Source organism: Oncorhynchus kisutch, linkage group LG10, assembly GCF_002021735.2.
Source record: "Oncorhynchus kisutch isolate 150728-3 linkage group LG10, Okis_V2, whole genome shotgun sequence".
NCBI lineage: Eukaryota > Metazoa > Chordata > Actinopteri > Salmoniformes > Salmonidae > Oncorhynchus > Oncorhynchus kisutch.
Window position 1 is genome coordinate 60,955,634 of NC_034183.2, and position 72,089 is coordinate 61,027,722.

Here is a 72,089-nt window from a genome sequence, read left to right on the forward strand (position 1 = left end):
TTTTGCCACATTTCAGGCTTCAAACAGAAAGATATAAAACTGTATTTTTTTGTGAAGAATCAACAACAAGTGGGACACAATCATGAAGTGGAACGACATTTATTGGATATTTCAAACTTTTTTAACAAATCAAAAACTGACAAATTGGGCGTGCAAAATTATTCAGCCCCTTTACTTTCAGTGCAGCAAACTCTCTCCAGAAGTTCAGTGAGGATCTCTGAATGATCCAATGTTGACCTAAATGACTAATGATGATAAATACAATCCACCTGTGTGTAATCAAGTCTCCGTATAAATGCACCTGCACTGTGATAGTCTCAGAGGTCCGTTAAAAGCGCAGAGAGCATCATGAAGAACAAGGAACACACCAGGCAGGTCCGAGATACTGTTGTGAAGAAGTTTAAAGCCGGATTTGGATACAAAAAGATTTCCCAAGCTTTAAACATCCCAAGGAGCACTGTGCAAGCGATAATATTGAAATGGAAGGAGTATCAGACCACTGCAAATCTACCAAGACCTGGCCGTCCCTCTAAACTTTCAGCTCATACAAGGAGAAGACTGATCAGCGATGCAGCCAAGAGGCCCATGATCACTCTGGATGAACTGCAGAGATCTACAGCTGAGGTGGGAGACTCTGTCCAAAGGACAACAATCAGTCGTATATTGCACAAATCTGGCCTTTATGGAAGAGTGGCAAGAAGAAAGCCATTTCTTAAAGATATCCATAAAAAGTGTTGTTTAAAGTTTGCCACAAGCCACCTGGGAGACACACCAAACATGTGGAAGAAGGTGCTCTGGTCAGATGAAACCAAAATTGAACTTTTTGGCAACAATGCAAAACGTTATGTTTGGCGTAAAAGCAACACAGCTCATCACCCTGAACACACCATCCCCACTGTCAAACATGGTGGTGGCAGCATCATGGTTTGGGCCTGCTTTTCTTCAGCAGGGACAGGGAAGATGGTTAAAATTGATGGGAAGATGGATGGAGCCAAATACAGGACCATTCTGGAAGAAAACCTGATGGAGTCTGCAAAAGACCTGAGACTGGGACGGAGATTTGTCTTCCAACAAGACAATGATCCAAAACATAAAGCAAAATCTACAATGGAATTGTTCAAAAATAAACATATCCAGGTGTTAGAATGGCCAAGTCAAAGTCCAGACCTGAATCCAATCGAGAATCTGTGGAAAGAACTGAAAACTGCTGTTCACAAATGCTCTCCATCCAACCTCACTGAGCTCAAGCTGTTTTGCAAGGAGGAATGGGAAAAAATGTCAGTCTCTCGATGTGCAAAACAGATAGAGACATACCCCAAGCGACTTACAGCTGTAATCGCAGCAAAAGGTGGCGCTACAAAGTATTAACTTAAGGGGGCTGAATAATTTTGCACGCCCAATTTCAGTTTTTGATTTGTTAAAAGTTTGAAATATCCAATAAATGTCGTTCCACTTCATGATTGTGTCCCACTTGTTGTTGATTCTTCACAAAAAAATACAGTTTTATCTTTGTTTGAAGCCTGAAATGTGGCAAAAGGTCAAAGTTCAAGGGGGCCGAATACTTTCGCAAGGCACTGTATATATAACATCTGTTTACAGGAGATTCTGACTTGCCTGTTCTGCCATCTGAATAAATTAATTGAAATTAATAAACCAACATTGGAAGAGGGTCCATGGTGTAATAACAACCAACAGTCCTCAAATGGCCCAACTATGGTATGCCATTGTCCTCACTATACCCTGCTCTCTCCCTTTCTCCTTCTTTACCCTCCCCCTTAAAAAAAAACAATTGTCTAATTCAATAAGACAACATTACAAGGGCCAACAACAAAGACAAGGTTGTCACAATTAGATGATGAATAGTTGGACTCTAGCTTTGCTGTCACAACACCTACCGAAGGTGGCTCCCCTTCCTGTTTAGGTGGTGCTCTGCGGTCCTCGTCACCGGCCTACTAGCTGCCACCGATCCCTTTTTCCCTTTTCTGTTGGTTTGGTCTGATTTGTTTCACCTGTTTCTTGTTTAGACTTTTAATTTGGCTATTTAAGTCGGTAGGCCCGCCTGCTCTTCGTGCGGGCTTGTTTATTCCCACTTTGTATGTGTGGTAGTGCGATCTTGGTTTGGTTCCTGTTTTGGGCATTTGTTTTATGACGCTCAGTTTCGTTGTATAGACTATTTTGCCCGGTGCTGAATAAAGCGCTATTCAGAACTTTCTGCCGCCTGCACCTGACTCCTCACCCACTACGCCTAAGATTGTCACACTTGCGAGCCGCCTGATCCCACAAGCTTGCATGAGGGTAGTTCCACTTCAAAAAGCCCAAGAAAGAGGAGTTCGACACCCACCATCTCAGATTGTTCTGAAATTGTTTCTGTTGTTAGAAACAGATAATGTTACAGCATTCCTGCAACATTATTTTGTTGAAATATAATATAATTAAATCTCTAAAAAATTTACCTAATTAATTGCACCCAAATTTGCCATTTTAATTTATAGGATTCATCATAATATAGAATAAATATAGTAGCTAAAATCCGATTCTAACAATGAGTTAGACTTGAGTAATTAAAGAAATGGTCAAAAACAAATCACGGACCCCCCCACATCCCACAAACCCCCCACATCCCATGGACCCCCCACATCCCACGGACCCCCCACATCGTGAGCATTCCAAACTTGCTCAATGGGTGACATGTCTAGTAAGTATGCAGGCCATGGAAGAACTGGGACATTTTCAGCTTCCAGGAGTTGTGTACAGATCCTTGCGACATGGGGCCGTGAATTATCATGCTGAAACATGAGGTGGTGGTGGTGGATGAATGGCACAACAATGGGCCTCAGGATCCCATCACGGTATCTCTGTGCATTCAAATTGCCATCGATAAAATGCAGTTGTGTTCGTTGTCCGTAGCTTATGCCTGCCAATACCATAACCCCACCATGGATCACTCTGTTCACAATGTTGACCTCAGCAAACCGCTCACCCATACAACACCATACAGGTGGTCAGCTGTTGTGAGGCCGGTTGAATGTACTGCCAAATTCTCTAAAATTACGTAGGAGGCGGCTTATGGTAGAGATATGAACATTACATTTTCTAGCAACAGCTTTGGTGGACAACCCTGCAACCAGCATGCCAATTGCACACTCCCTCAAAACTTGAGACATCTGTGGCATTGTGTTGTGTGACAAAACTGCACATTTTAGAGTGGCCTTTTATTGTCCCCAGCACAAGATGCACCTGTGTAATGATCATCCACCTGCCACACCTGTCAGGTGGATGGATTATCTTGGCAAATGAGAAATGCAGGGATGTAACCGAATTTGTGCACAACATTTGAGAGAAATAAGCTTTTTGTGTGTATGGACATTTCTGGGATCTTTTATTTCAGCTCATGAAACCAACACTGTAGATTTTGAGTTTATATTTTTGTTCAGTGTAGTATGTTCAGAGAAATTTGTCATTGAATTTGTTGGGTGTATGTCTCATTCTTACCACTAGATCGTGGGGAAAACAGGGGGGTACACACCAAATTTACTGAGAATACATTACATAGGATGAAGATGCAAAACTCTGAGCCACAGCTCCATACTACTTGTCAATCATAGAGAACTGACACTATATACTTGTTGTTGGGGTGGGATTGGCGTGGGGTTTGACTAATTATTTGGATTCCTCATGTCTTACTCATTGTTAGAAAAAAGTTTGGTCCAAATTGGCTGTTAAGTACTATAACTATTGATTATATGAATCCTATATATTAAAATAGCCAATTTGGGTGCAATCAGTCAGCTTAATTCCTCAGAGATCAAATGATATTTGAACACAATAAATGCTTATGGAATGCTTATCTTATCTGCTTCTTACTACAGAAATGATTTCAGAACGATCTGAGATGGTGGGTGTCATGGCTTGCTGAAATGACATGGAACGATCCATGACTGGTTCGCTACAGTGGTAAATCAGTCTGGTATATACCAAGCTAGTTAGACTCCACCAGCTGTGAATCTTTTCTCTGTGGTGATTCAACACCAGTATGCATTATTGTACACTTCCACAATAAATCCTTTATCAATTGTCAAAGTAGCAGCATGGAGCAATTGAAAAACCCCAGGGTTTCTCAATCCAGGAAAGGAATGATAGCAAGTGAGGCTCAGCCCAACCTATTGTCCCCATGTCACAATTACATAGCCTATATCTGATGACAGTAGATGACAGTTCCCATCGCTGACCAATCAGAATGTGTTATTAGCCTTGGCGGCTGGCTCTGGCATGGGGTTTGTTCAGAGGATCAGGGGCTGAAGTAACTTTGGGTTAAGCTCTTACAGCCAACTGTTCAAAGCCTTTTTTCACTGTTCTTCCTCTGTCCTGCCATTACTCTATTTATGGAGTTCGTGGAAAGACTGTACTTGCAGTACCTTTACTTGAGAAAGCCTTTGGATCTTTTTCTGGAACACCAATAGACATTACATAAACCTCAACATCACATCATGGGCAAAACATTAGTCCAACAAGGAGTATCCATCACTGAAGCTGTGAATACTAATTCTGCTAACTAACTCTGAAAATGAATTGGTGTAATTGCAGTGATGGAAAGACCCCTGTCTATATGAGCATGTGCCTGGCAGTGTTGATCCAACATGTTACATTAGAGGGTGTTATGAAGTGTACTTAGTTGTCTCTGGCAACAGAATAAGTGAGTATGATGGAGGATGTCCTCTCTGATAACAACACTAACCTAGTTCCTTTGTTTGAGTGGATTCACTCTGACACTACAGCACTAATCTGGATAGTACAACATGTTTCAACTTCAAATTAATGAGAGGGAGGCGGTTATCTGAGGATGATGCAACAACTATTTTGAACATAGGCCAACTGATATTGATTGACAGGTCATTTAACGGTTTCACAATACACAGAGTTACACTGAGCCAGGCTGTGCTGATATGGTCATGTTAGCAGTGGGGAAAAAAAGGGAGTTTTGTTTTAGCTTTGGTAGTGTGGTGGAATCAGTATTGGAACTTGTCTTAACCTCAGCAATGTTGGTGGAAGAGCAGAGGTGACACGAGTAGAGGGACATTCCAAAATGTCTTGAGCATGGCATACTGGAAGAGTCTAGCTGTGAAAGTATAAATAGAGTAATGACAGGGTGGCTCTTGCATGCACACTTGGAAAATAATCTGTTTGACATGGCTCAGGGCCTTGCAATGTGTTAGGCCTTCATGTGTCATGTCATGTCTAAAGGTTGTCAACTACAGGAGGGATTAGCGAACCAAAAAAGTAAGTCTATCAGCCTCACACCAAAACATCTGTGGCCATATTTGTCTCAACATTTTTATTGCAAATGCATTTTTTGTCTTCCTTAGACACATATCACTATATCTGACATAAAAAATCTGCAAAAACTATACATATGCTGAACAATCCCAAGCCTTTTCCCTCTGCAGCCAGCAGTGAAATTAGTGTTCAGGACACTGTGCCACTGGTATGCTGGCAGGCACAAGGTGGAATCTAGGCCATATATATCTGTCCTTGAGGCTGATTATGAATGTATTATGTAAGTGCACAGCATGGGTTACATAACCCTTGTCATGCACTCACTCTCTACCCCCACCCCTCTGTGCTATAGATTGTTCAACAACACCAACCCACCAGTAAGAATAATACAACTAAGACCCCCCTCCCACACACAACTCCCTCCGTCACAAGCTCTGAGGATTTATATCTTATTTCATGACAACTTAACAATGTGTTTGACTTCATGACAGATGTCACAGTAGAGTAGTTGCACAACAAATATACAGTGGGGCAAAAAAGTATTTAGTCAGCCACCAATTGTGCAAGTTCTCCCACTTAAAAAGATGAGAGAGGCCTGTAATTTTCATCATAGGTACACTTCAATTATGACAGACAAAATGAGGGGGAAAAAATCCAGAAAATCACATTGTAGACTTTTTAATGAATTTATTTGCAAATTATGGTGAAAAATAAGTATTTGGTCAATAAAAAAAGTTTATCTCAATACTTTGTTATATACCCTTTGTTGGCAATGACAGAGGTCAAACGATTTCTGTAAGGTTTTCACACACTGTTGCTGGTATTTTGGCCCATTCCTCCATGCAGATCTCCTGTAGAGCAGTGATGTTTTGGGGCTGTTGCTGGGCAACACGGACTTTCAACTTCCTCCAAAGATTTTCTATGGGGTTAAGATCTGGAGACTGGCTTGGCCACTCCAGGACCTTGAAATGCTTCTCACGAAGCCACTCCTTCGTTGCCCGGGCGGTGTGTTTGGGATCATTGTCATGCTGAAAGACCAAGCCACGTTTCATCTTCAATGCCCTTGCTGATGGAAGGAGGTTTTCACTCAAAATCTCATGATACATGACCCCATTCATTCTTTCCTTTACACGGATCAGTCGTCCTGGTCCCTTTGCAGAAAACTAAATATAAATATTTCCACTCCCATGCTTCACAGTAGGTATGGTGTTCTTTGGATGCAACTCAGCATTATTTGTCCTCCAAACACGACAAGTTGAGTTTTTACCAAAAAGTTATATTTTGGTTTCATCTGACCATATGACATTCTCCCAATCTTCTTCTGGATCATCCAAATGCTCTCTAGCAAACTTCAGACGGGCCTGGACATGTACTGGCTTAAGCAGGGGGACACGTCTGGCACTGCAGGATTTGAGTCCCTGGCGGCGTAGTGTGTTACTGATGGTAGGCTTTGTTACTTTGGTCCCAGCTCTCTGCAGGTCACTCACTAGGTCCCCCTGTGTGGTTCTGGGATTTTTTCTCACCGTTCTTGTGATCATTTTGACCCCACGGGGTGAGATCTTGCGTGGAGCCCCAGATCGAGGGAGATTATCAGTGGTCTTGTATGTCTTCCATTTCCTAATAATTGCTTCCACAGTTGATTTCTTCAAACCAAGCTGCTTACCTATTGCAGATTCAGTCTTCCCAGCCTGGTGCAGGTCTACAATTTTGTTTCTGATGTCCTTTGACAGCTCTTTGGTCTTGGCCATAGTGGAGTTTGGAGTGTGACTGTTTGAGGTTGTGGACAGGTGTCTTTTATACTGATAACAAGTTCAAACAGGTGACATTAATACAGGTAACGAGTCGAGGACAGAGGAGCCTCTTAAAGAATAAGTTACAGGTCTGTGAGAGACAGAAATCTTGCTTGTTTGTAGGTGACCAAATACTTATTTTCCACCATAATTTGCAAATAAATGATAGATTTTCTGGATTTTTTCCTCATTTTGTCTGTCATAGTTGAAGTGTACCTATGATGAAAATTACAGGCCTCTCTCATCTTTAAGTGGGAGAACTTGCACAATTGGTGGCTGACAAAATACTTTTCCCCCCCACTGTAAATACATTCAGTTCCTTGTTAATTTGTATTTCAATAGAGTGGAAGAAGGCAATAACATATTGTATTGCATAATAGACTATATTCCATATGCTTTAATGCTCTTTGAAACCAATACAAGAGTTTATCAGAGGCTATGTTCAAAGAAAAAAGGACTACTTTCAATGAGCACTGCCTCTTACAATTGCACACTAGACAGCTGTCACATCCGCTCTGCAGCTAGCCAGGATTGTAGGTCAAAGTGTGCCCATTGAACAACACATGGATTGGTGACACATTGAGTCACATAATGGCATTAGGTGACAAGGTCATTACCTCCCAGTTACAGGAAATAATGCAGATTGCACTCCTTCCTGGAGCCGACCTGGCACTGAGCTAGAGAACTGCTTACAGAGCTCAACCTAAAATAAGAACGGCTAGACATGGCTTTCATACTCTGTCTGCACATGCATCATTAACATTTGTGCTTTTCAACATATTGTGAAGAAAATGACTTGAGGCTGAAAGTATTTTTCTGGTTTATTGATCTGATCTGGATGTGAAAACATGATTTTCCATTTGTTACCTGCCCATTTTATGATTATTTCATCACATCCCTCCTCTCTGCAACCAGCAGTGGTTGCTGTGGCAACTGTGTGACGTATTTTAGAATCCAGGAATAGAAGCATGTGGAAGGAAGGGCTCTGAGGTCTTGTGTTCCTCGTCACAATGCTCTGTTTTTCTCATGTTTTTCTCATGTGTGTGTCAGAGGTTAATACTGAAACGCATGTGGTTTTGCCTCAAGGCAAAATGTTAACACAGAGTAAGTTCTGTGTGTTCATTGAGTGTTCATTGTGAGTTAGTGCGTGTGCTTTGGATTTAGTAGATGGAGAGTGATAGACATACAGTATAGAGTTAAAGGGGCAATCTGCAGTTCAAACTATAACAACGTTGCTGCTGTTCTGTTAAACAGCTGAGGGATGGGGCTGGGGAAATGTAACTCACTCTAAAATCCATAGACAAAGCTATGGATGCAAGGACTGACCATCCATGATGTCAAAATGATAGTTTTAACCATGTTTTGAGGCTATACAGTGTTAGTTTACAATTGCACTGTTTACAAACAATGGAGTAAAATAAGCTTATATTTATAGTTCTGATGGGGCATGGCAGTTAAAATATGCTCAAGAATCAATGGGTATATATAATTAATTTGTAAAAAAAAATGTATGTAGCAATAGCATATTGCCCATTTAAGAAGGGGGGGGCTAAGTCCCCCTGTTATGAAACAGACCCCCAAGTTACACAAAATGAGTCATGTTCTATTATTAGGAGCCGCAATACAACTCATATGATTATGATTATGAAGCAGTGGTGTCTGTGTGTATAGATGATTCGATGGGAGTTACATGAATGTGTTTCTGTGTGGAACTCTCAGAGGAGCATTGATTCAGAGCTTGAAGTTCATTCTAAATCCAGGAAATCTAAATGTTGCAAGATTGTGGAATTCTATATAGAATTAAACTAGCATTTTACAGCACAGTGCACATGTGACTCTGTATGGAGGGGATAGTGGAGGGATAGATGGTGCTGAGCCTATAAAGGAGGGTCAAATGTGGACATGACAGTTTTGTTTCAGGTTGGGGTGTCTGCAACGGCAATAACTGATATGCTGTAGTTTTACTAGACACTACAGCGTGTCAATGAGTGCAGGTCAGATAAGTGATGCAACGTGTCAACGTGTTACAGCCCATTATCTAAACTGAGACACAATAAACAGCTTCTGGAATGAGGCTGTGATATGATCCAAGACAGGCCAACAGGGTTGAAAGAGTTTGACGAGAGATAGAGACTGCGAGGGGGGGCACAACGAAGAGAGACAAAGAAAGAAAGAAAGAAAGAAAGAAGGAGAGAGAAACTTTGACAAGGTGTGGTCCAGGTGAGCAGGAAGTGTTGTGAAATCTTTTCCTGCAGTAATCCAGCCTGGTCTCATAGACTAGACGTAGCATAGTAAATTAAAATCTGGTATTAGTATGAAATGTTATGTTTTGTATGGTTACATAAGATAGATGGTTACTAAGGCTAAGGTGGTTGGTTGTAGTGGATGAGTGGGAGTACAACGCGAACATCTAGGTTTCGAGTTTGAATCTCATCACGGACAACTATAGCATTTAAGCTAATTAGCAACTTTTCAACTACTTAACGTAACCAAGGTAATATTAGCCAGCTAGCTAATGTTAGCCACCTAACTAGAATTCCTAACATATTGTAAATTTTGCAAATTCGTAACATATTGTACGATTTACAAATTCATAACATATAATACAAATTGTAATTCGTAACATATCATACGAAATGGGTGATGGACATCCACAAATGAATACATACCATACGAAACGTAGAATATCCCGGATTTACGTACAGAATCATATGAAATGCTCTGAGACCAGGTTACAGCAATCATTCATGTGTGTCAATAGAACAGAATGTACAGTACAGTATAGAGATCATGGCCTTTGTTCTCCTCGGTGGACTCCTCATGTTGGTATTTTAGGCACGATCCCAGTGTGTCCCAGAGGACGTTATACAACATCACTGTACCACCATCTTTCACTAAAACCTCCCTGCCCTTTCCCAGTGGTCAATTCTGTCGATCAGTCTTGCTGGGATTAACAGCCTGAACTGTGAGTCCCTCTGTGCCACTGTGTACCACCCACTTGGCAGGTAGGACAGAGATATTTATATGTATAGAGATCACTATATGATGCGAGTGTGTAATGCCTCGAGTGAATGTGTATTTCAGGCAAATAAGGCAAAAAAAAGCAGGCTGTGTTACAGTGTAGTTACAGTTACATCAAAGTGTTCCTTTAACTCAATTGAAGACACTGATAATGAGTACCATTATATGAATTGGAGTATGACCTGTTCAATTACGTCTGTGAATACATGCATGCATCCCAGCTATCTCCCACCTACCCCACCCCAGCTTGCAGTAAGATAAATAGATAAATATACTAGTGCCTGGCCCCATGATGTTTGATCTCCTTTGGCCTGTGATAGCCATGGCAAACACAGTGAGGAGGACAGTGACCTCACCATGTACATTGAGTTCTGTACAGAAGAACACCGGAGAAAATGGGTCTTCCAACTAATCCCTGACCCCATACGGGTTGGGTAGGTTACTTTCTAAATGTAATTCGTTAAGTTACTAGTTACCTGTCCAAAGTAACGTACATTTTGGATTACCCAAACTCAGTAACGTAATCTGATTACATTCAGTTACTTTCAGAATACTTTCCCCTTAAGATGCATTAGAAGAAGACAAAAATGTATGTTACCAATTAAACAACTTAAATCAATGTTAAAGTTTACATAAGCTGGCCACATATGGATATTACATTTTTCTTCATCTAACCTATTTCTGTCTACTACATATAATAATACAATTAAATTATATCCTTATATTACTATAAATAATGTATAAGTCCAAAATGGATGTAGCAACTACAGACTGCCCATTTAAGTCTATCAAAAAGGGTGTGAGTTTGAGCATGTGTCCATTAGGCCTATGGATTTTTTTATCTGCATGAATTAGATAAATGCCCCACTTTTATTCCATATGCTGTTGCAAGAGCGCATTTTTCACTGACTGTCCACTGATTTCAAGAACAATGATTGATTTACAACTTAAACTTCTTGAATTCATCCACAACAACCACAATCCGCACGGCGCAAATAGCTAAATGAGAGAGCAGCAGTGTGACACATCAATGCGCTATGTAGATATCAATAATAAGTGGATGTATATATCGCCATAGACTACACCACTGCTGTCATCCTTACCTCCAAGCGTTTATTCAAGTTGGATCATCTTTATATGCCGACAGCAGTTGTACCATTGAAAGACATACAGTAGCTGGGACTATAGCCTACAAAACACTATTCCTGCTCTTTTCCCGCGATCCATCGAACACATTTGATGTGTCATCATAGTGGTGGTCTCTGATTTGTGGTCAGACTCGCTCAGATGAAACAAACTTCAACTAGCGCGTTTTTTTAAATTCTGATTTAAAAGTCATTGAGAAAACAGAGAAGTGTCAAAAAAATGTTTTTCGCAAATATTCTTTCTGAATTTAAAAGTAACCCTCGAAGTAATCAGTTTTTCAAAAGTATCTCTAATCTGATTACAATATTTTTGCCGGTAATGTAACGGATTACAGTTACATGTTTGTAATCCCTTACATGTAACGGATTACATGTAATCCATTACTCCTCAACCCTGCCCCCATAGAATAGAACCTTCACAGCACAGTGTAGTACAGTTTAAAGGAGCAAAATCCTGATGTAACTTTGTAATGTGTTAGTTAATGAGAGACCTGCATTTTGTAACTATTACAACCTAATAGAAAATACATTGAGAAGAGACTAGTTTGTACTGCATCCCAAACAGAGGCTACTGCATGCACACCAGTAGTATTACTGATTGTGCTCTCCCTGCAAAAAAACAGGACTTTGTGCCATTTGCTGGACCAGATGGGCTGGAATTCATCCTGACCCAGAACAACCACCTCATTAGCTACTAATGACACACTGGCGGTTTAGTAACGTCAGAGGAGAGGGCCTCAGACCACTGCCACTACAGAAGGATTCACGTGATCTTTTGTTTGTTTATATCTTTGCTTTGCATCAAACACAAATGATCTATTCTGCAACCAAGACCCACGCAAACAGCAAGCACTCATGCAGGCTTTGTTGAAGGGATTGTTGAGGGGGAGAGAACCAAGGCAGGCACTGTGCCAGCTGTGGTGGGTGCGTAGTGGTTGCATAGTTAGTGGAGAGGGCTGGAAGAACCCCTGTGGTCATACCAAATGGACAGAGAGGGTGATAATTGGGAAATGACATCACTAGCACCTTGCAGCGCCTGGCTATTGTAGGCCGAGTGGTCAATGGACATCACACTGTATAAACAGATGAACATCAAAAGTACATGATGAGTTAATATTAATTTAATCATTGTAATTAATTTCATCTTATTTTGCCTAAGAACAGATATGATATATTATGAAGTCAGCAACCAGTTCATTGAGTATTATACACAGAGCGTACAAAACATTAATAACAACACTGTGCTCTTTCCATGACAGACTTGCCAGGTGAATTAAGGTGAAAGCTATGATCCCTTATTGATGTCACTTGTTAAATCCACTTCAAATTGGTGTAGATGAAGGGGAGGAGACTGTTTAAAGAAGGATTTTTACACCTTGAGACAATTGAGACATGGATTGTGTATGTATACAAATCTGGTTGCAAGTTCAAACCCCTGAGCTGACAAGGTACAAATCTGTCATTTTCGTCAACAGTTTTCTGTGTGTATCAAGAATGGTCCACCACCCAAAGGACACCTGGACAATTTGACACAACTATGGGAAGCATTGGAGTCAACATGGGCCAGCATCCCTGTGGAATGCTTTCCACACCTTGTATACTCCTTGCCCGATGAATTGAGGTTGTTCTGAGGGCAAAAGGGAGGGGTGCAACTAAATACTAAGAAGATTTTCCTAATGTTTGGTATACTCCGTATATGTGTGTAGTTTAACCAATTTAGATTAGAAAAATGTGTATTTATCTATTTCCAGATCAAATTCCATAGATGGAAGAAAATGGTTTAAAATCTATTAATCCTATAGGAACACGACTGACAGCGGGGGAAATAATTTCCTAAAGTCTCAAGCTGTTGCCTATGGTCTGTATTTGAAACTAATTCAAGAGAGTATTTTTTAAACCCAGGATTTATTTTCATAAGATGCTTGGTGGTCATTCGACTGATGCATACAGTATGTTCCACTCTAAAAGCTCATGTGACTGCTGAATTCTGCTGTTTTCATGGAACCCTTATGGTTGCAACCTGGTCTCAGAGCATTTTATATTATTCTGTAAGTAAATCCAAAACACTTCTTTAGTATGTTCCATTATGGTATGTATAGGCCTATACTGTGTTTTTCTGAGATTCTGAGAATATTTCACAAGGCTGGGTCAATCTCTTGGCTTATGTTAAGGAGTTCATTGACACTGTGAAAGATGGATCATTGCATAAGAAGCCATATGGAAAACAGAAAGTATTTCCCTGAACTATATCCCTCCAGACACATACAGGTTTTATTTAGGGATATCTCCTTTATAATGAGAATGGATTCAGTGGAGATCACCATATGCTAGAAAACTGTGAAGTGCTTACATAATGACTGCTGGCATTTTCTTTCTCAATTCTATTCCAACAACTCTGATCTGTCACTCACTTTGACGTGATACCGCGTTTGCCGTCCTTTAAAGCTGATTTTTGGTTGAAGAGCATAGGTCTATTGGAAATCTGCAGGGAGAGTGAGAGGGAGCCAGGGATGGCAATATTACTTCATTGTTACGAAAGGATGGGCTAGCGAGTTCAGTTGATGATGCATGAGCAGGATAACGTTATGTGAGCTGTCCCTTGCGGGGTGGGTCTTGGCAGGGAGAGAGGCGGTCTCAGTGAGCGCACCACACATATGCGGCCCATTGGTTCAAGTGAGGATACGAAACGTCCTCGGATGAACTTCACCGGGAAAGAAACAAATAGGAGCTGCAGCATTCCAAGTGGAGCAGAAACGCGAGACGCAAGGTGTCAGGGAGACTAGTAGCCTAATATTGAGTAGGCTAACAGTAACCTACTCCGTGCAGGAAACAAAGTATCCTGTGTACTCGATGACCCAGTGCTGAATCGAAGCTGCTGAATTATTACGATCGCTCTGTTAAATTGTGACACGTTTCTGAAATTGAAAGATCGGTGTTTTTCTGAGACAACGAGAATCCAACTCAAGGTAATTTCACAATTTTCACTCATGAGGTGTATTTCAACAGTGCCTTCTTTATACTACAGAGAATATAAATGTAACATTGTTGCCTACGACAGAAGCCTATCAATTATGTAGGCTACGATGATTTGAGGTTAAATAATATCAAATATACCAAGTAAAGAAAACTATAGCCAACTTTCGATTCAGCTTTAGAAGTAAAATAAATGTTATTTATATACATACATACATACATACATACACACACACACACACACACACACAACTACTCCACAAATGTCATTATTAGGCATCGCCAGTGATCTATTCAGTAGATCACTTTACAGTCAAAATGATGATGAATTGAGATGATCTGAATAGATTTAGTGGAACAGGTATTTCGTTCCTTTTGTATATCTGACTAGAATTTAGAATGACATCCACTAAACGGTTAGAGAAGAACTAGTTCAGTCTTCGTTTAGGGATGTACTGTAGCTCGGTTAACAGTTCGATCTATTACAGCGAACCAATCGTAAATTCACGTAGGGAATAGCAGTTGGGCGCGGAGTATTATCAACTTGCAAACCAGGCTAGTGCTCTAATAAATGTCCTTGATGCAATTCGATTCCTGAAAGATATGACGTCTGATCGTGAACTCAAACTGTTAAGCCATTTTGTTTTGGTGAAATAAAAAATAGACAAGGCAATCAATGCAGGTCATTGCACAGATTGTTCTAGAGATTGATACGGTGTGTTATATAACACTATGTTATTAACTTACATGTAGGTTAACACTGATTTAGTCTGATGAAGCGACTTCAGTTCCAGTCATTGCGTCAGAACAGGGATAATAAATAAAAGTTTTCTTTAGAATTGGGAGGGGAAAAAACAAACCTTTTAGCCTCTTATTTATTAAAGGAATACGAATATAGATCTTATAATTAACCCTTTAACCTTAAGACTGGCAGGAGCCCACTTTGATTATTATATTGTAAACATTTTCAAAAGAGATCGACATGTCTGTCTAGCACTTAGTACATCATGGTTCTTATTCAAGAGTCATGTGGGGTTGTTGTGCAAGTAGCTCCAGTTGAACTGGAAAGATGTAATGGGGTTACATAACATTGTGTTGTAACTGGTCTTGCATAACAACTAAATTCCCCTCTCCATTTCTTCTTCCTCTTTTGAACGCTAGGTGGGATTATTGCAACAATTTACCACCATAACATTCCACGACACTGGATTTTGAGACACTATCTGAAGAACAGAACATCTCAACACAGCAAAACCATGAGTGTGACCAGTGAGATGTTTGAAGAAGATTCTCAAGACATGAGGGAGCAGAGCGGTGGGGAGTCCAGTGCTGCACCTGGTGAGACCCTGTCCTTCACAGATGAGGCCGTGTCCATCCTGACCTCTAGCAGTCTGCTGGCCCGCTCTCTGCTTGGACGCACCTCTGCTCTGAAGCGCACCAATGACCTGCCCACCTCTGGAAACGCCCTCAGACGGAAGCGTGAGTTCATTCCCAGCGAGAAGAAGGATGACGGCTATTGGGACAAGCGCAAGAAGAACAACGAGGCGGCCAAGCGCTCCAGGGAGAAGCGCCGCGTCAACGACATGGTGGTGGAGAATCGCGTGCTGGCGCTGCTGGAGGAGAATGCACGTCTCAGGGCCGAGCTGCTGGCACTCAAGTTCCGCTTCGGCCTGGTCAAAGATCCCTCCAACACACCCATCCTGCCCCTCCCCACAGCCCCCTGTGCTCCACAGACCTTGGCTCCACACTACTATCTGCCCAGTGGACCAGGGAGCCACCCTGCTGCCCACGGGGGCCAGTTCAGCGTGCAAGGCTCCAGGGACGCTGGCAGCATGTCAGAGGACTCTGGATTCTCCACCCCTGGCAGCTCCAGTTTAGGGAGCCCCCTCTCCTTTGAGGACCGACTGAGTGATCATGGCAAACTGTCCCCACACAGAGCAGAGGAGCTGGGCTACGAGCTCCACCACTCCCCTGCAGAGGCGCAGGTGCACCACAGTGGACACTTCCCTGGGGAGCTCTCCAGAGTGATGATGGGGAAAGTGGAGTCTGGGGAGGGCATAAAGAACTTTCCTCACAAAATGCGCTTCAAGATCCTCAGCAGTGGAGAGGACAACAGGCACAGCCCCATACAGTCAATGGGAGCAAGAGACGGTCCCCGGGAGGCAGTCAACGGACACATCATGTTGGGTGGAGCTGAGGGGGCAGGAGTCTGGCCACATAAGCAGGAGGGAGAGGAGACCAGGAGGGGGCGACAACAGCAAGAGTCCACTCAGTATGTCCACTCAGTATGTACAACCCTACAGGGCCAGACAGAGTCTCATTACCATACAGAGAACAATGTCCTCAAGTCCCACCTCAGCTCCCTCAGCGAAGAGGTGGCCCAGCTCAAGAAACTGTTCTCAGAGCAGCTGCTGGCTAAAGTGAACTGAGCCCAGGACTGGGTCAGTGGATGCTCGGTGAACTGTCCCATCTCAGAAGAGGAAGCTCAATCTGAGCTCGCATACTAACATAAGCACACACACATGGTGAAAATGAGATAGATGGGAACAGAGACTCTAAACACCACAGTACCATGGCACACTGAGCTGCTACAGTGACAAACCAATGCCCTGGGCCAACTGGACTATGATCCACCCCAACTACTCAATTCCAACTATTTACCTTTATGTTTAGGAGTGTGTGTATTTTTACCCTCTAATTTTGAGTTGTCCTGATTTTCTACTCTTAAATCCTAAATGCGTATCTGCGTCTCAATTGAGAACAGTTTCTGTAACAGGGACGAAGTCCCATCATCACCTTATTAAAGCACAAAGCTATATGTGTTGGTTCACTTGTGGCCATCTACCCCATACACTGTGTGACCCTCAAAAACACTCTGACACAAGAGGACACTGCCTCACCTCTCCAGAGGATACTGTATTATTGACTGTCACATCCACTCTGCATGTACAACAATGCTGCTTCTCAAGGTCTCACAGCCACAGAAAAGCAATGTCAGTGATTGAGGCATTGAGGTGAACTGGTGCTGAACTAATGTACACTGTAATTCAACTGGAGCTTCAACAAACTCATTATTAGTGCTGTGGCATTGGCACTAATTGGTTTTGAATATGCATGAGGAAAGAACACCACATTCTTTTAAACTGTAAACACAACCATAGAAAGGGCACTGAGGACAGATAACCTGAAAGGTGATGGTCTCCAGTCCCTGAATGGGGACTTTGAACTATTGTCATCTCTTTAATGTATTGCAACACAATGGACTTTGGATGATGACAATTGGAAATCAACTAATACTCTATCATTCCATTACACAGTCAACAGCATAGCTGTGAGGACAGACACACACCATGTCAATCATTGAAATGTGATATGCTTCATGTAGGATAACACACTGTGTCTGGCAACTAGTGAAAGTGTTTTCATGTCTCAGTCAAATACTTTTTGTTAGCCTTGTCCAAAGAGTACATGGTCTGTGTAATTACTAGACATGCACTGTAAACTGTATCTAGGTGATGAAAACATGTGTTGTTATGTGAATATCTGTATGAAAATACATTTTTTGTACTGTGAATAAATCTTTTAAAATGAAATATTTGTGTCTCATTTTGATTATACACTTTCTAATCATCTAAAAGTCAAGTAGCCACTTGATCAGGGATGGCAACATACAGTATCAGGGATGGGCAATGACCTGTGAGCCCATTCAATCTGACCCGCGGGAGGTTTGAGTAAAGAGAAAATGTGTGCGACCGTCTGTTGAATTTTGAAATCCCAATGTGGCCCTCGAGCAAAAATGATTGCCCACCCCTGCACTTGATCCTCCCACTGTTAGGACACCAATATATCCACTAAAGCATGCATTATCATAGATTTCCTCCATCTATTAAGTCACTGAGAAAACAACATGTTGCAGTCTCCACTTAGACTGTGGAAATATGTATCCTGTTTTTAAAGAATAATGTATCTTGCTTTGTCTCACATTATCTAACAGATGAGGAGTGATTGTTCTACATTGACTCAAAGATTTCTTTGGGGATTAAGTAGTAGCCTTTTGAGAACATATTTCATCAGCAAGCACAAAAGTCAACTATTTAGAATATTCAACCTAAATGAATATCATCTGTCACATTTTTCTCCTGTCTGAGACCTAATTTACACATAGCTACGTATGTAGGAAGAGCAGCAGTGCGAGACAGATTGGACAAGTAAGACTATAGAGCTTTGTCTATCCAGACAGGAGCAAACGAGTCCTGAGGGGTGGAGTCTGCATGCCAGTCATGAGCTAGTGTGTGTTCGAGGTCACAGCCACAGAGGAATTGCAATTATTGTCATTACAGGGGATTTCAGGGGATGTGGGTGGTATGAGCTAGACTGGGTCTGAAGACACATTCACATTAACGAAATAAGATTACATCATAACAAAATGAATTACACTCCCTGCACGGTAACCATTGAATCAGTCATCATGCAGATTTTTTACTAAGATATTTACCTACTTAGTCTCAGATGTGTCATACCAATGACATTTTAAAACTATAATTTGTCTGAACAGTATTAATTTCCCATATTGAAATCCCTTGACAAACCAAAGCAGATCAGAGCGCAGTTATAAATATAATAGCATAATAACTTTAGAAACTACTAGGTGGCAGCAAAGACTACCATTTGTTGAGTAGGCTAGCTGATGGTGCGATTGTTGTCATTCAGAGCACACAGATCGTGACATAGTAGCCTGTGTGTTTATTTCAGTGTCGCAGATTTTATTTGGTGCAGGTGTAGTGGCAAAATTACACCAAGGTTTAATTGCTATGTCACTCAATAACAACACTTAACCCATGAAGTCATTTAATTATTTGCCCCTAGTAACCAACCCCTACATTGAATGAGATAGGCCTATCTAAACCAGCATGTGTGTCAATGTGGACAAGTCAAATCAATCAAGATGAAGAGAAAACAAGCTGACAGTAGAACTCTGTACAGCCTCCATGTACTCCATGTATCCACCAGTACAGAACATCTTCCATTCACTGAGCCCTGTGACGTTCCTATCTCATTACAAAGGAGAGGCTCTCCTCAACCTGCAGCTGGATTCACAGGTTCCTCAGTCAAATTGGGGATTCCTGTAGTGAGAGTGGGAGGAAGAGGAAGGGTGGGGGTGGAGGAGAGGAGTGAGGCTGGTTAATGAAGCTACTACTGCAGCAGCTCACTACTACACAACAACCCCCAATAACACACCCCTTAAACCGCAACCCCCCTGCTACTCCCCTCTCCATTCTGTCCCCCCTGTTTATCAGCGGGAGATAACGCCGGTTGCTAGGCAGGAAGTGCGACAGTTACCATGGGAACCCATGCATATGTAGCTAGGAGGGGGAGTGGTTGGGTGGGGTACAGAGGGAGTGGGGGGGTGCGTCAAGTTCACGGCCAATGCTTCAGCTCTGAACAAAGAGGAATGGGAGAGAGAGGGGTATAATGGAAGCATGGCGGTGCTTGGTCCATGTTTGGGGTTCTCTCCAGGTGATGAGATGGACATAGAGTAGGCAATGAGTGGCATCTTCAGGTAAACAGCAATTACTAGACATAGAAAAATGAGGACCAATCCTCTAAGCCTCCATATGACCCAAATTAATAAAACATGCATTTGCTCTCAAGGTTGTTTCTATCATTGACATGTTTGAGGAAGGTATTGCTGCATGCTCGCTACCTCCATTATTTATCCACAATACAAAGAAACACATAGAAAACCTTTCACGAATGGTGAGTCAACCTGCTCATTTGTGAAACAAATGAGGCACATGGAGCCGCACTTGTGTCTGTGACTCTGTGTTCAATAGCACAATGATACACAATAAAATGCATGGCATTGCAGGTAGATCCGCAAAGTGCATTTGAAAGCTCAAGTGGGTCGGTTGAAGAAAGAGAGAAAGAGAGAGAGAGAAAGACAGAGACAGAGAGCATATGCTGAACAAAGATTGAGCCCTCCATGCCCTGCTGCTCTCTCCGGTCACATGAGAAGGAACCAGGGCCTTGAAGATAATGAGAGAGATCAAATAAAAGCATCTGCAATTGGAAACAGCCCTTTAGGCATCCAGCCAGTCCTTTTGTTCCGATCAAAACTGCCGTGGACACAACAAAATGCATTAAATAATACCGTTATCGCTCCAGTTGTTTCCATGACTCTCTGTGACGCAAGACAGAACAGGCACAGGTTGTAAGGTCAGATAGTGGAGGGCAGACGACAGGGGGCTTTAATGATCAACTAAGACTTTCATTACTGAATGGTCATGTTTTGCATGAAATGTGCAATGCACACCATTCAGTAAAGACAGTCTTAGTTGATCATTAAAGCCCCCTGTCGTCTTACATCATATAGAAGGTAGCACTTTACATAGTTTTAAATACACAATTGTAACACATTGGTTGAGTTTGTGTGTTTTTGGTACTTCCCAAATAGTGAACTAAAATATGACTGCAATTGTATTTATTGCTGTTATTGCCAGTTCAGAAATGTGTTACCCAGTACAGTAATGACAGTTTAGACTTTTGGAATGTAATCTGTAATCTGTGACCCTTGACAAAAATGATTTGTCGGAAATATCCATATCCTTTTGTTCATTTAATGCATATCTTGACTTGGAATGAGCAATATATCTTAGGCCTAGGCCTATGTCCTAGCTGGATATGAAGATGCCATGTAGTTACAGCACGGGGAAGGTTGACTGCTCATTTTCACTCTCATTCTGCTTTTTTCCTGGTAAATGAATTCCTGGTGGGACAGACTCATGCTTAGGAGGTAGACTGTGACCTCCTGTGCTTTGTGATGATTACACCCTCTTCCTCTCTCCAGTCCATCTGCCCTCCACTATCTGACCTTACAACCTGTGCCTGTTCTGTCTTGCGTCACAGAGAGCCATGGAAACAACTGGAGCGATAACGGTATTATTTAATGCATTTTGTTGTGTCCACGGCAGTTTTGATCGGAACAAAAGGACTGGCTGGATGCCTCATAAGAGGGAGGATGCCAATAAAGTAGCCTACAGTATAAAGAGGTTTCAATGTCTTTATCAGATGAGAATGAGGTACTGAGCTCTTGAGGTTCAAGCGGTTATGCAAAAACTGTAACCAGATGCATCGAACCACAAGGCCACAGCTGCTGGAAATGAGAGCCAATGTCACAACAAAATCAGACAATTTACTGCAATATGTCTACAAATTACTAAAACTAATTTTCATCCTGTTCTTGCTTGGCATGAGTGATCAACCTGGTCTCAGACTAGACGTAAAATAGTAAACAGAAATCTGGAACACTCAAAATAGCATGCCATGTTACGTTTGGTATGGTTGCATTTGATTTATTTTTTACATTTTAGTCATTCAGCTGATGTTCTTATCCAGAGCGACTTACAGTAGTGAGTGCATACATTTGAATACTTTTTTCGTAGGGTGGATAGGTGGGCATGTAACACGTGATCGAAACTCATCACAAACAACTTGAACATTTGAGCTAATTAGCAACTATTTATTACTTTTTAGCTACATCCTTCCCCAAACCCTAACTTTAACCTAACTCCTAACCTTCACATCACAGGAGGCTGCTGAGGGGAGAACAACTCATAATAATGTCTGGAAAGGAGTAAATGGAATGGTATCAAACACATGGAAACCATGAGTTTGATTAGTTCGATACCATTCAACTAATTCCATTCCAGACATTACTATCAGCCCGTCCTCCCCAATTAAGGTGCCACCAACCTCCTGTCCTTAGCCCTAACCATAACCCCTAACCCCTAGCCTAGCTTACGTTAGCCACCTAGCTAACATTAGCGTTAGCCACCTAGCTAATGTTAGCCACAACAAATTGGAATTCGTAACATATCTAATGTATTGCAAATTCGTAACATTTTGTACAAATTGCAATTCGTAACATATACGAAATGTAATTCGGAACATATCATTCTAAATTGATGATGGACATCCACAAATGAATACATACCATACCAAACATAGCTAATTTGAGTGTCCTGTATTTTTGTTTACTATATTATGTCTACCCCTGAATCCAGGTTGCAGCTATGTGTATGTCACAATTGTATGTGGCCATGTCACAATTGTAACTGATCATTGTAGCTCCTGATAAATGTGTACACTGGATTCAAACCCATGTCACCTGCTCCACATTAAGCTAAAGCCTAGGCCATGTAGACTATGCCTTCAATCTTCTGAATATGAAGAAATAACTCAACTAAACTAAATAAATAAATAAATAAATATGCTAATGAGGGACAATGTGAATAGATTTTGGTTTGCGGATTAGAATAAAACTGAAAAAAATAAAGCTATATTTAAAAGGGCAAAACTGAGCCACATGGAGTGATTAGGCCTATCCATTCAATAAAGGGGCAAACACTTCTCACCCAAACAACAGCTGTTTATTTATATCTTCTTGATATATAAATAGCTTGTTTCTAAAAATGTCTCCCCACCATTCCATTTTTCCAAGTCTCTCTCTCAATCTCTCTATTAACCTAATTAGGGGTATGTCACCCTACATCTCAGCAAGGTTTATTCCCTCCCCTCTCTCCTCTTCCCCATCTCTCCGCAACAGAATTCGAAGGAGAAGAAAGGGGAGGGGGCAGATACGGAGCGCGCGAGCGAGAAACAAAACGTGACGAGGCACCCAAAGACTCCTGTTATGCAACTGCTGACCTACTAACATACAATTGGAGACATTGAGAGAGCAAGGAGGAAATTGTAGCAAGTCCCTAACGTAATAAGAGAACAGATTCAAATTAAGCGACACAGAATTCATGCTCACATACAGGCACTAATCACAGAGCTCGCACTGTACTTGAAGGACGATCGCACATTTGAATTCGATAGTAGTCAGAAATAGGAATTGTTGAACAGAAACGTGGCTGTTATATTAGACTTCGCACTGTGGGCTTTTATTTACACATACACGGTAAGCATTTATTTTATATGGATTGCCTTTAAATGTCCAGTCGATTCATGTATATAATGTGACTTATTATTAGTGAAAACAATTCAATCCAATTGTTTAATAACACTAATTTCACTGTTATTTAGTGGCACATCGATTAGACTATATAATTTTAGTTTTGCGTGACTTTCAAGTTCACTGATATATTGTTGCAAACATTTTGGCACAACGGGAAGTGTTTATAATTTTGGTGATGGACGTTGAACCATATGTATGTTCTGTCAAGGCGAGGCGTTCTCCCCCCTATTTAGTGGCAGAATGCATAGGGGGATGATAAGGAGACGGGGGTGGATGGAATTCCTTCAGAACAAGGAACGCTGGGTGGCAGAGGCCACAGAAAACACACATATTTGGAGTAGCTTCGCCCCGCCCATCATAGTAGAGTTTTGAAAATATTGAAAGATACAATAACTTGAAATACGGTAAAATTATTTTTCTTTGGATTAATTCCTCTATTATTTAGTAACACAAGTATGGACATTTATTGAGCAAAATAAACCCGTTAATGGTGGTCTTGGGACACACTTCTCTCCATCACATGTAGTAAGTAGTTATTTGTGAAAGGTTAGCCAACCCGTTAACCCTTCCTCTGCTCAGTGGGGCATACTGAATCTAGAGGCTACTGGAGTATTGTGCCGTCCTACATCTCTGAAAACATTGTTTTGGATATGAATGATAATCTAAAGTATTGTCTGTTTCTGTAAAGTGAGCTGGATATACCGGGCATGTTTATTTCTGTGCTTATTAAGGCTACTGGGTCAAATGTAGGCTACTGGGTCAAAATCTCAAAGTCGTGACAAGTTGTTGGATTAGCCTATGGGTAGCGAATGCAACAGGGCAACAAGCTATGTGCAAGAAACTTGCTTTTGCCTTGAATGACTTCCCCGGGGATCTGTTATAATTTGCAAAAGGTACATTTATCAGAGACACCACAAAGAGTAGTGGTATGTTCAGAGACACCACAAAGAGTAGTGGTATGTTGAAGAGGGCAGAACACTTATGATGTGACGTGGATATGTGCCTGCCGTGTAGGTTATTAGTTATATTGGGAAACACTTTTGCGCACTGCGTGTCCATCTCAACCTTTAACCTATTCAGTTATTAGGCTACATGCATATAAGAATTAATACTGCACACACACTTGTTGTAACTTGTCTTATAAAAGACCACCCTGCTTAGTCTGAATGTTGAAAGTACCCCCACACTGCACGTGGGAATGATTGTGGAATGTGTGCACCCGCCAGGTGCCCGCAGCCCATACATTTGTTGTTTAGTGATGGCATGCGCACTTGTGTCTAGCCTACTTTTGGTGCCGTGGTAAGGGTGTAGGCTATTCATGTTTTTATGAAAAGTAATGCCGGAATTATATCTCACGAAAGTTCATCAATACCATGTAGTTTAGAATGTAGCCTATGGTACAGGTGTGCTATGCACAATGGGAAATTACGCAAAGCATTTGGTTATGCGTTACATTTTTGTAACACATTGCACTAAAGGCTGTAGTAATGGTGCGGGTTGCATAATAAATCATTTAAGTAATTAAAACAGATATGAGTAGGGGAGATGACGCAATCAGCGGAAACCCATAGCCTCTATTGTGCTTTGCTGAGGAGGGCTAATTGGTTGGCGCATAAGGTGGACCGCTATGCCAGCTCCAAATGTAGGTCACATTAGTCATAATGGGGAGGGGATGTGCTGCAGAGCCCCCTATAATACCAGAATAAAAACCTACCAAAATAAAGCCTAGCTGGCTTAACAAAGACACCCAACCCATTCATGCAGAACAGAAACACTGATGGGCAGCAGATAAATGCGCCTAATAAACATTTAGGTTTCCTTCATATCGTAGTGATACACAATTAGAAACATATTCATTTTGCCTTTCATACATTTTCTTCAATCCTCACCTTTCTGTGCCACACCCCATTTCTGTAGGATTCATGAATCTTTCCATAAATTGCTTGTAATTGCAATGATCAGCTACTATATTCCTTATTGTATTAGTAGGCTTACTTATTTTATTGCTAAAAACATGGTAATAACATGGCTATAATTATAATGAGGATGAGATTACCTATGTTTCACTAGAGCAGCGTGCACTATGTCTTGTTTCACTCCTATTGTAGTTGATGGTAAACAATGTGGAGTGGGGTTTACCCTAACCCGCCTGGCATTCTCAGGGTTTCCTGGCACAATGACAGATAATGAAGGATAGGGTAGGTGCTTTGTTATTGTGCTGCTGTGGCTGGGAGGGAGAGGCAGAGAAGTAGGCCAAGGGAGCACATGTGACTGGGAAACACATGGACTGCACTGGGTCACTCTTTTTTTTCCTGTTTAACAGAGGCTGATATGGCTGTGTTTATGGAACAAGGAGTTGGCTTGGAACTCCGCCTTCATGTCCAAGAATTTGTACTTTTTCTTGGGAAGATAAACCCAGTCTTGGAATCAGGATTGGATGATATTTGGGGAGACCCCTTCTACGATGTGCTACTCCAAATATCGCGATATCCAATATAATCGTTCTGCACCGTTAATGACTAAATCATTCTAGACTGTACCATTTTTGTATTGTCGCCTTCTCATTAAATAATCTTAGTGTTGCCGGGAAAAAATAAGGCTTAGTTAATTAATTTACACGTAATTTTCAACATATTGATACAGCACATCACAATATATCGTCTTGCACTTCACAATATATCGGCAATGTCAAATGTCACTATTCTATTTAATCATATATCAGCCCAACCCTACTTGGAATTTGGGAAAAACCCATCTATTTGCATTGTTCCCCCCTGGGAGTAGTTCAGTTCCTCAGTCTCAGTAAAATATTGCACCCCGTCTGGGGAGGTCTGGGGGCCTCCTCTTTATTTTACTCCTGCTCCCATTACTTTAAGAGCTCAACAAAAACAAGCTTTTGCACTCAAGCTCCACCAAATATAGCTTTGTGTGGTTGTTTGGACCCAATAATTGTAAATGGCATACATTTAGATTCTCTTTGATCACTTCACAAATGTAACCAAGCCCTTTCCTGTGGTAGAATGACTTTATATTTATTAAGTATAACAAGGATGTGTGCTAATGTTAAACAGAGCTATCAGTAACAGATTCATACTCTGAGATGCAGCTTTTTGTTCACCTTTTATCATGAAATTGGACATGGAATTCATTATGGTCTACCACAAGCGTAGGAGTGTTCCATTGAAACACAGAGCCTCGTAAGCATATTAGATGGGTGAAAAGGGAAGCAGTAGAATTTCTTACTATTTGACATTTGTTCTGGCAGGTCACACTACATTTTTCATAAAAACACATTAAACTTTCATTGGCAATCACTATCTCAGTAGCCTGCAGTTAGATATTTGATACACTATATTGAAGGGGATAGGTTTGATGCTTAGATGTTCTGATAATCAGGTAAGGGTGGCACGCAGTGCCCTATTCCTGTAGCAGTAGTGGGAGACTAAGAGCTTGTGATGCATTAATCAGCAAACACTCCAGCTCCATTCATGTCTCCAGCTAATTCTGGCCGCCCGGCAGAGGAGATGAGCAGCTTGTTTTTTTTGTTTTTTTACAGTCAATCTGTTTGCGCAGTGGAAGTGTGTTGTTCGATGAGGAGGGATTGATGTTGATATCAAATCAAATCAAAATCAAATCAAATGTATTTATATAGCCCTTCGTACATCAGCTGATATCTCAAAGTGCTGTACAGAAACCCAGCCTAAAACCCCAAACAGCAAGCAATGCAGGTGTAGAAGCACCATGGGTGATATGATTAGTTGCCCCCTTTTTTACTTTTGTTTCCATGGGTGATATGTTGTTAACGTTGGTACAGTACCCCGTTTGTTTACATCCTGCGAGGTGCTATCATCTGAGCTCATTTCCCCCTTTCTTATGTCTACCTTCTCTCAATCTCTTCGTCCCTCTCGCCGTGCATCTTTCACCTCTATAAATAGAGTACTCTCTAATTCTCTGTATCTCTCTCGCTGCCTCAACCGTGGTTCCACTGACCTATATTCCAGCTTGCTGTGTAGGCACTAGTCAGAGCCAGGGTTTACTGAGTGGTCCCTGGTTTCTGTGGTCTTTCCACTCTTTCCCTCCTGCCCATGAGCCACATGCAAATGGCTTGTAGGAATGAGGACCTTAAAGTACTACATTTAGCAGTGCATTATCAGGCCCTGTCTCAACCGTTTTCCCAGGCATAATCGTAGCCTGTATCCCTATTTAGTCTCTCCTGGGACCCAAATGACCCATACCTAGAAGGCTTGTCATCATTTTGTGGGAAGCAAAACATTTTTAATTTAAGAACTAGGGGTGTAATATCCCATCTAGATTTGCACTCATTTTGTTGCTGAATTGTGCCTGGAAAGAAAAATTGGTGTTGAACCCACATTTGAAAAGTGTAGAGCAATTGGCAGTTACATAATTTTGCCCCAGACTCCTGGGAGAATATAGCCCATGGAGAAAAAAAAACAGATTGTAATTTCATAGAGGCAGAGAGAATCAGTGTGTCTCAACTCATGTTGTTCAGTAAGAAAATGAGAGTAAATGAGGCAGGGATGAAACAACTCCTGTTGGCCAGCAACTCATTTGATTTAAGTCATTTGATTTTAAAGCATACAAGACCAGTTTAATGGAACCATGGAACAAGGGAATATAGTCTGAATGAGTTATCTCAAATGTTCCAGGAAGACTCCATCCTCGATGCCTGTTGAATTCCTTTGCTTGTCTCAAGTCACCTGTATGGAATGTCATTGATATTGAACCAGTTAGTCAGCAACACAGATAAAATAACTGGTACACAACCAGCAGAGATCATTTTGGAAACATGAAAAGAGACACTGGAAAAGCCATTTGGCTTATTCATGAAAATCTTACTTAAGATGTTTGGCTAGTGACACATCTACCTCTGTTTACCTCATTACCAGGAGAGTCCCTGCTGAGCAGGTTCCCAGACACTTCATAGTTATAAGGCTGACCACCCTGGTGTCATAATTCAGGAGAGCTTGGTACATTCTCCAGCCCCGTCCTTCCTGAGACTTGACCTATATTCATTAATTAACCCCCAACATCCTTACCTTAAAATCCCGTACCCTCTCCACCTCTTTTCCTTGGCGGGGAACCTTTGTCTACATTCACCGCCAGGAACTGGTTGTCCAAATAGAATGTGAATTTTTACATTCATGATCATTTCTATGTAAACGTAGTGGGCTGTTTCTAGAATCTAGAATTCTAAAATGGAATGAGGGGAAGCCTACCCCCACTGCATCTGTGTGATTCACTGTCCTGGCTCTTAAAATAAATCTGTCTGAAAGACTATTTAGAACAGCCATAAAATAAGTCAATAATGGCTGTTTAAAGCTTACAAATTCAATGTCCAATCATTCCATGTGTTTGAATGATGTAATTTCGGGGAGTTTACATGGTAATCATGTGCTCTCGACTTGGTTGCCAGACACGCAGTTGTGATTACAAAGGCGGAGGAATAATGTCACAAATAGCAAATGTGTAATGTCTTACTCAGAAAAAGATAGTAACTCAGAAACTACTATATTGGCCTCATGTTTATTACACCATGCAAGTCAACGTCAACATGCAGGGCTAAACGCGTCCACATGCTTCCCAGCCGAAACAGTTCGGAAGAGTTTGTGCATACATTGTGTAAGGGTACGGAATCATTTTCATGCACATTTTGTCATTGAGAAATACTGCACCAAACACCCCAGTTAGATGTAAAATTGCTCGACTAAGATCTCCTCTGCAGAAACATCAAAATTAATGACAGATTTCTTGATTTATCATAGATTCATTCTGACTATTATGAGGAAGTGTATATTGGCTATGGCATCTCAATATGGACAAAGTACTATTGCCGCTTTTTCCCCTAGTTTTCCAAGCGAAGGTATTTTAAGGGAGGGTGCAAGCACACTTGTTCAGTTTGGCAAGTCGCCAGCCAAACTGAAGCATGCTGACACCTTAAGGGGTCATGGACCACCGACAGAGAAGATCAATAGAAGGGCCATGAGGTCAGACAGTGGTTACTAGGGTCTAGTGAATATTCACTGGTTGCCAGGGGTAACAATTCAGTCAAAGCCAGACATGCAGAACATAGATGAAAGCAGGAGGATGTGAGAAGGAGCATATTATTAATTATCCCTCAAAATGATTTGATCACCAGTCATGCCAAAAACTAAAATGGATTTCATTAACAATGACATCAAGAAGATATTATTCCTTCAATCTGAATGCATAGTGGTCGACAGCAGTCCACGAGGATTAAGAGTTTTGCCTTTTCTTTCTTTGTCTCCTCAGCCTTTCATCTTGCAACCTACTGGAGAAGGAGAGAGGTAGCGCCCCTCCCAAGAGACTGACAAGCCGAGACAGACTGAGTGACCTACATCCTGCAACACGCCTGGAGCAGTACAACACTTCTCTGTCTGCTCAGCACAGCGCTCTCACAAAAAGATAGAAAAACAAAACAGAGAAAAGAAGGTTAGAGAATTGCTCAGTGAAGCTTGTCACATTCTCCACTCTAGGAACTCTTTTTGTTATTCTCTACAAGGCAGCTTTGACCCACTTTTCTGTTAGAAAGCTGAAGAGACTTGCCTAGAGAAAGGCTGAACATACATTGGATAAATGAGGGGAATTAACGCAGAGTTCCACTGTTTCTTGATCTTCTTGGCCAGTTTAGACACTTGAACTATAAGCTCATTCATTCAGTGAGATATAGCTGAATCCCACTGTTCCTTATCACCCCATTCCTTGAGTTTCCTTTCCAGTGATTGTAGCAATATTCCAAACTGTCCTCCACTGAGCAACAATGGAATGCCTGAATTCACAACTCCAATCAGCAAGCTCAGAAAATAACCTGGACAGCCTAGAGACATACTCTAACTACGCAGAGTCCCTCCCATCGCCTCAAGGAACCCCCTCTCGCCAGGGGCGTCTCGTCAAGTCCAGCATGAGTTGCAGACGCAAGCGTGAGTTCATCTCTGATGAAAAGAAGGATGCATCCTACTGGGAGAAGCGCCGTAAGAACAACGAGGCGGCCAAACGCTCCAGGGAGAAACGACGACTGAACGACATGGTGTTGGAAAACCGCGTCATGGTGCTGAATGACGAGAACTGCCGCCTGAAGACAGAGCTGCTGCAGCTGAAGCTGCGCTTTGGCCTTATCAGCACTGCCTCCTACATGGAGAAGAGCCAGCAGCTCACTAGTGGAGGCAACAATGGAGGCAACGGGAGATCCTCCACATCCAATTTCTACTCCAGCGGCTACTCCAGCAGCTCCCAGGTGATGATGAACTCTGACTCCTCGGAGACTGAGCAGTCAGGCAGCGGGGGGGGGCATAGTCAACTGGTGACGTACTCCCCCCATGGGTCCCTTTCAGACATGTCAGACGGGTCCTCCCGGGACAGCCCAGAGCCTGCGGTCTACGGGATCAAGCAGGAGGAAAGCAGCCAGGAGATGGACATTGGAAGCAGCATGTTCAACGTCCACCATAGCCTGTCCTCCACACACCACCAGGAGGAGATGGAGTCGGTCTACCACAGCCAACAGCACCACTCCTACCACCACCAGGAGAGCATCACAAGCCAGACCAGTCAGGTCCCTCCACCCACCCAACAGAGGAGTGTCATCCTCTACCGCTCCAGTAGTGCCTCCTACCCTGGGGAGAGCCAAAGGCAGCAGGACATAGATCAACAGACAGCCCAACAGCAGAGTGCTCAGGCCGGCCATCTGGCCCAGGCTCGAGAGAGCCACACAGAAAGCTCAGAGAGACTGGCAGAGGTGACCAAGCAGATGGAGAGGAAGACACTAGACTCCCCTCCGTACCACTACTCAGACTGCCACAGCGAGGCAGGAGAGGGGCAGGTGTACAGAGCTCTGCAACAGGAGCAAAAGACACAGACGGGCCTCGCTCCAGACATCCTCCAAAAACAGGAGGCCGTCACATCCCACCTGTACCACAACCAGGCTAGTCACTGCTATCTTAGCACCCAGGACGAGGAGCCCCCCATACTGACCTATGAGGGCGGGGCCAGGAGTGAGGGGTACTACCAAGAACATTCAACCTTAGGCAAAGACACCTCCTCTAGTGACAATGACCCCCGCAGCTCTGACAAGGAGACCTCCACGGACGACGACTCCCCGTCCTCCTCCCTATCTGACACCGGGAGTTACCTCCTGCACCTGTCTGTCTCACACCAGCCAGGGTCCCCTCTGCCCTCCCCGCAGGACTCCTCCCAATGCCAAAGCGGGGATACCCAGGCAGAGGTTAAGGGCACTGCCCTGCCTCACAAACTGCGTCTCAAACACAAAGCCATGAGCTCCCAGCAGGACTCTCCCACCACCCCTCCTCCTTCCTCTATCCTACCCCTGCCCCAGCACCCTTACCTGGCCCTCACGCAACAGCAGAGCGGCAAAGAGAGGGAGAGGGAGAGCCAGCCCCCCACAGGGTTCTATAAGCAGCCGTCCTCAGCTGAGTCAAGGAAGGAGAGTGGGGAAAAGGAGTCGTCAAGCGGACGCCGTAACAACAGCCGAGACTAAGTGCCTATAGAACACTTGAGGGCAACACAAATTTGTTGAGGTTCCTTACATTGTGAGGTGTCTCTGATGCTGCCTTAGATCAAAATACGCTCTTTCCCTTTCCCCTCCTCAATCTCAATCCACTATTGTCCCTTTACCCCATCTACACCTCCCTCACCTTCATGTCCTGGGACTAAAAAGCTGTACTGAAGCCCCAAACAGGGCTGGACTTCTGGGGGAACAGTATTCTATGTGTATATATTGTATATACACTTTTCAGTTCTTGCATCTTCTCCATAATTACAGAAGGACTTTTGTTTGTAAATGAGAGGAGGAATGAAACTCTTTCATATAGTTTTTCGTCAAACCACAGTTGGTCATTTCAAATGAGAATATAAGTTGACCATTATTGGAATTGTATTGTCAGCTTTCAGTGCCCCTCCTATGGTGCACATCTGGCTTTAGACAAACATAGCAGCAACATTCTGGGAACATTCCCTTGACCAAAGATGCAACACAATGAGAAGTTCCATCTCTCTTCTCTAACCCTACCTCTACCAATCCATATTTCCCTTCCCATCTCCATGATCTCACACCATTATCTATCTTGTTCAAGCACTCGGTTTGTATATTACTGTAAATTTACCAATAATTTATAAATATATATTTTTGAAGAAAACAAACAAATGTCACAACAATGCGACAAACTGTTGAGGCAAGAAAGGACTTGGCCGTTATCATCCTCTTTTTGTCAGAATTACTGTACAGTCACATTGTGTCTACTGTTGCAAACTCCACTTAAGTTAAAACGTCTTTAATGTCATCTCTTTAGCTCTGTTTCCAGAAACATGGCCGATAGCTTTTGAAATGCAGCTTACCTGTTATTGCAGTGGATCTTTAAGATCTTAGACAGCATTCAATCAAAGTCAATCTGAGACAGAACTAGGCTGCTGGCCTAAAGTTGAGCATCATCAACAGTCTAGACTTCCACTGTTCCCATCTCTTAGCCCAATGTATTTATTCCTATGCCCACATCTGCAGAAAAGCCAATAGGAACATAGACTAAAATGTGAATGTGTATAAACCTTAATGTGTAAAAGCTCAAGTAAAAACCGTAAAGTGGGGAAATATAGGGGAGGGAGTTAGTTTAAATATAGTAATATAATCTAAATGATATCTGTATGATATTTGAACTCTGAGTGAGGCCACCTAGTCTTCTCTGCAAATCAACACACTACACAATGCACTGAGCTCAGAACCTCAGGCTTCTGACCTGACGTCGATCCACTGCCCTAGAGACATGGCGTTAAACCCAGATACTAGGTAATTGGATCTCTGAAACAGAAGCTAATTTACTACATTACACAAATAGCTCTTGACATTAGAAAAACCTGGTTTAGAATAATCAGAGCTATTGCAATTACGTTTTGTAAAAACTAAGGACAATCTCTACTTTGTTAATGAAATAGGGATTTCCCCTTTTTCTAATGTGCCTCTGTAGTGTAAAACATGGGGCATCCACCCCCGGCCTTTATTGTCCTCGTTTTGGGTGACAATGAGAAGCCTGCACTGAACCACAGTTTTATAAAGTATACAGTGCCTTGCGAAAGTATTCGGCCCCCTTGAACTTTGCGACCTTTTGCCACATTTCAGGCTTCAAACATAAAGATATAAAACTGTATTTTTTTGTGAAGAATCAACAACAAGTGGGACACAATCATGAAGTGGAACGACATTTATTGGATATTTCAAACTTTTTTAACAAATCAAAAACTGAAAAATTGGGCATGCAAAATTATTCAGCCCCTTTACTTTCAGTGCAGCAAACTCTCTCCAGAAGTTCAGTGAGGATCTCTGAATGATCCAATGTTGACTTAAATGACTAATGATGATAAATACAATCCACCTGTGTGTAATCAAGTCTCCGTATAAATGCACCTGCACTGTGATAGTCTCAGAGGTCCGTTAAAAGCGCAGAGAGCATCATGAAGAACAAGGAACACACCAGGCAGGTCCGAGATACTGTTGTGAAGAAGTTTAAAGCCGGATTTGGATACAAAAAGATTTCCCAAGCTTTAAACATCCCAAGGAGCACTGTGCAAGCGATAATATTGAAATGGAAGGAGTATCAGACCACTGCAAATCTACCAAGACCTGGCCGTCCCTCTAAACCTTCAGCTCATACAAGGAGAATACTGATCAGAGATGCAGCCAAGAGGCCCATGATCACTCTGGATGAACTGCAGAGATCTACAGCTGAGGTGGGAGACTCTGTCCATAGGACAACAATCAGTCATATATTGCACATCTGGCCTTTATGGAAGAGTGGCAAGAAGAAAGCCATTTCTTAAAGATATCCATAAAAAGTGTTGTTTAAAGTTTGCCACAAGCCACCTGGGAGACACACCAAACATGTGGAAGAATGTGCTCTGGTCAGATGAAACCAAAATGGAACTTTTTGGCAACAATGCAAAACGTTATGTTTGGCGTAAAAGCAACACAGCCCATCACCCTGAACACACCATCCCCACTGTCAAACATGGTGGTGGCAGCATCATGGTTTGGGCCTGCTTTTCTTCAGCAGGGACAGGGAAGATGGTTAAAATTGATGGGAATATGGATGGAGCCAAATACAGGACCATTCTGGAAGAAAACCTGATGGAGTCTGCAAAAGACCTGAGACTGGGACGGAGATTTGTCTTCCAACAAGACAATGATCCAAAACATAAAGCAAAATCTACAATGGAATGGTTCAAAAATAAACATATCCAGGTGTTAGAATGGCCAAGTCAAAGTCCAGACCTGAATCCAATCGAGAATCTGGAACCTCACTGAGCTCGAGCTGTTTTGCAAGGAGGAATGGGAAAAAATGTCAGTCTCTCGATGTGCAAAACTGATAGAGACATACCCCAAGCGACTTACAGCTGTAATCGCAGCAAAAGGTGGCGCTACAAAGTATTAACTTAAGGGGGCTGAATAATTTTGCACGCCCAATTTTTCCGTTTTTGATTTGTTAAAGTTTGAAATATCCAATAAATGTCGTTCCACTTCATGATTGTGTCCCACTTGTTGTTGATTCTTCACAAAAAAATACATAATATATATAATAAATTATGTTTGAAGCCTGAAATCTGGCAAAAGGTCGCAAAGTTCAAGGGGGCCGAATACTTTCGCAAGGCACTGTATGTACCATGTTTAGCTTTTTGCCACTTGTGTATAAATGTAAAGCTTTCCCTCTCTCAGACAACACTGTAATGTTAATGTCATTGTTTTATTTGTTCTGTGTTCTGTTACTATCTTCGTGTGTCTTTCTCATATTGACCGATGATGTATTTGCGCCATACCCCCATCCTCCCTTTTTTTTCAATGAGTTTTAAATCAGTGATGCTTGTGTTTTTGCTGATGGTTTCATGAAAAAGATTCTAAAAAGACAAAGATGCAGACGAGACTTGTGTGGTGTTTAGCAGTAGGTGGTGTCTAGGTCGCCACCACCCCTTCTTTTTGACATGGCTGTGTATGTAAAGACACTAATATTCATCATGGAAGATGGATGCATTTCAAGATTGAAAACAATAAAAAAGGATGTTGAATTTCTCAACATATCGTACAAATATTGTCAGATTTCTCCTTTCTTTACTTTTGTCTATGTGGGTTACACACAGTTCAAGATGGGTCTGTTTGAAAATTAGCTGTGCGTATGCCAGACAGATAAAGACCAACACCTCCCTGTAGTTATCACTTGATACTGAATACAAACGGGTTCATAGGTTAGATATAACACTGCAAAGAATAATAATAACCATATGCCAACTAGCGTAATAAACAAAAACTAACTATAATTTATACCAGAGCAGCTGCTGACAACCAACATTCTTCTATGGTCATTTGAATCACTGCCTACTAATTGAACACAGCCACAAAGCAGAGCCGCAAGGTACAACGATTAGATGGACACAATCTAAATCAAGACAAGACGCAAATGATGGCCTAACCTAGGTGTTTGTAACCACAGGCATGTTTAACAGAGACTCTGAGTCCTCATCTCTTTTAGCAGGTGTGGGGACACCCTGTTTCCAGTCCTCACAAATAGCTTGGTTACAGTCGCTCCCTGGGCTCCTTACTTTCCCGACACACAGGATTCATTTGAAATGAGAGGAGCTTTGGAGTGACACACTGACACATTTTCTAGACAGACCGCCTGTCCGACCTCCCTGATGTAACAGTGGCCTACTTCCTGCCGCTAACTCTCTATAAGCCCGCAGACCTACGCACGCAGGGCAGAGATGTCCCGTACAACCACACTAAACACACAAACGCCCTCAGACGTACGAGCACGCACATACACCTACAGATTATGACCCCCCCCCCCCCAACAGAACGGAGGACCTCTCTTATGCCCCAGTCCACTTTATAAAGGCCTCATTCAACCTGACACAAACCACTTTACCCAGAGGGAAAACTGGGCAAGCTTCCTCTCCTTCTCTAAGCCCAGTCATAACATACTTCACAGCCTATTCTCACAGGCTCTCACTCAGCAGGCATGTCCATGGCTCTTTGACCTACAAAGTAAGGGCAGAAATAGTCTGTCCCTGCTGCCAACTCTCCAGGCCCAAGTTCAGTGTCACAGCAGACCTGTCAAGAGAAGAATACATGGGGCTGTAAATCAAGGCAGAGCCCAGTGGGGCAGCGTCTATTCCTCATCCTATCTTCTCTGCCGCCCTCCCAAAACACACAACAACAAGGTTATGTTCATAACAACACAAAGACAAAGGGAGGGAGTGACCTGGACTAAGCCTGCAAACAAAGCAGCTCTTTGAGGGCTGACACCTCAATGCCCTTCACAAATGCACAGAAAATATTTTTGACTTGCGTTCAGCCCATGCTTGGTCTGGGTGGTGCGACTGATGTCACCCTGCAATAGTGTCAAGGTGACATTCCCTGACAACTGCAGCACTCGTCTACTGGATTCTGCTGTGTTTCCCCCTTTCCTGATTTGATTGGAGTGTGGGGTCGCTTGCATAAACAGGTTAGGAGAAAAGTAGGTCAACGTGAGAGAGTGGAACGAGAGAAGGAGGAAGGCATGAGGAAAGGAGGGAGAGAGGAGAGAGAGGTGGGGGCTGGGGGACTGGATGTGCATGTCACAAAATGATTCCTGCAGAATAGACCTCCTGGAAAATAGAGCACAAACAAGGCTCTCCAGTTACCTGGCTGTCCCTCCCAGCCTGGGGAAGAGGGTCAGTGGAGCAGCCAGCGTGGGAGGGGGCCACAGGATTACACAGCCCTGTCTCATGTCCAGTGTGATACGCTGCAACCTTTTCACACATTTCTGGGGCAGGTTGCAGACATCTCTGGGTTTCACAGCAGGGCAAATCAAAGTCAGATATTAATGTTATAGAGTGGAATTCCCCCAGCTTCTACAGCACGCAACACCTGAACCACACACTGTGGTTATGAAAGACTATGATACTTACAGTACATATAGACCTACTCGTTTGATGAAAGACATGTGTTTAATGTAAGGGATTTCCTCCTCTTCTTCCGAAGAGGAGAGGCGAAACGGATCAGAGGACCAATATGCGGCGTGGTAAGTGTCCATGGTTCTTTTAATAAGTAAACTTACGCATGAACAACTGATACAACAAAACAAGAAACGTGTGAAACCCTAAACAGCCCTATCTGGTGCAAAACACAAAGACAGGAACAATCACCCACAAACACACAGTGACACCCAGGCTACCTAAGTATGATTCTCAATCAGAGACAACTAATGACACCTGCCTCTGATTGAGAACCATACTAGGCCGAAACATAGAAAACCCCAAATCATAGAAAATCAAACATAGACTGCCCACCCAACTCACGCCCTGACCATACTAACTAAATACAAAACACAGGAAATAAAGGTCAGAACGTGACATTTAATGGTTAAATACACTGCTCAAAAAAATAAAGGGAACACTTAAACAACACAATGTAACTCCAAGTCAATCACACTTCTGTGAAATCAAACTGTCCACTTAGGAAGCAATACTGATTGACAATAAATGTCACATGCTGTTGTGCAAATGGAATAGACAACAGGTGGAAATTATAGGCAATTAGCAAGACACCCCCAAATAAAGGAGTGGTTCTGCAGGTGGGGACCACAGACCACTTCTCAGTTCCTATGCTTCCTGGCTGATGTTTTGGTCATTTTTGAATGCTGGCGGTGCTTTCACTCTAGTGGTAGCATGAGAAGGAGTCTACAACCCACACAAGTGGCTCAGGTAGTGCAGCTCATCCAGGATGGCACATCAATGCGAGCTGTGGCAAGAAGGTTTGCTGTGTCTGTCAGCGTAGTGTCCAGAGCATGGAGGCGCTACCAGGAGACAGGACAGTACATCAGGCGACATGGAGGAGGCCGTAGGAGGGCAACAACCCAGCAGCAGGACCGCTACCTCCGCCTTTGTGCAAGGAGGAGCAGGAGGAGCACTGCCAGAGCCCTGCAAAATGACCTCCAGCAGGCCACAAATGTGCATGTGTCTGCTCAAACGGTCAGAAACAGACTCCATGAGGGTGGTGTGAGGGCCCGACGTCCACAGGTGGGGGTTGTGCTTACAGCCCAACACCGTGCAGGACGTTTGGCATTTGCCAGAGAACACCAAGATTGGCAAATTTGCCACTGGTGCCCTGTGCTCTTCACAGATGAAAGCAGGTTCACACTGAGCACATGTGACAGACGTGACAGAGTCTGGAGACGCCGTGGAGAACGTTCTGCTGCCTGCAACATCCTCCAGCATGACCGGTTTGGCGGTGGGTCAGTCATGGTGTGGGGTGGCATTTCTTTGGGGGGCCGCACAGCCCTCCATGTGCTCGCCAGAGGTAGCCTGACTGCCATTAGGTACTGAGATGAGATCCTCAGACCCCTTGTGAGACCATATGCTAGTGCGGTTGGCCCTGGGTTCCTCCTAATGCAAGACAATGCTAGACCTCATGTGGCTGGAGTGTGTCAGCAGTTCCTGCAAGAGGAAGGCATTGATGCTATGGACCGCCCGTTCCCCAGACCTGAATCCAATTGAGCACATCTGGGACATCATGTCTCGCTCCATCTGCACCACAGACTGTCCAGGAGTTGGCGGATGCTTTAGTCCAGGTCTGGGAGGAGATCCCTCAGGAGACCATCCGCCATCTCATCAGGAGCATGCCCAGGCGTTGTAGGGAGGTCATACAGGCACGTGGAGGCCACACACACTACTGAGCCTCATTTTGACTTGTTTTAAGGTCATTACATCAAAGTTGGATCAGCCACTTTAATTTTGAGTGACTCCAAATCCAGACCTCCATGGGTTGATAAATTTGATTTCCGTTGATCATTTTTGTGTAATTTTGTTGTCAGCACATTCAACTATGTAAAGAAAAAAGTATTTAATAAGAATATTTCATTCATTCAGATCTAGGATGTGTTATTTTAGTGTTCCCTTTATTTTTTTGAGCAGTGTATATAATCTTTTTATGTGAGGAAAATACAGGTATTGAACTTAGACCAAACCACTACTTAACCCCTGCTCAGGTGTGGTAAGTGACAACTACAACCCGGATTCAAAACCACCCACTGCCATCAGATCCTACCATGCACACACACAGCCCAAAAATGGCATGCATAGTCGAGCATCTCCGCTGTTGACAAGACCACATTTTTCCACAAAGCATGACCTAAAGGGACAATTCCTTGCGGTTCATTATTTGAAAAAGGACTCTAGCATGGCTGTTATCATACACATTGCTGACAGTGATGGTATAAACATAACTATTAAATAAACATATGAGTATAAAAATATCTGTTTTGAAAAAAGTACTCAAAAAGGTTACATGGCTCATGCTTCAATATCCTGGTATTGTTTGCCTCTATGCATCAAATCAAAAGAGCATTGGAATTGAATGGAAAGACTCAAAACATTCCTAGCAATAGACATACATTTAACTTTGCAAAAAACGTGAGTAGGTGGAAGGCAGGGGGAGGGAATGAGGGGCTGTGTGTCCCAACTCTGTTACATAATGGTTACGCAATATAACAGCACTCAAACTGTTCCAGTGAATAGACCTGGGGAGTGGCCCATCTCAAGGTCTACTTCTAACCCCTCCATCCCTGCATTCAGACCAATTCCTCTCCAGTCACAACCCAACCTCCAATCACAAGCTTCTCTTACATAGGTGTGTCTATTGACGTGATATTAGGAGGAGTGTCGTAATGTAAATAAGATAAACGATATGGTTTATACACTGAGTATACAAAGCATTAGGATCTGTTCTTTCCAAGCATGGCCCATGTATCAACATGAGCCAGCATCCCTGTGGAATGCTTTCGACAGCTTGTGTAGATGCCCCACGAATTGAGGCTGTTCTGGGGGCAAAGGTATTTCAATGATATGTTGGGGTGTTCATTTATTTAATTTCACTTTAGTTGACTGCCAGAGTCCTGGAATTGAATGGTAGGCAGGCGAGGGCTGGAGATTTTACAAAGGAACAAGAGCTCACACTTTCATAATTCCTTACTAAGGACTTACGTGCGCCCAAATCTGTAGCCTCAGGCACTATGGTGCTGGGAGTCTTCTAGTGCCAGCACCCCCTCTGTGAGACAGAACACACAGCAGAGCTGGACTGAATCAGGGTATCAACTACAGAGACAGTCTTGCTCTTATGTAACCATATAATGTAGCTCTTATTAGAAAGTAGGTCAGAATATATAACAGAGAGAGGGGAACATGTGGAAGACTGAGGCCTACATGGGGAATCAGGGGATGAGAGAGAGAGAGAGAGAGAGAAAGAGAGAGAGAGAGAGAGAGAAAGAGAGAGAGAGAGAGAGAGAGAGAGATCAAAGGGGAAAGGAGGGTCAGTAATGGAGCGGAGCATAAGTCTGAGTAATAAAGAGCTGGCTGTGTTTCTTCCAGTTGGACCCAAGGAGAGTATCATGAGCTCAGAGGCCATGCGTCACCTAACAGGTGGTGGTGCCCCACCCAAACAACCCTCCCTCTCAGCCAGGTGATCTCTGCTGTTTTGGTTACCCACAGCAGGAGGACAATGGAGAGATTGTGGGCCTCGTGACTTCTCTCCTCCATGGCCTCATTTTATACTGGGAAGGAAGTCCCCTACAGAGGAGATGTGCTTATCACTGCAAACAAACACTTTCAGTGTGATGAAATCACAGATTAAAACGATAGCTAGCTCTGTAACACTTGGCTACATAAACTAGTTCAGCATTGTCAATATGACGCAACTTGGTATGCACAACAAAAACAAATGTGATGTTGAAAACCTTCAAAAGTTATCTTGAAAAGCACTAATAGATACAATTAGTACATTAGTAGACATTTCCGAGACAATATTAAAACTTGTCACAATCACGTTCTAGTCTAAAGTGGGATCATTTGCAACTGACAAAAACAAAAGCAGGCAAGCAGCACTATAAAAGTAGTCAAAGTCATAAACAGGACTCTGACAATCTCATTCAAACATATACTTTATGGTCATCATAATAGTTTATAATACACATTAAAATGTCAGGAATAACCGGTAATGTAGAATGGTTTATTATGCAACCAGACACAACAACAACCGACAATCAACCAGATATGAAGTTTGTCACTGAGATCAGGGCATACGCCAGACCTAGTTTCAGTGGGGTCTTGGCAATCCTCCAAAAATGTGTGCAATATGCCTGTGAACAGGCAATTTATGAAGGGATTACTGATCTGGTGTAGAAAACATTACGGGAGTATTAAACAACCTGCTACTGTGTGTTGAGTAACACAGGGCCCTGTGTTTCAGTGTGAAGTGTTACATAGTGTTGTTTTCCATTCATATGGCTCAGTTTGGGAGCCCAGACCAAGTTCCTCAGCCTGTTGATGGTTGTGTGCATGTGCATGTGCATGTGTGCAGCGTGTGTGCATGTGTGCATAGGGGTCATGCCCATAGGGGGCCCAGGGGCACGTGCTCCATTAAGATTTGTCACATTTGGCTTTTTTCTCTCTGTAATACTAGGCTACTAGCCACTTAGCAATTTTAGGAAGTTTAGCTAGCCCAGATAGCTTCCCAATTTCCAACCTCATAACTAGCTACCAGGAAACCATTTCCGGCTATCAATCAAGTTACAGTAGCTAGCTTGTCTAATTATCTTAGCTAGCATGCTTGCTGGCAAGGTTGGTAGATTTTAGAACATGGGTATTCAACTGGAGGTCCGGTTATATTAGGAACACCTTCCTAATATTGAGTTGCCCTCAGAACAGCCTCAATTTGTCTGGTCTGGTAGAAAGAGTTCCTTAGGGATGCTGGACCATGTAGATTCCAACACAGTTGTGTCAAGTTGACTGGATGTCCTTTGGGTGGTGGACCATTCTTGATACACACAGAACACTGTTGAGTGTGAAAAACTCAGCAGCACTTAAATATGTTGTCTTGCCCATTTACCTGCTGAATGGCACACATACACAATCCATGTCTCAATTGTCTCAAGGCTTAAAAATCCTTCTTTAACCTGTCTTCTCCCCTTCATCTACACTGATTGAAGTGGATTTAACAGGTGACATCAATAAGCTTTCACCTGGATTCACCTGGTTAGTCAATGCCATGGAAAGAGTCCCTAATGTTTTGTACACACAGAGTGTGGGTGTGTTTGTGTACACACACACAGTCTTGTAGAGTTAACCTTGTGGGTACACACAATTCAGTCCCATTCAAAATCCTATTTTCCCTAACTCCTAACCCTAACCCGTACTCTTACCCTAACCTTAACCCAAAAACCTAACCTTAACCCTAAACCTAACCCTAACCTGTACTCTTACCCTAACCTTAACCCAAAAACCTAACCTTAACCCTAAACCTAACCCTAAAACTAAACCTAGCTCCTAACCCTTAACGTAATTCTAACCCTAACACTAATTCTAACCCTAACCCCCATAGAAATAGCATTTGACCAACTGGGGACCATCGAAAATGTCCCCAGTTGGTCAGATTTTTGTTTGTTTACTATACTTTTGGGGACTTCTGGTCCTGGCCGGACCCGAGGAAGAGTAGCTGATGCCTTATGAGATCCATAATAAATACAAATATAACAGACTAGTAGAAAATAAGTGCAAAACTTCTAATATTGAGCAAATTACACTAATTGGAGATAATTACACTTGCTGTAACAGCGGGTACTCTGGCTGCTGACCTGGACATTAACATTTGTCAAATAATTTTTTTGTCACGTGCTGAATACAACAGGTATACAACCTTACAGTGAAATGCTTACTTAACTGCACTTCTAAGGGCTTCTAAGAAAAATACCTTAAAAAATAAGAAATAAAAGTAACAAATCATTAAAGAGTAGCAGTAAAATAACAATAGCGAGGCTATATACATGTGGTACCGGTACAGAGTCAATGTGCGGGACCGGTTAGTCGAGGTAATTAAGGTAATATGTACATGTAGGTTGAGTTATTAAAGTAACTACTCATAGATAATAACAGATAGTAGCAGCAGCTTAAAAGAGGGGGGGGGGGGGGGGGCAATGCAAATAGTCTGGGTAGTCATTTGATTAGATGTTCATGCGTCTTATGGCTTGGGGGTAGAAGCTGTTTAGAACCCTCTTGGACCTAGACTTGGCACTCCGGTACCGCTTGCCGTGTGGTAGCAGAGAGAACAGTCTATAATAGGGTGGCTGGAGTCTTTGACCATTTTTAGGGCATTCCTCTGACACCATCTGGTATAGAGGTCCTGGATGGCAGGAAGCTTGGCCCCAGTGATGTACTGGGCCGTACGCACTACCCTCTGTAGTGACTTGCGTTCGGAGGTCGAGCAGTTGCCATAACAGGCAGTGATGCAACACGTCAGGATGATCTCGATGGTGCAGCTGTAGAACCTTTTGAGGATCTGAGAACCCATGCCAAATCTTTTCAGTCTCCTGAGGGGGAATAGGTTTTGTCGTACCCACTTCACGACTGTGTTGGTGTGCTTGGACCACGTTAGTTTGTTGGTGATGTGGACGCCAAGGAACTTGAAGCTCTCAACCTGCTCCACTATAGCCCCGTCGATGAGAATGGGGAGTGCTCGGTCCTCCTTTTCCTGTAGTCCACAATCATCTCCTTTGTCTTGATCACATTGAGGGAGAGGTTATTGTCCTGGCATCACATGGCCAGGTCTCAAATCAAATCAAATTTATTTATATCACCCTTCGTACATCAGCTGATATCTCAAAGTGCTGTACAGAAACCCAGCCTAAAACCCCAAACAGCAAGCAATGCAGGTGTAGAAGCACAGTGGCTAGGAAAAACTCCCTAGAAAGGCCAAAACCTAGGAAGAAACCTAGAGGAACCAGGCTATGAGGGGTGGCCAGTCCTCTAATAGTGTTGATGTGAGCCATGATCAGCCTTTCAAAGCACTTCATGGCTACAGACATGAGTGCTACGGGTTGGTAGTCATTTAGGCAGGTTACCTTAGTGTTCTTGGGCACAGGGACTATGGTGGTCTGCTTGAAACATCTAGGTATTACAGAGTCGGACAGGGAGAGGTTGAAAATTTCAGTGAAGACACTTGCCAGTTAGTCAACGCATGCTCGGAGTACACGTCCTGGTAATCTGTCTGGCCCTGCGGCCTAGTGAATGTTGACCTGTTTAAAGTTCTTACTCACATCGGCTGTGGAAAGCATGATCACACAGTCTTCTGGAACAGCTGGTGGTCTCATGCATGTTTCAGTGTTATTTACCTAGAAGTTAGCATAGAAGTAGTTTAGCTCATCTGGTAGGCTTGTGTCACTGGGCAGCTCTCGGCTTCCCTTTGTAGTCTGTAATAGTTTGCAAGCCCTGCCACATCCGACAAGCGTCGGAGCCGGTGTAGTATGATTCGATCGTAATCCTGTATTGACGCTTTGCCTGTTTGATGGTTCATCGGAGGACATAGCGGGATTTCTTAGTCCCGCTCCTTGAAAGCGTCAGCTCTGCCCTTTAGTTCAGTAAGGATGTTGCCTGTAATCCATGGCTTCTGGTTGGGGTATGTACGTATAGTCACTGTGGGGACAACGTCATCGATGCACTTATTGATGAAGCCAGTGACTGATGTGGTGTACTCCTCAATGCCATTGGAGGAAGCCCAGAACATATTCCAGTCTGTGCTAGCAAAACAGTCCGGTAGCTTAGCATCTGCGTCATCTGACCACGTTTTTTTACCGAGTCACTGGTGCTTCCTGCTTTCATTTTTGCTTTTAAGCAGGAATCAGGAGGATTGAATTATGGTCAGATTTGCCAAATGGAGGGCGAGGGGAGCTTTGTACGAGTCTTTGTGTGTGGAATAAAGGTGATCTTGAGTTTACAGTCCCCGGCCACTAAGAGAGCCACCTCTGGATGAACGTTTTCCTGTTTGCTTATGGCCGTATACAGTTCATTGAGTGCGGTCTTAGTGCCAGCATCGATTTGTGGTGGTAAATAGACTATAGATGAAACCTCAGGCGTGCAAAAACTTGAGACTTCCTTAGATATCGTGGACCAGCTGTTGTTTAGAAATATTAGTAGACGCCCACCCCTTGTCTTACCAGAGGTTGCTGTTCTCTCCTGCCGATACAGTGTATAACCCGCCAGCTGTATGTTATTCATGTCATCGTTCAGCCACAACTTGGTGAAACATAGGATATTACCGTTTTTAATGTTCAGTTGGTAGGATATTCATTCTTTTAGTTTGTCCACTTTATTAGCCAACGATTGTACATTGGCCAATAGTATCGATTGCAAAGGCAGAATAGCCACTCATTGCCGGATCCTCACAAGGGACCCTGATCTCCTTCTGCAATACCTCAATCTCCTTCTGCAAATGATGGGGACGAGGGCCTGTTAAGGTGTTTGGAGTAAATCCCTCTCGTCCGACTCATTAAAGAAAAAAATAGGTGAGTAATTGCTGTTCTGATGTCCAGAAGCTCTTTTTGGTATAAGAGATGGTAGCAGCAACATTATGTACAAAATAAGTTAAACAATGCGGAAAGAAACGAGCCCATAAAACGGCAGCCATCCCCTCCGTCGCAAATCTTTCCACAACACATTGCACAACTTTGTTTAAAACAGCTGCTATTAGCAAACGGCAAGATTATCATATATATAATATTCAGGGGTGTCACTAAAGCTGTATTGTATGCATTAGGTATGTTGTAGCTACAATAAAAGTTTGAAGACCCCTGCTTTAGAAAAGCAAGCAATAACTACATGTACTGAATACGACTCAAATTCCTTTGTCTTTTACCCAGACTTTAGCTGAGATGTAGAGAAGCATATTTAATTTATATATAAAAAAAACACCAGTCAAGAGGCTACAGACAGCTCAAGAGGTATGCTTAGATATGCCGAAAATTTTACATAGTTTTTACATAGAATTAAGCATAATGATTATAACTACAGGAATTGCTGGAAAAAAAGCTGTTTCATGTGTTTGAAAAATGCTAAATTCCTGGGTGGCCTGCCCCCGTTAGGGCCATCCCACATCCATCCTCACATGCTCTTGTGCCCCCTAATATCTTTCGGGGTACATGGTCTGTTGTACGGTAATTTGGTTAAAAGCCAATTTGACATTTGCTCAGTACATTGTTTTCATTGAGGAAAAATCCTCTGCATTATCATTAACAGCAGACTCGTACATTTCCTGAAAACAATGTACTGAGCAAATGTCAAATTGGCTTTTAACCAAATTACCGTACAACAGACCATGTATTCACCCTGCACACCCTAATTGACAACCAAACAAACCAAAACAAAGGCAAAGTCTTCTCATGCTTTGTTGATTTCAAAAAAGCCTTCGACTCAATTTGTCATGAGGGTCTGCTATACAAATAGATGGAAAGTGATGTTGTGTGTAAAACATACGACATTATAAAATCCATGTACACAAACAAAAAGTGTGCGGTTAAAATTGGCAAAAAACACACATTTCTTCCCACTGGGCCGTGGGGTGAGACAGGGATGCAGCTTAAGCCCCACCCTCTTCAACATATATATCAACGAATTGGCTCGGGGACCAGAAAAGTCTGCAGCACCCAACCTCACCCTACTAGAATCTGAAGTCAAATGTCTACTGTTTGCTTGTAACGGTCGTCTTCCTCTTCTGATGAGGAATAAGATGGATCGGACCAAAATGCAGTGTGGTACGTGTCCATGATAACTTTAATAACTCAGAACACGAGAAAATACCAAAAGAACAAAGTGCAGGAAAGAAATGAAAATCGAAACAGTCCCGTATGGTGCAAACACAGAAACGGAAAACAACTACCCACACCTCATAGTGGGAAAACAGGCTGCCTAAGTATGGTTCTCAATCAGAGACAAAGATAAACAGCTGCCTCTGATTGGGAACCATACCAGGCCAAACACAGAAATACAAAAACATAGAACAACACATAGAATGCCCACCCCAACTCACGCTCTGAACAAACTAAAATAGAGACATAAAAAAGCAACTAAGGTCAGGACGTGACATTGCTGATGATCTGGTGCTTCTGTCACCAACCAAGGAGGGCCTACAGCAGCACCTAGATATTCTGCACAGATTCTGCCAGACCTGGGCCCTGACAGTAAATCTCAGTAAGACCAAAATAATGGTGTTCCAAAAAAGGTCCAGTCGCCAGGACCACAAATACAAATTCCATCTAGACACCATTGCCCTAGAGCACACAAAAAACTATACATACCTTGGCCTAAACATCAACGCCACAGGTAACTTCCACAAATCTGTGAATGATCTGAGACAAGATAAGAAGGGCATTCTATGACATCAAAAGGAACATAAATTTCAACACACCAATTAGGATTTAGCTAAAAATACTTGAATCAGTCATAGAGCCCATTGCCCTTTATGGTTGTGAGGTCTGGGGTCCGCTCACCAACCAAGACTTCACAAAATGGGACAAACACCAAATTGAGACTCTGCATGCAGAATTCTGCAAAAATATCCTCCGTGTACAACGTAGAACACCAAATAATGCATGCAGAGCAGAATTAGGCCGATACCCACTAATTATCAAAATCCAGAAAAAGCCATTCAATTCTACAACCACCTAAAAGGAAGCGATTCCCAAACCTTCCATAACAAAGCCATCCCCTACAGAGAGATGAACCTGGAGAAGAGTCCCCTAAGCAAGCTGGTCCTGGGGCTCTGTTCACAAACACACCCCACAGAGCTCCGGGACAGCAGCACAATTAGACCCAATCAAATCATGAGAAAACAAAAAGATAACAACTTGACACATTGGGAAAAATTTACAAAAAAATAGAACAAACTAGAATGCTATTTGGCACTAAACAGAGAGTACACCTGACCACTGTGACTGACCCAAACTTAAGGAGAACTTTGACTATGTACAGACTTAATGAGCATAGCCTTGCCATTGAGAAAGGCCACCGTAGACAGACATGGCTCTCAGGAGAAGACAGGCTACAGTGCCTTGCGAAAGTATTCAGCCCCCTTGAACTTTGCAACCTTTTGCCACATTTCAGGCTTCAAACATAAAGATATAAAACTGTATTTTTTTGTGAAGAATCAACAACAAGTGGGACACAATCATGAAGAGGAAAGACATTTATTGGATATTTCAAACTTTTTTAACAAATCAAAAACTGAAAAATTGGGCGTGCAAAATTATTCAGCCCCTTTACTTTCAGTGCAGCAAACTCTCTCCAGAAGTTCACTGAGGATCTCTGAATGATCCAATGTTGACCTAAATGACTAATGATGATAAATACAATCCACCTGTGTGTAATCAAGTCTCCGTATAAATGCACCTGCACTGTGATAGTCTCAGAGGTCCGTTAAAAGGGCAGAGAGCATCATGAAGAACAAGGAACACACCAGGCAGGTCCGAGATACTGTTGTGAAGAAGTTTAAAGCCGGATTTGGATACAAAAAGATTTCCCAAGCTTTAAACATCCCAAGGAGCACTGTGCAAGCGATAATATTGAAATGGAAGGAGTATCAGACCACTGCAAATCTACCAAGACCTGGCCGTCCCTCTAAACTTTCAGCTCATACAAGGAGAAGACTGATCAGAGATGCAGCCAAGAGGCCCATGATCACTCTGGATGAACTGCAGAGATCTACAGCTGAGGTGGGAGACTCTGTCCATAGGACAACAATCAGTCGTATATTGCACAAATCTGGCCTTTATGGAAGAGTGGCAAGAAGAAAGCCATTTCTTAAAGATATCCATAAAAAGTGTTGTTTAAAGTTTGCCACAAGCCACCTGGGAGACACACCAAACATGTGGAAGAATGTGCTCTGGTCAGATGAAACCAAAATTGAACTTTTTGGCAACAATGCAAAATGTTATGTTTGGCGTAAAAGCAACACAGCTCATCACCCTGAACACACACCATCCCCACTGTCAAACATGGTGGTGGCAGCATCATGGTTTGGGCCTGCTTTTCTTCAGCAGGGACAGGGAAGATGGTTAAAATTGATGGGAAGATGGATGGAGCCAAATACAGGACCATTCTGGAAGAAAACCTGATGGTCTGCAAAAGACCTGAGACTGGGACGGAGATTTGTCTTCCAACAAGACAATGATCCAAAACATAAAGCAAAATCTACAATGAAATGGTTCAAAAATAAACATATCCAGGTGTTAGAATGGCCAAATCAAAGTCCAGACCTGAATCCAATCGAGAATCTGTGGAAAGAACTGAAAACTGCTGTTCACAAATGCTCTCCATCCAACCTCACTGAGCTCGAGCTGTTTTGCAAGGAGGAATGGTCTCTCGATGTGCAAAACTGATAGAGACATACCCCAAGCGACTTACAGCTGTAATCGCAGCAAAAGGTGGCGCTACAAAGTATTAACTTAAGGGGGCTGAATAATTTTGCACGCCCAATTTTTCAGTTTTTGATTTGTTAAAAAAGTTTGAAATATCCAATAAATGTCGTTCCACTTCATGATTGTGTCCCACTTGTTGTTGATTCTTCACAAAAAAATATGTTTGAAGCCTGAAATGTGGCAAAAGGTCGCAAAGTTCAAGGGGGCCGAATACTTTCGCAAGGCACTGTATGTGCTCACTGCCCACAAAATGAGGTGGAAACTGAGCTGCACTTCCTAACCTCCTGTCTAATGTATGACCATATTAGAGACACATATTTCCCTCAGATTACACAGATCCACAAAGAATTCAAAAACAAACCCAATATCTACTGGGTGAAATTCCACAATGTGCCATCACAGCAGCAAGATTTGTGACCTGTTGCCACAAGAAAAGGGCAACCAGTGAAGAACACCATTGTAAATACAACCCATATTTATGCATATTTATTTTCCCTTGTGTACTCTTAACCATTTGTACATCGTTGCAACACTGTATATATACGTAATATGACATTTGTAAGTCTTTATTGTTTTGAAACTTCTGTATGTGTAATGTTTACTGTTAATTTTTATTGTTTATTTCACTTTTGTATATTATCTACCTCACTTGCTTTGGTAATGTTAACACGTTTCCCATGTCAATAACGCTCCTCTGTAACGGCCATTGGCGGTGGAAGAAGATAAGGACCAATACGCAGCGTGGTAAGTGTCCATGATACTTTAATAATCACTGAACGACAAAATACCACCAAAAAAAAAAAAAAAAAAAAGTGAATGAAAACCAAACCAGTCCTGAATGGTGACCCAAACAACAAAACAGGAAACATAATCACCCACAACTCAAGGGTGAAAACAGGCTGCCTAAGTATGATTCTCAATCATGAACAACGATTGACAGCTGCCTCTGATTGAGAACCATACTAGGCCAAACACAGAAATACCAAATCATAGAAAAAAGAACAGACTGCCCACCCAACTCACGCCCTGACCATACTAAAACAAAGACATCACAAAGGAACTAAGGTCAGAACGTGACACCCTCGAATTGAATTGAATTGAGAGGGAGAATGCTTAACATTGCCTACAGACATTTCACACCCGACCAGCATGTCCTCATCTACATGTCTTTGTGTAATATTAGTGGCCACATCATCTTATGGGGGAGGGTGTATGTTACTGTTTTCAGGCAACACCTAATGACATATATATATATATATATATATATATATATATATATATATATGTATGTGTAAAAATGAACAATTGCAAAGCATGCTGAGTATTATTCTAATGAGCTCCGCCCCAAAACAATACACAATGTGCTTATAGCTTATAGCTTATCCAGAGTTACTTGCTCAACTAAGGTAGATAAACAACAACATATAACATTCATAGCAAGCAAAACTTTTTGTAACCACTACTGAGAATATTGTTGCTGTTTGGGCCGGCTACTTGCAAGTAATTTGTGGTTTATTTTGATACATTGATCTTTATGGTATTCTGTATTTTGTCATTGTATTTTGTCATTTTTGCCAATCCCTGGCTCTGACAGTGTTGACCCACTGGACACAGACGTCAAGTCCACATCTATTCCACGTTGGTTCAAACAACATTGATTCAACCAGTTTGTGCCCAGTGGGGACTTTGGAAATGGCCCAGCCCTTTCACTGTGGCAACAGGTGTTATGTGTCCGCGTGGAATATAGCCCTGATGAGTGTATTTAGTGGGTGGAACAGGGAGAGACACTGAGCCTTTTTGAGGGACACAGAGACAAGTTCAACAACTTAACATTCAATACTAAAGAGATTTTTTGCGTCCCTCAGACCAGCTGTTATTTTAGAGGTTCCAGAGTGTGTGGAATGACTGGGAATGTGTGTGTGTTGGAGTTCCAGTGAGTCCTGGCTGTTATTCAGTCTGAGAGACTTTCTGTTAAGGGGAACCCTGGTTCTTTCTGCGGTTTTCCTGAGGATCTGCTACAGTACAGTGCTGCTGCAGGCCCAGGCAGAATGTAGGTCAGCCCCACCCTCCCTTGTCCATGGCCACGCCTCTCATACCACCACAAAACAAGTTTTCACCAGCAGAACCTTGAGTGAACCCGCTCCATGGCAACGCAGCTGTGACCTGTCTGGCTGAGGGTAAAAAGGGGGGTTCCAGGCAAAATAGGCCATGGCAGACACTACTCACAATGCCTTCACCCCCTCCGATTTGTCTTCTTCACTTCTGAGGAACTGGTCTCTGATCTCCCTTATCCAGGAATCCTGTCCATATACAGCTCCCGGATTCCAGGCTTAACGATATTGTCACGTTCTGACCTTAGTTCCTTTGTGATGTCTTTGTTTTAGTATGGTCAGGGCGTGAGTTGGGTGGGCAGTCTATGTTCTTTTTTCTATGATTTGGTATTTCTGTGTTTGGCCTGGTATGGTTCTCAATCAGAGGCAGCAGTCAATCGTTGTCCCTGATTGAGAACCATACTTAGGCAGCCTGTTTTCACCCTTGAGTTGTGGGTAATTATACTTTCTGTTTAGTGTGTGGTGCACCTGATGGAGCTGTTTCGGTTGTGATTTTTTGGTTTCTTTGTTAGATGTTGTTCCGTTTTAAATAAATAACATGAACAAATACCACGCTGCGCTTTGGTCCTCACCTTCTTCCACCGACGACCGTTACAGATATGCATGTTCTGTTCTGTGTACTAGAAGAATGTGTTGTCGTGGCCCCTCTCAGGCGAGGCACCCATTATCTCTCAACTGTGTTTTATTTTTCCAATGTGTTGATACTGTGCCATAACTGTTTGTCTTTTGGGAAATGCGAAAGTGGTAAAACAAGGCAACCTTTTAAGGAGACAAAAACAAAGGGGGCGTTTGAGTCTGGTTTATTGAAGGGGAGGGGTGAGTCAGAAGAGGAGAAAATCAAACTCCCTCACCAAGGGTGGAATGTGAGCAGGCCACTTTTGGGTTGTCAGGGAGTAGGTGAATGACTTCCACTATGAGGCCAGGTCAAACAGTTTCATATTCAGACACAGACCATCATAGGTACTGGGAAAACACACACACCATCATATAAATGGCAGGCTGCAAGAAATGCTGTATGACTATACACTGGTCAACGGTTGTCTCTGTCTTACTGATAAAACACACACACACACACACACACACACACACACACACAGTCTTGTACATCTAACCTTGTGGGGACACACAATTCAGTCCCATTCCAAATCCTATTTTCCCTAACCTACTCTTACCCTAACCCAAAAATGTAACATTAGCCCTAACACTAGCTCCCAATCCTAACCCTAAAACCTATCCTAGCTCCTAAACCTAATTCTAACCTTAACCCCCTAGAAATAGATTTTTGACCTTGTGGGGACCAACAAAATGTCTCCAGTTGGTCAATTTTTTGGTCCCCACAAGAATAGCTAAAATTGTCCACACACACACACGAAATCAGGAAAGCAACACATTGCTGATAGTATGCTTCACCAGATATTTAAATATTTACAGTTGAGGAAGTGTGTAAAATGACTTGTGCGTCACGAGTGTGATTCTAAAATTCTAAATAATTCTTGCAATTCAAGAATGACAAGGATAAAGCAAAGGCAGAGGCATAGGAGATACAAAACAACAGAAGGGTGCAACAAAAGGTAGATTTTATGATTCAGTCACGTGTGGGTGATTTAGGACCCGTCTTTGCGAACCTGCAGTAGTTCCCACTTGTTGGGTAACAAGGCCAAGCTGGTACCCGAGCTCATCGAAGTACTGCTCCCACTGTTCATCAACACTCAAAACAAAGTGTCTAATTTCAGCCCGGAATTTGAGCCAAATGGCAATAAAAACAAGCATTAATCATATTGAAGTGATGACAGAAGTGCCATACAAAGCAGCAGACACCAGCACAGCCGTGGTTTACAGATGGAACACGATACCCTGGGAGGAAGGAGGATCTCAAGATAGGCCTACCTCAATGGAGAATATAATCCCATAGTGAGATACCAGTATGAAACTCGAGAGGCTTGACTGAAAGTCAATCTCATGTTATGCAATATATATATATATATATATATATATATATATTTAAAACATGTTTTGGGTGTGAAAGAGGAAGCCTACACTGATCCAGCAGATGGTCATTACAGTAGAGCTTGGTGCTGTATCACCACCAAATCAACCAGGCATTGTACATCTAGTTAGTGTGATCAGTCCACTACTTCTGCTGGTGGAGAGACCGGTTATAACTAGTACAACTTGTACATCTGTAAATGAATAGCAAAGTGTTCTCCGTAATGCCGCTGTGCATGCACATTTATAAACGCCTGCAGGTGAATGAGACCTGAGAAAAAATTGAGAAATTCCAGAGCACTCAACCTTGTGTTAGTCTGATTACAGGGGTCAGATGTCAGGACAAACCCACACAGACCTTTTCCATTTCCTCTAAAGGATAGAGGTCACTGCAACTTCAAATATCTCTGTCCGAAGCAGAGCAGCTACTCCACTGGACCACTGTCTATTCTCCTCCCTAACAGTCACACAACACTGACTAGAGTTTGCTTCCCCGTGCACGTACAAGATTTGACAAGTTATAGTTAGCCTGATTCACAGAGAGACCCTTCACTGTGCTGTATAGTGAAATATCAGTTCTTCTCAACAGATTACAGCCCAAACCACCTGTGAGTGCAGGTCCAACGAACATCATGCTGATTGACATCTTGCAGGATATCTCATCCAGGATATCTTATCTCATCCAGAGGCTGGCTCTCTGACCAACACAAAGGCCTGGGCTGGGGGCCTGAATTCCTGGGGAGCCTCCATGTGGATCTGTGCTATTGTGCCACTGGCAGGCAGTCTCAGGGTCTCACACAAAGCTGTCTCTGTGTGAGACAGTGTCCCTAGTCTCTCTCCTTCTCGCTGACCTACATTCCCTCTCACCAGCCACACAGTCATGCTATCTGCATTAGCTCTCCTCACAGCTTGCAGCCTGTGGTTATATGAAAGGAAAAACATTGAAGAAACCCGCTCTGGAAATTAGAGGAGTTAATGACATAATTAGCTTTTCTTTCAGTCTTCTTTGTCTTTAATGTGGTTGCCGGGAGCCATGCAGTGGAGGAAATGTAACTTGTTAAAGTTAACTATTTTTATTTCTCAATCTAGCCTACAGTCACAGACTACACACAGCAGACTGAATCTAACCTTTGGACGAGACCCTCGATTATAAAAAATAAAAAAATCTAAATTATTTCTTTATGCTTGCGTAATGGGTATTATTGTATCAATCAGTCTCTTCATCTTATACCATAAATATTTATGATAACTTAAATGCTGTGTACTACTGTGGCTAATGAGGCATACTACTCAGTCTGTAATTGTTTGCAAGCAGCATTAGTTCAGCCATGCCGGTCTGTCCCTGTGCTGCCCAGTGGGCAGGGTGTAGTGTGAGTGGAGCGGCTGGATGTGTACATGCCCATGTGGGTCAGGGAGGGAGTCCCCACAGGCCTCCAGAGTGTCAGCAGCACTAGGCCCACCTGCCAGGGGCACTCAAGAGACAATCCACTGACCTTTACCACTGAGCTCCTGCTCTTACCACCAATATGGCACTGGCTCCTCTATTACATACCCGCTCACACAACAAGGTAGGTAGGCTTGTAGTAGCTTCCAACCTCTGATTCATTAATGAGTAGCCCAGAACTTTATCTTTGTTTGACAACAAAGTGGCGTGGTGAAATCAGTGCTCTTCTCATATAGCCATACATAGTAGCTTCTGGCATTAGGGCAAGGAAGGTTTCACACTGAGTGTGTGTTTCAATATGGGCCATGCCACGTGAATGAAGTCGGACAGACAGTTAGGAGTGACACCACAAAGTCACTGACTCAATTACCTCATACAGTAGATGAGTGTCAACAGGTCCATTCATCTGTTTACAGACACGGATCAAATGACTGAAACGAGAGCACTGTTCTCCTGGACATCCTCCACAGAGTAAGACACACACAGAGTCGGGGTGGATTACATGACATTACTGGTTGTAGAATGAGACTGAACAGCCCCAGGACAAAGGGATCTCTTTCTGTTTGGTTAGCTTACATAGAATGTCAAAGGGTGGAATGACACTAAAACATACGTGAGATGCCTGTTGATCTGTTGACAGATCGTCAGTAGGACTCAGCAGCTGTCTCACCTTGCATTAAGAGAGACAGCAGCCCCAAGTGCAAACAGCCACTCTCATCGCTGGACAGAGGAGAAAAAGTGATGACAGTAGCATTAACAAAAACAGACCAATAAAGTGTGAGGACTTTTGAGTAGTGAGGGAGCAGGGGCCTATAAATGGACAAACGGACAGGAGAAGAGCCAGTTTACAGGCCAGCCCTCCTCCCTTTTCACTATTATTCTCTTGCCTTACTCCACTAATCCAAACACCTGGAGGGCAGGGAGGAGGGAGAAGGGTGAAGACATGGCCCATGGGACTGGGAGCTCACATGCAGTGTTACGCAACGTGTTACTGTAACACCTTGACTGGAGCCAGGGAGGTTAAGTAAAGCTCGGGCCTGCTCAGCACACTGCCAAGGGCACGGGAGGGGGCGGCGGGCCAGCTGGTGGGGTGACATCAAGTCAAAGAAGTCATGTATCAGCTGGTGTATACCACCATATGGGTTGTAAGAATCAAACTAATTGCTTTGTGTTCTCAAAAATAGAAGTACTGTACATTAGCTGAACTTTGTAATAATTTTGTTAGTGACATTGCTGACAGATTGTGGAACTAGGAGTATAAATGAGTTATACAGATCACCATCATAAGTTGCATCAATCATTAACTTGTAATATTCACAAATCATATTTATACAAATGAAATGCAAGACTAGGAAAACATTACTTAGGGGGATTCCATGGTAACAGAGTGATTGGTTGTGAGTCTCAAATGTTCACTTTAAAAAAACAGTAATTGTAAACTTTTTCTGTGGAAATTGTTAAAAGTAGTCCTTGTGCATAGAGTTGTATGGTTTGTTTAACTTTGTATCATTGTTTTTTGTTCGGCATACATTTTAAAGTGCAAAAGAATCAGTCTCAGCATGTCACATCTGCTCCTGCTACACCCCCTAGTGGACATCCGGTGTCTCCTTGACATGTAGCCATTCCCCCAGTTCTCTCTCTCTCCCTCTTCTATCTGTGTGTGTGTGTGTGATTGTGTGGTTGGAGACAGGTGTGCTGGAGTCAGAGCAGTTCCCCACCAGCTGCAATCTGTTCCATAATCAAGACCTCTACAAATACTCTGTCCTGCCACTTCCACTCTACCAGATTGTAATCTCTGTTCAGTCAGTCATGCTGCTAGCTATTTGTTGTTATTTAAGATCCTGTATCCTGCTGTGCCTGTTTCCTTGCCTGACGCTGCTTCTCCTCACTGCAGTTTTGCTGCTCTGACTCTGGTTCCTGTCTCCTGTTCCACATCTCACCACCCTGCTACCCTGTTCTGGATTCAACTGATCATCGCTCCCTTGGATTCCCCTCCGGACCCATTTACCCTGTCCCAACCAAGCTCACTCCAACCTTAGCCTCCACATCTGGCTTCCTACAACTCATCCAAGCTTCCCTGGATCTGCACTTCATCTCTCCCTGTGTTACAATAAATACCTTGGTTTATTCATCCCTGTTTCCTGGTCTGAGTCTGCTCTTGGGTTCCCCTGTGCTGCTCTGCATAACACAGCATTACTCTGTTACTGTGGAATTGTCTGTAAGAAAGAGTCCAAGGTAACTATAAAGGAATAACTTATGTAACATTCCTAAACAATGTTGTTTGGCAAGAAAATACTATGGTTTAGGCTTAAGTAGGAAGTACTGCATGACTGCCAGTCCTTACTATATTTCACTGGTTGTTAATGTGGTACAACATAAGGCCAAGATATTGTGACTTTACAAGCCAATAAATAACCATAACAGATAAGGTAAAATAAGACCTTTGAAACCATTCAACTCCACTGTTCTCCAGAGTGTGAACATTTCTATTTTTAGAAAGGACTGTCCTCTAGCTCCAGAGGCATGAGTTCAGTGGTGGGGGGGGGGGGGGGGGGGGGGGGCTGGATAAAGTTCACAACGTTGCACTGAAGGGCAGACAGTCAACAGTACAAGGGAAACACACAACACATTTCTGGGGGGCTTTCACAAGTCAGGGAGAGGGGTTAAGGCAGAGAGTATTGAGGTCCACTAAACCTGTAAACCCAGGTTCTCCAGATGATAATCTCAGTTCTTGTCAAAACACACTGCTTCTACTTGACCTTGTGGAGGTTCAGCCATGGGCAAATAAACACCAAGTAAACAAAACTAGAGATTATCTTGTGAAAGCTTGGGAGCGTATCAGGCCCATCTCTGTGGCGAGAGGATGTGTCCTCACCATTAGAGTGAAAGAGAAAAGAGAGCATGGCTTCTGAGGTTCAGGTTGACATCTAGGCTTTAACATGCTCTGTAGTAAACAGATCTGTGTTATGTAGCTGTGCTTCCGAGTTGCTATTGGATTGAGTTGAGTACACTCACTGCACTGTCGATGCATTTTAGCCTCCAAGCCCGTCCTCATACTCATTCATTTCCAACGATAACTTGATATTCATCTTTCCACTAATAGGCCTATGTCATCTGGTTTATTCCTCTGGGACGTAGTTAATGCATCCTAATCCACACCATCACACTATCTTTTTAGTTCCATTACATTATCTTTACTGTTTCATTCAAATTGATTTCATCTTTGATATCTAAGCATTTTTACTGAAAATCTTGATGCTAAAAAAGTAAGGAATTCCAAGGGAAAGTATCTCAACCACAACGCAAACTATCAAACATTTCCTCTGTACTGTAAATACTTCCAAAGTGTGTATGTGAGAGAGATACACAATATGTGACAGAAAGAAGACAGAAGGGAACTTTAAAATAAATCCTTCTCTTTGTTCACTGTTTCAACAAATATGGGTTATGAACTAATAGCTTCCAGGAAAAAAAATACTGCTATTGTCCTTAAACCAACCGAGAGAAAGAAAAAGGGACATATGGGTGGGTTGCTAGGGAGAAAATAAAGAGAGAAAGAGCTAGAGAGAGAAAGTGAGTGAGTAGGAGAGAATGCCAGCACATGAAGTCAGATTGTATGTTGTCTGGGAGCCATCTGCTTAGGCCAAGCCTTTAAGTAAGTGAAGCTGTGAACATCAGAGCATGAGTCATACTGGAGGAGCCACAGCACCTCCATTCACACACACACAGTTAGAGGAGTCAGAGAATGGAAAACATTAACACACCAGGCCAAATGACAGAATCATGATAGGAAACGTTTTCATGTAACTCTTCAATGACAAAAACTGAGGAACGGGAACATTCTCTATACTGGACTAGAGTAGAGGAATAGCCTGACTTGAAACATTGTCATGGCAACAGTGAGACCACCTTTAGGCCACTGGGGTACAATTCACAACAGTGCACAAAAGGGCAAAATGTAGCAGCGGGGGTTGTACAACCAGTGGCAGCAGCAGAGGCTTGAATGGCAAAAGCTGCATTGGCTGAGAAAGGAACAGTGGGTGAGTTAACAGTCTGCAGTTACACCGTGGTAAAGGAGGCACATGTAAATATGGATGACAACTGAGTGCCTCTCTTTATCTTACCTTCTTCGCACCACTGAGGTGTAAAAGTTCATGTAAAAGGTACCGGTAACTGCCAAAATAAAGGAAACACTTGAGTAAATGAAAGATAAAGTGTATTGAAAGCAGATGGTTCCAAACAGGTGTGGTTCCTGAGTTAATTAAGCAATTAACATCCCATCATGCTTAGGGTCATGTTTAAAAATGCCCAAATGCCCATTATTTTGGATGCTATGGCTAGAAGAAGATAACTGTGACTTTGAAAGAGTCATGTCAAAGGAGCATAGGGGGTTTAAAGTGTGTGTGGGTGTGCCAATGATGGGATTCTATTAATGCCCAGGGTTAGCTTTAATTGCATTAAATTTGGAACCGGGCATGAGCCAAGTGCCCCGTTCTGGGCGACGGCGAAGTCGGCTCAAAACAAAAGGTAGGTTAGTCAGTTGGAATAATGAGTAGGATTATGTGTTTTTTTTGTGTGTGTGTGTGTGTGTGTGTGTGTGTGTGTGTGTGTGTGTGTGTGTGTGTGTGTGTGTGTGTGTGTGTGTGTGTGTGTGTGTGTGTGTGTGTGTGTGTGTGTGTGTGTGTGTGTGTGTGTGTGTGTCTCAGTCACCAGATCTCAAATTAATTGAACACTTATGGGAGATTCTGGAGCAGCGCCTGATAAGAGCATTTTCCACACCGAGCAACAAATCACCAAATGATCGAATTTCTCATGGAAGAATGGCGTCGCTCCAATAGAGTTCCAGACACTTGTATAATCTTTGCCAAGGTTTATTGAAGCTGTTCTGGCTCGTGGTGCCCAACGCCCTATTAAGACACTTTATGTTGGTGGTGTTTCCTTTATTCTGCCAGTTATCTGTGTGTACACGACAAAAGGGTGAGGTTTTATGGAATTTACATTTACTGATGTGTGTGCAGTGCCAATATTGACAGTTCCCCTGTGTCTTCTCAGATGTGGCTCCTCCATCAAAGCCCCCATACCTGCATCACTACAGAACTATTTATAATCTCCTCACTACTGTCAGTCTGAGCTACATCACTGCCCCTACACCGGAGAGGCAGAGATAGAAAAGGAGAAGCTCAATGGAGAAACATCATCATCATCATCATCATCACTCACCTGGTAGTGAAGAAACAAGGAATAACTTAGTTGAGAGTGTGGAAGGGTGAACATTTGACTAGTGTGTAACTATGTACACTATATGAATAGTATGTATTAATGTACATATGGATTCTAAATGTATCCATATGCAAAGCTTTATATGAGGGTTGCCAGAAGATAGACCCTACGGTTATGTTTGTTTACACTGAGCTGCACTGAAGTCGGAACACAATCATGGTTGCATTAAGACACCGTGGAGCCGGCGCGAGATATGGGTCGGAAAACATACCTCAATGCAGGGATAGAATATGCCAATGTACTCCAAATTTGACCTTTATCCACACTGCTCCATCGAGAAGATTAAAATACTGCTTTAGTTTTCCCAGAAAAGCAGTAGCCACCACAGACATTTTGGAATAGCACTTCATGTTGAGCAACAAAGGAGCTGATTGGCTGACACTGCCATTCCAAAATGGCTGCGGTGGCTACTAATAGCTAGCATGAGGACGAAAAGGGCAGTTTTCCAGGAAAACTAGCAATATTTAAATCTTTGATGGAACAGTGTTTTAATGTAACCATGATTGCGTTCCGACCTCAGTGCAGCTCAGTGTAAACAAGCGTAACAGTAGGGGTGTATCTCAAAGTGGGGTTGCATGCACTGCATATTAGAAAATAGGAACATATTTTTGGTTCCATGTAGAACCCTTTTGGGTTCCATGTAGAAACCTCTGTGGAAAGGATTCTACATGGAACCCAAAAAGGTTCTTCCTGGAACCTAAATGGGTTCTCCTATGTAGACAGCCGAAGAACCCTTTTAGGGTCTAGATAACGTATTTATTTCTAAGAGTGTAGGCTTATGTAGGCATGCTTGCATGTGTGCATGCTTGGGTCAGTGCATGTCTGGTTATTCTCTAAAACCCCAAGCTTCCTCTTCTCAGAATAGGGAACCAGCCTCTGTTAATCGGAAGCATACAGAGCAGACACAACACAGCTCTGGACTGGCTTTACTACAGGTAGCAAGGGGACATCTATTTATGATGTTGAAAACAGTGACCCCAACACACACACAGACTGTCCAGTGTGGCAGGTAGCCTAGCAGATAAGAGCATTGGGCCAGTAACTAAAAGATTGCTGTTTCAAATCCCAGAACCGGCAAGGTGGAAAGATCTGCTCCTGGGTGACGTGAATGTCGATTGAGGCAGCACCCCCACCTCTCTGATTCAGTGGAGTTGGGTTAAATGCAGAAGACACATTTCAGTTGAATGTGTGGAACTGACTTGGTATCCCCCTTTCCTTTCCCAGTCTCCACACACTCCTCTGGTTCTATGCAGTAAACATTCTCTTCCATATAGAGAACCAGCCACACTATTCTGATAAGAGAAAGCTTGGGGTTTTAGAGAATAGCCAGACATACACTGACCCAGGCATGCATACATAAGCCTAACAGTTGGCTGTAAACAAGTCAATGCTATGTAAATCCGGAGGGTTTTTTTCAGGGGCCAAGAGAAAAGTATTGGCACACTGCCGCCCTCTCTGACAACTTCATTTCATGCTTGATTCTTGAAAGGTAATTTTCCATGATTATTTTGGATTGATTTTGAGTTGGGCGTGTCTAATTTGGACTAAAGTTGGCTGCCTATCAAATAATCAGCCCTCTGTGGCTCCTCAAAAACCCAGGTAAGGCCCATGACTTAACCTCTTAAGTCTACAGTGCCTGATTTTGGGCACAAAAATGACTGACAATATATTTACATTACTTATGTTATTAATTTTATTAATTTCACACCGTTTAATAAGTCAGAACACAAAAAAACTAGACAGTTCTAGGACACTCAGGATTCTCTGTCGAACGAATGTGTCTCTGGCTCCATCCAGTGGTCGGCTAAATCATTACAATGCAATGCATTTGTTCAGATATTTCACGTCACGTCAAAGGGGCGGACCTGAGAAAAGCTGCTCTCCTGGTCGACACTCGCGTACATGAAAGTGTATGAGCTGCATCGTGTTTCTCCTCCAGATCTGATGACCTGAGCAGTTCATTTTACCCGCAGCTTCATTCCCCAGCTCAACACCCCATAGTATAAAGTAGAGCCTTGAAGCACTGTTACGCCTTAACACATTAATCTACACAATATCACTCTGCTGAGTTTGGGCGAGCACTAGATAACCATGGATTTTCCTTTTTTTGTTTCATTCAAGAGAAATAAGAGAGTAAGAGTAAAATAGTAAAATAAAGAAGTGAGTAGCCTCGCTCTGTCGGCTCAAAACACACGTGATGTAGGTTCAGCACGTGAGTAATGAGTAGGATTCTGTTTTCACGTGCAAAAATGATTGTTTTTTATATATCGCTTTATCTGCATTCCCTATGAAAACTAGTTATAGAAAATAGATGTTGCATGTATTACAATATGACTGAGCGGCGCAGATTACTATTTGATTTGAGCAGGGCACGCCTCCCTCATCGGCTTTGCCCGGTCAGGTGATGTGCCAAAGCCTGGTTCAACCCAGGGCACCTTAATCGAACCCCCTCAGCGAATGAGTCTCAGCACTCAGTGGCATCCTACTGCTTCCATGTAGTATATGGTTGTAAAATGTACTTTTCCACTTGAGTCAACAAGCTCCGGAGCATGCAATGAAGCACAAAGGTGTCTAATGCCATCAAAGGTGTCTAATGGCCCCATTTTGCAATGGTTTGCCTATGCATGAACAAATAGAAAGAATCAAGTCTAGATTCACCATGGCTCAAACTACATGTTCAAAGGACTAATAAACACCTTTCTATCTTGTCAAGTTGTATTGTTTTTTCTTCTAAAATAATAGTATTTATTATCCCCTGGGACATTCATTAATGATAGGCCACATTCTCTCATACTAAAACTAACTGAAGTGAAGAGACAGAATTCAGCAACTCTTGGAGGACAGTGGAAGTTGATAAAGTGATTATTTATTAACAGTAAAACCAATGGGCGTATACCCTTCATTGGGGTTTACAGAAAGACACTGTAAATTAAGGAGGGTTTTATACATTTCATACTGGCTATGGGTTCACAATGGGATTATAAAACAAAACATGATGTGATTGGTAAATGAGTTGCAGAAAGCCAACAAATTGTATTTAGTCATAGACTAACCAATATATTGGGCAAAAATATTTTGGAGTTGGACCAACGTGATTATAATGAGGATGACTAATGATCTAAAGCCGGGAATTTGATACAGTGTAGCCAGGATAAAAATCAAAGAGTGAACATAGTGCTCTACGACAATAGACATATTTAAAGTTCTACAGACAAACGTTTGAACCAGTCAATACTGTAGCCTACTCCTTTTTACAGAGAAGAGTTTGCCCTTTTGTCAGTAGGGTTCAATCCAATTGCACATGTACTGTAGTCCTACACAATTCACCCATTGAGCTCAAATAAACTTCATGCTTTGATGTACTGAATTGAAGTAGGCCTGTGGGGGTGGGTGTCTGAAAATAAACGTATTCCTGCTTTGTGGCATACATTTTTGACAACAAGGGTTGTCCTTGTTCGATAAAGACCTGGCCAATGGCTCTCAGCCATGTTCCTATCAACGGATTAATGGCTAAATATACAAGCTGACATTTTTTCTCAGTCTCTGAAAGACAACTAATTTGGGGCGATGCTTCGTGCCCTGACCCCGTCCCTCCCCTGAGGCAGACTTATTTGAAAGGGATGCGGACACTAACAAACATAACAATTATTTGGGCAAAACTGAAAGAACTGACTCGAAGTAATTCCTTTCATCAACTTGAATTCGAAGATGTAGCCATTTGTTTGCTACATGGTGACATTCAACCATATATTTCAACCGGAATATAGCAAAGAGTTAGCTAAACAACTACAGGTAGCCATATCGATGAGTAAAAGTAGAAGAGGTTTTACAATCAGAGATCTATTGTCTCTCGATTGCAAAATATCTTCTCTTTTCAGTTGTAGATATGGCTACTAAACAGCAAGCTCTAACGTTACAACCAGCCACCTAAAGCTAGGTTTACCAGCCAACGTTAGCATGATTGGAGTTGGTTAGCTAGTTAGCCTGGCACCGGCTAACTTGTCACTATGCACCAGGCCTCCCGTTTGTAACTTTTTAGCAAATGTGTAACATCAGCAACTGTACATCGTTTTACGAGCTAGCTATGTAACATCATTGACAAGGGTTGACATTGGTTATGATTATTGGTTATGATAAATGTCAAAATCATAGGCATTTTTTTCACCTTTATTTAACCAGGTAGGCCAGTTGAGAACAAGTTCTCATTTACAACTGCGAACTGGCCAAGATAAAGCAAAGCAGTGTGAAAATAAACAACACAGAGTTACACATAAACAAACATATAGTCAATAACACAAGAGAAAAAGCAATACACAGTGTGTGCAAATGTAGAAGAGCAGGGAGGTAGGCAATAAAAAGGCCATAGAGGCAAAATAATTATAATTTAGCATTAACACTGGAGTAACAGATGTGCAGATGATGATGTGCAAGTAGAGATATTGGGGTGCAAGAGGGTAAGTAATAATACGGGGATAAGGTAGTTGGGTATGCTATTTACAGATTTGCTGTGTACAGGTACAGTGATCAGTAAGCTGCTCTGACAGCTGATGCCTAAAGTTAGAGAGGGATATAGAAGACTCCAGCTTCTGTGATTTTTGCAATTCGTTCCAGTCATTGGCAGCAGAGAACTGGAAGGAAAGGTGGCCAAAGGAAGTGTTGGCTTTGGGGATGACCAGTGAAATATACCTGCTGGAGTGCGAGCTACAGTGAGCTGAGATAAGGTGGGGCTTTACCTAGCAAAGACTTATAGATGACCTGGAGCCAGTGGGTTTGGCGACTAATATATAGTGAGGGCTAGCCAACGAGAGCATACAGGTTGCAGTGGTGGGTAGTATATGGGACTTTGGTGACAATACGGATGGCACTGTGATAGACTACATCCCATTTGCTGAGTAGAGTGTTGGAGGCTATTTTGTAAATGACATTGCAAAAGTCAAGGATCAGTAGGATAGTCAGTTTTATGAGGGTATGTTTGGCAGAATGAGAGTGAAGGGTGCTTTGTTGCGAAATAGGAAGCCAATTCTAGATTTAATTTTGGATTGGAGATGCTTAATGTGAGTCTGGAAGGAGAGTTTACAGTCTAACCAGACACCTAGGTATTTGTAGTTGTCCACATATTCTAGGTCAGAACTATCCGGAGTAGAGATGCTAGTCGGACGGGAGGGTGCGGGCAGCAATCGGTTGAAGAGCATGCACTTAGTTTTACAAGCATTTAAGAGCAGTTGGAGGCCACGGAAAGAGAGTTGTAAAATGGCACTGAAGCTCCTTTAGAGGTTTGTTAGCACAGTGTCCAAAGAAGGGCCAGATGTATACAGAATGGTGTCATCTGTGTAGAGGTGGATCAGAGAATCACCAGCAGCAAGAGCGACATCATTGATATACAGTTGAAGTCAGACATTTACATACACCTTAGCCAAATACATTTAAACTCAGTGTTTCACAATTCCTGACATTTAATCATAGTAAAAATGCCCTTTCTTAGCTCCGTTAGGATCACCACTATTTTAAGAATGTGAAATGTCAGAATAACAATAGAGAGAATGATTCATTTTAGCTTGTATTTCTTTCATCACATTCCCAGTGGGTCAGAAGTTTACATACACTCAATTAGTATTTGGTAGCATTGCCTTTAAATTGTTTAACTTGGGTCAAACGTTTCAGGTAGCATTCCACAAGCTTCCCACAATAAGCTGGGTGAATTTTGGCCCATTCCTCCTGACAGAGCTGGTGTAACGGAATCAGGTTTGTAGGCCTCCTTGCTCGCACACGCTTTTTCCGTTCTACCCACACATTTTCTATAGGATTGAGATCAGGGCTTTGTGATGGCCTCTCCAATACCTTGACTTTGTTGTCCTTAAGCCATTTCGCCACAACTTTGGAAGTATGCTTGGGGTCATTGTCCATTTGGAAGACCCATTTGCAACCAAGCTTTAACTTCCTGACTGATGTCTTGAGATGTTGCTTCAATATATCCACGTAATTTTCCATCCTCATGATGCCATACATTTTGGGAAGTGCACCAGTCCCTCCTGCATCAAAGCACCCCCACAACATGATGCTGCCACCCCCATGCTTCACGGTTGGGATGGTGTTCTTCGGCTTGCAAGCCTCCCCCTTTTTCTTTTTCCTCCAAACATAACAATGGTCATTATGGCCAAACAGTTCTATTTTTGTTTCATCAGACCAGAGGACATTTCTCCAAAAAGTACGATCTTTGTCCCCATGCGCAGTTGCAAACTGTAGTGTGGCTTTTTTATGGTGGTTTTGGAGCAGTGGCTTCTTCCTTGCTGAGCGGCCTTTCAGGTCATGTCGATATGGGACTCGTTTTACTGTGGATATAGTTACTTTTGTACCTGTTTCTACCAGCATCTTCACAAGGTCCTTTGCTGTTGTTCTGGGATTGATTTGCACTTTTCGCACCAAAGTACGTTCATCTCTAGGAGACAGAATGAGTCTCCTTCCTGAGCGGTATGATGGCTGCATGGTCCCATGGTGTTTATACTTGCGTGCTATTGTTTGTACAGATGAACGTGGTACCTTCAGGTGTTTGGAAATTGCTCCCAAGGATGAACCAGGCTTGGGAGGCCTACAATTGTTTTTCTGAGGTCTTGGCTGATTTCATTTGATTTTCCCAGGATGTCAAGCAAAGAGCCACTGAGGTTGACGGTAGGCCTTGAAATACATCCACAGGTACACCTCCAATTGACTCAAATTATGTCAATTAGCCTATCAGAAGCTTCTAAAGCCATGACATCATTTTCTGGAATTTTCCAAGCTGTTTAAAGGCACAGTCAACTCTGTGTATGTAAACTTCTGACCCACTGGAATTGGGATACAGTAAATTATAAGTGAAATAATCTTTCTGTAAACAATTGTTGGAAAAATGACTTGTGTCATGCACAAAGTAGATGTCCATAGTTTGTTAACAAGAAATGTGTGGAGTGGTTGAAACAAGTTTTAGTGACTTCAAACTAAGTGTATGTAATCTTCTGAGGCATTTTGCTCGTCTGGTAGGCTCGCGTCACTGGTCAGCTTGCGTCTGGGTTTCCCTTTGTAGTCTGTAATAGTGAGCATTTTCTTCTTTGCTCATGGCCTTATAGAGTTGGGTTAGAGCGGTCTTCGTGCCAGCTTCCCTTTGTGGTGGTAAATAGACGGCTACGAATAATACAGATGAGAACTGTCTTGGTAGATAGTGTGGTCTACAGCTTATAAGGTACTCTACCACAAGCAAGCAATACCTCGAGACTTCTTTAATATTAGACATCGCTCACCAGCTGTTATTGACAAAAAGACACACCCCCCTCACCCCTCGTCCTATCAGAGGTAGCGTCTCTGTTCTGCCGGTGCATGGAAAATCCTGCTAGCTCTATATTGTCCGTATCTTCGTTCAGCCACGTCTCGGTGAAACATAGGTACCTCAACATAAGTTTCCATTTTTAATGTCCTGTTGTTAGGACAGTCATTTATCAGTGATACAGTTGTTAACGTGTATTATTATTATTATTATCCATATTTTGTCTCATTCACTTATTTTTTTACCTGCACTCTTGGATCCCGGAGCATAACATTTTCGCTGTACCCTGCAATTACATCTGCTTCCCTGTACTTGTGACTAAACACAATGTAATCTAATCAAGAAGCTTCGTTTCCCTATCACTATGAAAAACCCAGCAGCGTTGCAGTACTTGACACACTCAAACCGGTGCTCCTGGCATCTACCCCGTTCAAAGACACTTCAATATTTTGTCTTGCCCATTTGCCATCTGAATGGCACACATTCAGGATCCATGTCTCAAGGCTTAAAAATCCTTCTTTAACCCATCTCGTCCCCTTCATCTACACTAACAGGTGACATCAATAAGGAATCATAGCTTTCACCTGGATTCACCTGGTCAGTCTATGTAATGGAAAGAGCAGGTGTTCCTAATGTTTTGAACAATCAGGTATATCACTCTGAAATGGGTGGGAATACTTTAGAACAGATTTCCAAAATTAAAATCACTTGGACCTGATTTGCTGTTTTTTTTTGTCTTTTATGTCCAACAACTAAAACAAATAAAAGTGTATTCTTTTTTTTGTTGTTCAGAAACTTGGGGGGGCAAAATAAAATCACCCGCGGGCCAAATTCATGCCACCAGTTTGGGAACCCTGAATTACATCATGAATATAAGTGGCAGTCTTACAGAATGGCGTGCTTTAGCCTATATATTCAGATATATGGAAACCAATAATCTTAGAATCATACAGTGAAATACAGTATAAGAAATGTTGACCTAAACACAGAAAAAGGTGTTGAGAAACTTTATTTGGAGCAGAGAGACAATGAAAATGGACAGCTCAGTAAACGTGAGATGTCCTGTTGCTTGAATCATTCAGTTTTTTCATGTTTGCAGGATTTTCACATAGCACTGTACAAGCCATATATTTAACACTTCCTCTTTAGTTTACAATTACTTTTAATGCTATTCATCTCAAAGAGACAACTAAGCAACCTCTGGGAATTCAGTTTTGGCAGATTTGTAATATACATTAGATTTAAATCTGGGTTCAAATGACCCATCTTCAAGCCCTGGATGAAAGGGGTACGTAAATGCTCTGGCAGATAAAAGCACCTTGAGTTATTTATAGCGCCTAAGTGTTTGAATTTCTTTTCACCTTTTTTCAGAATGTTGCATAACCAATTTGGTTCAATCATAGTGGAAAGCTTTAATATATTAAACACTTATTTGCATGATAGTCCTTCTAAACATTTAAATTAAGCTACTGTAGTGTCATACACTGATTTTTAAAAAGCATTTTGGAAATGCCTATCAAATCGGTGATTCATCTGGCATGGTTTAGAATGTACACTAAACAAAAATGTTAATGAAACATGTAACGTGTTGGTCCCATGATTTCATGAGCTGAAATTAAAGATCGCAGACATTTTTCCATACGCTCAAAAAGCTTATTTCGCTCAAACTTTGTGCACAAATTTGTTTACATCCCCGTTAGTGAGCATTTTTTCCTTTGCCAAGATAATCCATCCATCTGACAGGTGGCATATCAAGGAGCTGATTAAACAGCTTGATCATTACACAGGTGCAGCTTGTGTTGCAGACAATAAAAGGCCAGTCTAAAATGTGTAGTTGTCACACAACACAATGCCACAGATGTTTTGAAGGAATGGGCAATTGGCATGCTGACCTCGGGAATGTCTACCAGAGCTGTTGCCAGAGAACTGCATGTTAATTTCTCTACCATAAGTCGTCTCCAACGTTGTTTTAGAGAATTTGACAGAACAACCAGCCTCAGAACCACGTGTAACCACGCCAGTCCAGGACCTACACATCCGGCTACTTCACCTGTGTGATTGTCTGATACCAGCCACCTGGACAGCTGATGAAACTGAGGAGTATTTGTCTGTAATAAAACCCTTTTGTGGGGAAAAACTCATTCTGATTGGCTGGGCCTTGCTCCCCAGTGTGTGTGCCACTCTCCCAAGTGGGTGGGCCTATGCCTTCCCAGGCCCACCGACAGCAGCACCCCTGCCCAGTCATGTGAAATCCATAGATTAGGGCCTAATTAATTAATTAATTTTGACTGATTTCCTTATATGAACTGTAACTCAGTAAAATTAGTTTAAATTGTTGCCTTTATATTTTTTTCAGAATATTTGTATATTTAATTGACAAGTGCACACAGCCTTGCCTGACGACTCTTTCTTCCGCTGCTCGTTGTCAACAGACTTCAGTCGGAGAGTGCGATCATTGAAGTCGTTTGAGGTGACGTCAAATTGAGGGGTGTTGTACAAAACAAGGCATCAGCGGTTGGATCATCTCTAACCCATCAGCATATCAAAGCCAATGACAAATTTGGGTAGCTAGGCAACACAGCCATGGAGGCCCACTTAATCATCAAGAGCATTATAGGAGACAAATAGAAAACAATGTAAAAAGAACAGGAAAAAAACTAAGTATTAACACTGAAATGCAACCCAGAACTCTTTACAACACACACATCATTATCACCATCATTTAAACTTTGACAGTCTGAGTCCATAAATGTTTATCAGTGTCCCCTCTACAGCAACTGACTGTAGTGTATGTGGAATGCTATCCAGCCAGTCAGGCCAGCCCCTCCTTTCGCACGCACAGCCCCAATCAGTATCGCCATGACGGCGGGCTGATACCCTGGTGAACATAGTGATCCGGGTGAGAACATTCCCATCCACTTCTCAGGTGGCAGTGGCAGGCCGTCTCCTGTGACCTAATTTCCTTTTAAGGCTCATGGGTTCTCTCTCTCTGTTGGGAAACGTCAGTCATCTCTCTCATTAAAACAAGTAGGTGACTGGTTTTGCTCAGAGGAGAGGAGACAAGAGGAAACAACTATAAGTATCTGTATATTGGTGTGACTGAGGGAGAGAGTCACTGCTGATGCTGTTCCAATGTGACTCCTTTCCACAAAGTAAAGCACCTCAGGGAAGTCTAGTAGGAATGTTGATTGTTGAATGGTGGAATTCATGTAGAGTTCCGCTCCACCAATAAATAAAGGACATTCTGTTCAATGGGTTTCAAAATGTAGCCCCAAATCTGTTGTCTTCAACACGTGTATTTTACATGATGTGCCATTATGCTATCATCTTCCACCTGTTCCTCTCATGGCACCCACTTGACAACAAACCAAGCAGGGGTCTGTCCATCATGGAACATTTAAACATGATTTTTTTGTCATAAAAGAAAGTTATTAAAAACAAAACAGCAAAATGTCTGTACAAAATCCTTTGAACTCAGTCCTGGTTTGCAGTTACTCATCATTGCCATAGAACGGTGTCTACTTTGAATAACGTCCAAGGCTGGAAGTAGCGCACAGAGGTTTCCTTTGACCCAGTGGGCACTGGTGCAGAACAAAGTCAAAGTTCGCTGACGTGCACATGGCGTAGAAGACGTTAGCTTTGTCCGGAATGAGCAACTCTGAAAAACAGAAGATGTGGCGGTTGGTATGAGAAAGGAGAATATTACATACAGTATACGTACACTATTAAAACGTCCTCTTCAATCATTCCAGGACAACAATATCTTCAGTAATATTTATACTATAGGTAAGTGTACGTAATGCCAAACTATAACAACTATCTTTGCTTGACCGACACTGATCTGCACAGTGATGTGGCATCTTTGAGTGGGCATATGTACTGTGTAAGAGCATTGATTGTTTTAGCTCACCTCTTTCCTGGGAGATCAACTGTGTGAGGGTGAAGTCTTGACAGGTCAGGTGCTCCAGGTTGTGTTTTTCCAGGGCCCTCTGGATCACCTGGGCAGTTTTGTCCTGACTAGTCAGCTGAGAAGGACATAAGTCAAACAAGCAGTTAATATGCTGTAATGAGGAAGTGAAGGGTTGGCTTCAAAATCTCCCTTCAACCAACCAGAGTATCTTAAATAACAACCCCCCCTACTTTGCTGATAACTTCTTTATTGAGGAAAAATGTACTTACTACGACTGTGATATGTGGTTGTCTCACCTAGCTATCTTAAGATGAACGCAATAACTAAGTCGCTCTGGATAAGAGCGTCTGCCAAATGACTCAAATGTAAATGTAACCAACACAGCAGTTCTTATCTTCGATTTCATCATAACCAAATGTACAGAGCTAGAGTACTACACACATGATCCCTTTAACATTTCCATAACAGGACCCCAAGATAATCCCTACCGCCAGATCCCAGCCCAAGCTCACCAGGATGCTCTTGTACATGTTGCC

At 42.5% G+C, this 72,089-nt stretch overlaps 3 protein-coding genes across 3 annotated transcripts in view; 2 read left to right on the forward strand and 1 right to left on the reverse strand.

The window, feature by feature from the left end:
* The first annotated feature begins 13,671 nt into the window (after positions 1-13,671).
* LOC109898647 (uncharacterized) lies at positions 13,672-17,796 on the forward strand. The gene is made up of 2 exons (XM_031834484.1): positions 13,672-14,196; positions 15,365-17,796. The coding sequence occupies exon 2, from the start codon at positions 15,460-15,462 to the stop codon at positions 16,630-16,632; it is 1,173 nt and encodes a 390-aa protein (XP_031690344.1). The 5' UTR covers positions 13,672-14,196; positions 15,365-15,459; the 3' UTR covers positions 16,633-17,796.
* A 5,113-nt stretch (positions 17,797-22,909) lies between these two features.
* LOC109893435 (filaggrin-like) lies at positions 22,910-35,342 on the forward strand. Its single transcript, XM_020486662.2, has 2 exons — positions 22,910-23,165; positions 29,514-35,342. The coding sequence occupies exon 2, from the start codon at positions 30,022-30,024 to the stop codon at positions 31,750-31,752; it is 1,731 nt and encodes a 576-aa protein (XP_020342251.2). The 5' UTR covers positions 22,910-23,165; positions 29,514-30,021; the 3' UTR covers positions 31,753-35,342.
* Positions 35,343-68,634: 33,292 nt separating this feature from the next.
* LOC109891981 (ral guanine nucleotide dissociation stimulator-like 1) overlaps positions 68,635-72,089 on the reverse strand; it is an 18,372-nt gene continuing 14,917 nt past the window's right edge. The window contains exons 15-17 of the mRNA XM_020484423.2: positions 72,066-72,089; positions 71,554-71,668; positions 68,635-71,301 (exon numbers count right to left, since the gene is read on the reverse strand). The exon at positions 72,066-72,089 is cut by the window's right edge and continues 237 nt beyond it. Coding sequence (XP_020340012.2) covers positions 71,162-71,301; positions 71,554-71,668; positions 72,066-72,089 — 279 coding nt within the window. The 3' untranslated portion in view covers positions 68,635-71,161. The remainder of the gene's footprint in view (positions 71,302-71,553; positions 71,669-72,065) is intronic.

Coding starts and splice junctions, on each gene's coding strand:
- LOC109898647 (XM_031834484.1), top strand. CDS start 15,460: ATGAGTGTGACCAGTGAGATGTTTGAAGAAGATTCTCAAGACATGAGG.
- LOC109893435 (XM_020486662.2), top strand. CDS start 30,022: ATGGAATGCCTGAATTCACAACTCCAATCAGCAAGCTCAGAAAATAAC.